Consider the following 59,208-nt stretch of genomic DNA (forward strand, 5'->3'; position numbering starts at 1 on the left):
CATCGTCACCCCATTCATATGTTAACCCACATGCCCTGAGGTATGGTACCGCAATTGTTGCGGTGAATCACCTCACCCCATGTATCACCTCATTCATGTATAGTTATTGTTGTTGTTGGATCCACTCATGGACCAACCATGTTTGTCTCTCTTCACCCTCCTTTCCCTTCGTTTTTTTTTACATTATATGGGTCCTTAGAAAACGCGTCGTGGAGTAGCTAGTTTCGAGTGGTTTGTGAGAAACATCTCCACTTTTTGTTCCTTTACCAATCAATCAATTATCTGAATTTAAAATTCCGATAGCTACTTTGTCCTCCGCTGGAGAAGTTTGTTACGACAGTCACCAAACGTCAATCTAAGGAAGCACAACAACGGAAACAATGAATCAATGAACAGTTCTTATGGCATGGGATGCTTCCCCGTGGTAATCGCAGGACCCTTAACTTAATACCTACTCTTAAGTTAACTACATACCTCTCGAGCGACGGTGACGGAAGCTTTGTAACTTGAACCATAAACTTGAACGTTCACACCTGTGACTTTCAAGTTTACAGTGAAATCTATATCCACCTGTGATGTTCTCTTTCGTAGCGATGAACCTCCCCACTCTCCATCTCAAAATAAAGTTGTTGTTTCTCTTTCGTACCATTGAACCTTCCAGGTCGGACTTGTTGCATTTCACTGCTCTACGCACACGCACACACAAACAAAAAAGAAGAAAAAGAAAGAGAGCAAACATCTGACGCTCATGCAGACTGACATTAAATAATAATAAGTCGGCGCTTATATAGAGAGAGAATAGACGCTTTCGCCCTTCAACAGACCTGCCAGGATTTGGCAAGTTGCGCGTAGACTGCATGGTGGTTTTCTACGCACCAATCCATTGGGGTCACTTGCTGTGACCGTCAACAAGTCCGAGGTTGAAGTATAGGTTTGGACTTCTGCGGAACTGTGGCTCCGGCGGCGGAAGCTGCTGGAACTGCAAGGTTTCATGCCTGGGTGATTCCATCTCAACTCAGGCAAGGTGGTCCGGGCACCATCAGTAATTTTTATTTAAAAAAATATATGCTGTAGCCTGACTGCGTAATTCGGAATACATGATTGGTGTTGGAATGAAAAGGAGACTCTTTTAGACGTTGTGGGGGTGCCCATCAATAGAGCGTGGAATGCACTTCCGTCACTTGCAGCAGTGACGCGTAAAGCCCGCCATCTTCATGTCCGAGCGACCGCACCGGAGTATTTACCGTGATGGCCAGTTTACCTGCCGACTCGTCAAGAGGTAAGATTCCCTGCTCTTTTACGAACTATTTTCGCGTAGAATGTGTTTGGAATCCTGAATGCAACTTGTGAAACTTATACTCAGCAATAAGATGTGCGCATAAATCTACTTACAACCGCATGGAAGCAAGCGGGTTTCAGTGTCGAGCTTGCATACTTGGATGCCGTGTGGTTGAAGAAAACTTTACGAAGCAGAGTTTTCCTAGCGTCGAATTTTCTTCAATCGCGTACTTCCATTGCGTTCTTTAATATATATTAGCACCTATTCGCACGTATTATAGAGTTCTCATTCATATTCACTTGTGCTCGATGTAGCAAATGAATTGAGCATGAGTGAGCACAAGGAGCTGAGCGGCAGATAATGAGCAGGAGTGATGCGCAGGAGCGTTTAGAGAATGTGCGATAACACATTAGGCCATGCATCACGTTTCTAAGTATTACAAGTGTATACAGTGACGATCATAACCGGATCCAAGGGGTGTGTGCCCCTCCCCCGAACCTATCGGGACGCCCCCCCCCCCCCCCCCCTACTTTTCTGGCGCATATTTTTCCGACAAAACTCCTAACTCTTTTTCGTGCAACGGTGCAGAACGCCTCTTTAATAGAAGAGCAATATGCTATACACGAGGTATAAACACGTGATGATGAGGTATAAATATGTTACGTTATCACTCCTTCATACTTCTTTTATACCCTTGTGCGTGATTGGAGGTAAAAATCGGCACTTTATACCTTTTCTATACCCTCCAAAGGTATATACCTACAACAGTAGGTATAAAAAAGGTACAATAGCTCATCATTACACCTTCTTTATACCTTTTTCTAACAGTGACGGGTGCAAAAATTGCAAAACTGCGAAAATGAGCTCCTGTGATTTGTAGCCGGTGCATGCTTCATTGCCAAATAGAGGTTGCATTCGTTTATTTTGACTCGAGCTACTCGAGAATCGACATCGCTGCTGCTCGAGCCTCATGACGTCATCGGTCGGAAACACTCACATAGGCAAAGGCGCACAGGCACTCGCAGAAGGCAAGCAATGGCGTGGCTACTGTGGCGCCATCTATTAGCGCCCAAAGCAACTGGCTGCTGTAAACGGTCTATTCGGTCCTAGTTTTCTTTCAGTAGGAGGCAGCGAACAAGTGCCGATTCGTGAACCCAGCTCTCGCCTTCCGATCTGTTTCGGTTTCAGTCTGTCTACCAACGTCACGATGACGTTTCTCCGGTAGAGGTTTATAACTAAGCTCGGCACTGCTTAGCATTTTTCATACGTCTTAAAACGTCGAACGAAACAACGAAAAAATAGTAACATTCATAGAAGAACCGAATACCGACGGTGTGCCGCCGCCTGTACGCTGTGGTTGGATGCGGCCCATCGAGGAAGTTTGAACCTGCATGAGTCAACAGAATTTCGGCGCACGCAGCGTCAAAACTGATGCTGAGCGATAGTTGCGCCGCTTTACAGACCTGCGGATTATTCTACATCTTTAAGTCGCTCTTGCGCTGAGAGTTTCAGGGGAGAAGTGACATATTCAACAGTTTGGATTGGTCTCACGACTGTAGCATGCCCTAGAATGTGTTTCATAAAAAAAATCTTAACTTTCATTTTTGGGGTTTTGTCCAATCAAACCGGCCTCTGGCCCCACTGTGCGACGTTCAGAAACCCTTGTTTTTGCAACAAATGCATGTAGCATATAGCAAATAATGAAACGATGTTTCAGGGCGGTACCCAATTCGCGACCCCGTAGTGTCTGGCCAATCACGGCAGCGACCCGCCTTCAGCCAGGAACACTTCGACGCAGAATTCGGGGCGACCTCGAAACATCTGCGTCCTGGAGTTCTGGCTTTGGCCCGGAGAGTGCTGGGAAGGAAACGGAAACGATTCAAGACACGCATTTTGGCCTACGTCCCTATCCTGGCCTGGGTCAAGTCCTACAGCGTGAAGAAAGACCTCTTGCCGGATGTCCTGACGGGCATCACCGTTGCTGTGTTTCACGTACCCCAGAGTGAGTTTTAACGAGCAAATCTATAAGCTAAGCAAGTCTATGACCCTCACGACACGTTAAGCAGCCAGAGCGTCCTCTAACGTCACGTGTGGCGTCGTTCACTAAAGACAATGTTTTTGAGTGTTCCCCCTGTATTCGGTGTTTTGCGATTAAAACCGAATGAGGGAAGATTTACCCGGTGTATGTTTTTTCGGTGTTTTTCGATTAAAACCGAAAATGCGGAACCCTATGGTATTGACAATACACCGGCCGGCCGTGCAGAGAGGCTTCATATATATCTACACAACAGCATGCATTAAAGGGACAGTGCTGAACCAAGGTGATAAAGTGGTCATAGTCTTACTGAAGAGTCATGCTGAATCAATACAGTAAGCTCCTCGTTATTTCGCTAGACGACCCGTTCAATAGAACACGCCCCCCAATGGACACGCGCGAATGAATTCTGGGAACATGAACGAAGGCAAGTAAAGCGGCGGAGGAAATGCCCAAGGACACAGGCAGAGGGCGTTTCGTTGCACCCGTAATAAGAAAGATATTCGATTAGTGAAACACTGCTGACCATGACTGCGTCCAAGCTAGGCCTCAGTGGGGATGACGCCGAAATAAATCGTGCAAAAATAAAACGTTCAAGAATAAATCTCTTAAAGATAAAACTTTCGAAATAAACTCTTCAATAAAAATCACGAGAAGATCCACGCTGTTGAAATAAACACCAAAAAATAAACTTTGAAGAATAAACGCTTCGAAATAAATCTTTAAAAATCCACCGTCCCTGATTGGTGGACAGCCGACGGCCCTACGTTCGCCGCGGAAATAGTGCGCTCATCGCACTTGGGGCTAGCCTGGGCCAGAACTGTGAACGAGGATTTCGCTACACCGGAAGTAGTTTGTATGTTTGCATGTAACCCGTGGCCAGCGTTGCCAACTTAGTGGGGTGATGTTTTCTGATTTGGCGGCTGGCGAATTTTTTTGGTCGTATATCCTGGCCGGCTTTGTCTTTGTCTCTCTCTCTATCTGTTTCTCTTCTCCCCCCACACGGAAGCATGTTAGCCTCGTTCACAGCTCAGTGCTCGGCTGGTTCAAGGGTCAAGAGTGCGTGTCCTGTATTCATACGCGCATCGTCCTCATCACTTTTAAACTGGACATTTGAAATCCAAAGTTGTTTTTTGAAGAAAAGTAATTGATAACAATACAAACATGAGTAAGAAACACCATAATAGCATGTTCCACCGAAAAGAACATCGTGCAGCTGTAGCCCTTAACCTATCATAGGAACATTACCTTCCTAAGCCTAACCATGACTTATTATAGCAGCGTTTATTTTGAGGGCGTGTATTTTTAAGCGATTTATTTCAGAAACCGAATTTTGAAAGGTGAAATTTTAAGCGTGGATTTTTAATGATTTATTTTAAAACATTTATTTCGGCGTACAGCCACGTCAGTCATGAAATCTGGGGTATTTTGAGATATCGTCGGACGGCAACACAACAGCAAAGTACTTCTCCTGCGTCTTCTTGTCCCCCCCCCCTTTTTTTTATAACACGTTGTCTTTCAGCTGTTCCTTTATGTGGATCCAGCATTCCACAAGCAACTATTTCGTAGTGGGGAAATTGCCTTCACTAAGATATGCGTCTTGAATTGTAGGCTTTGGCTATAGCCTACTTGCTGGCGTGTCTCCTGTCTACGGTCTCTACACATCCCTCTTTCCCATGATCATGTACGCGATCTTCGGAAGCTCACGGCACGCATCCATTGGTAAGTTAACTTATTATTCATACGAGGAAAGTCAACCGTAATTTTGATCAATAATACTATCTGCAGGAGGTTTCTCACTTATGCGTCAGTAATAAACTTGTTTGTTAGACTCGGTCGTCGACGTTGTCCTGATGACGTCATCAGTATGGTCTCAAGGGTTGATTTCGATAATAATTTCTCGGGTGAATTCGCTATATATTCCGAAGGCAAGCAATTTTACAAACAAGTTGCAAACATTTTTTAAACCCAAGCAGTCATTTTTAACTGTGCTTCATTCGCTCATATTAACCTCTTTGAAGTGGGGTGGGATCCTGTGGCTACCACGGGGAAACATCGCATGTCGTCATCACTTTTCCACCATTTATTGTTGTTGTTTAATTGAGTAGCAGGATCTATATTTGAGAAATTACCATCGCCATATTTTTCTTTAAATATCTATCCATCCATTATTGCAATTATGAGAGTTTTATGAGAGACATAATTTCGCAGAACACGGTGCGAACGAGGACTAGCTCTCAAAATCGCTTCAGGAATCACTTGAATCCCACATAAAAACACTCAATTTAACAACGTTTCTAACACGAACTTTTATAGTACAGACAGCGAGAATGGAAGCATTGTTGGAGTCCGCCAAGGTTTGCAGGTTACGCCCATTAACACTGTATATCAGTGAACTACTTCTACAGTAGTTTAACTATAACTACTAACTACTTCGCGATGGAGTAGTTTAACTATAGTTCAACTACTTTTCAGGGGAGTAGTTAAAACTACTTCTTTAACTACTGCAATGTATTTTAACTACATCTATAACTACTTAACGTTGTCCGTCAACACCAATCCCTTGTAGTGTTGTTGGACACCTAAATATGAATCACATGCAATGATAAACTTTGCCTCAAGCCATTGCTACGATCGTCAAATACAAAGCTTACGACGGGATTCTTTCTGTGCCTACGCGATAAACTAAGTTGCAGAATTATTTCGCAGCAAATGAGGCTTCACTAGACAAGCATTAAAAGTGAAGATTTAGTACACACGTACGACACAATTGCTCTGCAACTCCGTTCTCATCAAACAAGTAGCTCAAGGCAGAATAAAAGCGCTAAAAACACGAGGACAACGGACACACAGTTGTCCTCGTGTTTTTAGCGCTTTTATTCTGCCATGCCTTACCAACAGGCCCAGTCTGAAGTTTTAAGTAGCTCAAGGTAAAAGTCGGAAGCACAATCGTGCCGTAAAGCTTGCGGCAAAATCAGAAGTAGTTGGCGCCTGCAGTAACCTAACTACTGTAGTGAACTACTCAAAATGGTAGTTTATCTAGTAGTAGTAGTTACATCCGCTCCCCTTCTTACCTTTCCTGCCGCGTTGACCATCAACATAAGGTACTACTAACTCGGTCACGTACAACATCATTCGAGGCATCCTTCTTTCAACGAACATCATCAGATTGGAATAGACTCCCACGGCATATTGCAGAACTCACGGATCATATCCAATTTACCAACGCATTAATCACCGAGTTCACTTGACCATTGTCGCTCCACGTACATGCACATCATTGCTCTCTAACGTAGACATATTCTTTGCTTTTCACCTTGTTATAATCTTTTTCTGTCTGCTGTCTTTTTTGTGTGTGTTTTTTTTCTTGTTTTTTTAGTCTATGTTCATTGTTTGATGTACAGTGCCAGTGTGTTGCTCACTCCCTCATGTAATGGCCTAAAGGCCCCTTGATGGACCAATAAATAATAATCATAATAATCTAGTAGTTGCCACTGCATTTCCGCAAGTAGTTGATAACTACTTTTTAACTAAAATCAGGTAGTTTAACTGCATGTAGTTAACTACTAGCCATCACTGCTGAATATTATCTTACCCACAAATTGTTTGTGTTATAACAGGAGCCTTCGCTGTCGTCTCCATCATGACAGGAAGCCTTGTGGAAAGCAACAAGGAACAGTTCACGGCGGCGCAGGTGGCCTCCACTCTGTCTTTTCTCGTTGGAATATATCAGGTATATATATATATACCGGGTGTTTCAGTTAAATCCCTGGGCTAAATAATTCGCGAACCGGTGCACCAATCGAGTAACTTTCTTTTTTTACAAGTATCTGTCCAATACCATCTACAAGATGCGCACCGTGTGAATGAGCGGGAGGCGCTCATTATTTAAATAAAAATTCAAATTAGTTTCGTGAAAAAAGCTAACTTCTAAAGCAGGGTGACCGTCCGCATTAAAATGGGTACTGCCCCTTCTGGGACCTTCAGTAGATACCTTTTAGAGAAAAATCTGCAACTGAAGCAGGTCATTTGTTGCAGTAATAAATTGGTTTCGGTTTACATATTTTTGTCGCGGCTGGTTCTTATTCTGTAGCCTGTGGGTGCGTTTTCTTATTCAACTCTGGCAACTACTCTCAGCCGGCGAAAATTAGCGAGAGTAGCCAGGGTGTGACAACTCTACTCTACTCTGGTCTGAAGAAGGGTAGCCGTCGTTCTGATGTCACACACAAGCTAGCAGACGACAATGCGTCGTCTGCTACCAACCGTCCTGTTGACAGACAATATGTGTGGTGTTCATTTTCGAAATGTAGGACTGGTTAAAAACTGTCGAGCATTTTCAAAAAATGCTGGAGTGCACGCACGTGCGTTAAGTTGTTAAACAGAGTGTCTGCCAGCACTTCCACATCGTCTCGCCCGCCAGGCCAGTCCGCCATTTTGAGCGCAGAGTAACTCTAGCCGTTCTAAAATTACGGTCAAAGGTGGCTACTCTGGAGTCACGTGATGATAAAGGCTCCGACGTCGTTACCCAACTCCTGGCTCCTCGGGTTCAATAAGAAAACGCACCCTGTACCTTCTTACACTTCTTCCTTCTTCCACTTCAGCACAGGCCATAACTTTTTGTGTCAGGCCAAGCCTAGCTGAGAGAACTGGACTTAACTCCAGTCCAGTATAGACCTCTACCGAAGAAACGTCACCGTGACGTAATCATGACGTTGGTAGACATAGTGAAACCGAAACAGCCCGGGCGGAGAACACCGCTGTTCCACAAAGCCATGTTCCTTCATAGGTCACGGGTGGCTTCTGGTACACACGAATGAGGTCATGTTATTAGTCGCTTTCGTGCCTTCACTTTTCATTCGCGCTCCCGGTCCACCGCCGAAAGAATAGAAGGCTTTACCCCAAGAGTTGCATCATCTCAAAGTCAATGTCATAACCCTGCGCGGAATGTGGTTTGTTAGTACTAGGGCCAGGATTTTTAGGCATTTGCCTAAAACTACCTATAAATGCCTAAACTGAACATTTTCATGCATAAATGCCTTTTTCCAAGTTTCGTGCCTAGAATTGCCTATTTGAGGCAATTTGGGACCGGACCTTCTTACTTGCATGTTATATATCATGGCAGAACGGGACGTTTTGTCCTCTTCCAACACACATTTATTCTCGTCGCAACCTTGACGTCACAAAGACTGAAAAATACGTTGACCCCTCTGATAGCCATCTTTTCTGCACCCCTGTGACTCATCGACCCTTCTTAAGAGGGATACGTTGATCCCCGTCAACAGCCTCCTACCGTGGCCCTATGTGACTCACGGACACGTAACCTCCTTAACAGAAACGCGTGGTGTGGGGCTAGCTTTTTGTGTCTCCTGTCGCAGAGTAGAGTTAACAAGGCTGCTCACCTCATCGGTTGGTTGCCATAAGTACAACGCAGTGAACCGAAAATTTATCATGCCTGTCGACGAACATGAAAAAGCTAGAAACAGTTGGCATTTCTTTGAACGAATCTCTAAAGATCTTACAACGTGTCCGCTCTGCGCTCCAAAACCTGGAAGGGAAGGGCTCCAGAGCCACCACGAAGATGGAGGCTTTCATTCAAAAGGATCGGGGCCCTTTCCACACTGCTGAAGATTTGAGAGATCCTATATGGCGGGGACACACCTACACCAGATCAAGACCTCAGCCCGTACGAGATTTCATGTTTCAAGTTTGCACCTGTGACGTAATGTGACGTGGAAAGAAGCTTCTCCCGCTACAAGGCCCTATTTAGAGCAAACAGATCAAGTTTCAAGTTTGAGAACTTGAGAACGACTTTCATTGTGCCATGCTACGAGAATAGTGAAGCAAGGAGTCAATAAAAGCTTACAATGTTATTGTGCCTATATTTGCCTATTTCGCTGTTTTTAGGGCCTAAATGCCTGCCTATTTCGCACTTTTTTAGTGCCTAAAAATCCTGGCCCTAGTTATTACGACTTTGTAGTTCGCGCTACGCGCTAGAGACACTACGTGCAGTCCGAGAGAAGCTCGTGCCGTTCATGCTTCAGAAGATGGAAGATTGATGTATGGATAGATGGATGTTTGTTTTTGGTTGTTTGTTTGTTTGTTGTTTTGTTTTGGGAGTAGTAGAACTAGTCCGGAGACCATTTCAATTTCTCCCTGGTTTTCTTTTAAATAATCAATCAATCAATCAATCAAGATGGAAGAACCCGGTAGCCATCTTCAGAAACGGCTATCGGAAAGATAGGGCTGCCGGTAGAATGGAGCAAAACAATATCATAAAACTAATAATATTGAAACAATTACAAAAAAAATCTTAAAATATGAGAAACCACATTTAAACTTCGCTTTCTTGTGACTTATTGATTTTTTGCTATAGTAGTTCCACTCTACCAAGGTGGCGGCGCTGCTGCACCATCTGACGTCATTTGTTTGTAAACAGGGATAGGTCTTTTGAGTGGAAGTTGTATCTCGTAGTGACCTGCAGCTCGCGCTATCCTTGCTTGGTTTTTGAAATGTTTCGCCAACATCTGCGCCATCTCTTGAAAGCTACGCAAAATTATCTTGGAGCGTGTTCTATTGTGGCGCCATCCAGCAACGGGAAATGGTTTTTTGATTGACATTTGAAATTTTAATGCGCAGTGGCGCAGCGCACGTGCCGCTGGTGTGGCAATGACGTCGCCTGACGTCAGCATGGGCGTGGATGTGACGTCAGAGATCGCTCACATGTAGTGTTTCCTATACTACTTGATTCATAGGGTCCTGGATTTCGGTCTGAAACATATCTGTATGGCATCGAGTTAACCATATTATTGCGTACTTGACTGTTTTGCAGCTAGTCTTCGGCCTCTTGCAGCTGGGTGGGCTCAGCAACTTCCTCTCAGAGCAGCTCGTGAGTGGATTCACTGCTGGAGTCTCTGTTCATATCGGCTCCAGCCAATTGGCGGGTCTCTTCGGTATCAACGTTACTCTCTACTCTGGCCCCTTCTTGCTAGTCAAGGTACATGCGCTAACGTTACTACGCTATAGTATGTGGAATGATCGCGTTAAAAAACACAAATGAAAAACTATTTGCAAAATACTGTACCTCAAAATGTATTTAGAATACAGTGTTACGAGTAGACTATTTCGAATACGTACCTCACTCGTAATTTCTACTCCGTCTGGGCAAAAAGAGAATCTTTTTCTGTGGCAAAATGGTTATGAGCTATTTTCTTATGCTCGTCAAACCCGTTTTATGTAAAATCGTTTCCAAATGCATTCCAGCGTAGGGCACTGCACTGGCCGCATTCTTAGAACCGGGAAGAGCCCGGTCATACTTTGATTTACCCGCCCCGAGCCTGGCCCGACGGCTGTATACCCAGCCCGGGTCCGGACCAAGCCCGAAAGATTCTAAGTATCTCGGCCCAAGCCCGCCCGAGAAATTTCTAGGCTAGCGTATCAGGCTTTAAAATTTGACCGTGGCTAACTAACGGACAGGTTACACAGGCTTGAGCCCGACCTAGGCCCATTCCGGGCCCGCGATGGTCAAAGCCGAGCCCAGCCCGGACCCGCAAAAAGAAAGCCGGGCCGGGCCCGGGCAAACCCGAGCCCATGCAGTGCTTTATTCTAGCATACATGCGATACTGCCCATACCATTGCTTCTTCAGTAAAAGTTGCTTCAAGTATAGACCTTGTCGTGTTACTCTCAAACCACTAGACCCCGTGCGCTCCTTAGCCTCGTTCTCAGCGGCGACACAACAGGGGTGGACTGCCAAAATCGTTCTTCCCATTGGAATTAATACGGGTGGCTTCCGTCTTTAATGAGTATGACTGACGATAACGTACCATTCCATATAACCAGTCATCCGGTAAACATCTGACTATAGCGTATCAACGCACGAAAGATCAAGGATAAAGAAGAGTGCTCGCTTCCGCGTGCGATATGCACAGTTGTTCACGTGAGGAGTGCTGGCCGATGCGATATCTGTTCCTCACCGGTTCCCGAGTGGGAGAAAATGAACCGGCATGGAATGAATACGAACGGGCACGAAAATGAACGAAAACACACACGGGAAAATGGAGGAACTCGGCAACCGGCAGTCCGCACCACGACCTACTAGATTATAACGACCATGTCACAATCAGAAAACCCTATGAGGAACCTGTCCGCACGATCCGCCAGGGGCGCTACTGATCGGCACAACACCATTGGACGATGGAAGTTTGAATTCTGAATGCGCAGAAGCGTGTGTACGACTACCGTAGCAGACGACAGCGATAGCCCCTATGAAAACGCGTAGAATGATGATGATAATCAACCTCAGAATGAAACATCTGTGGAACGTCCACCGCTTGTACAGAAATACTAAGGTAAGCTGAAGTACAAAGTGTTGTAGAAGTTGAGGAAGCAATAACTGGGACGATCAGAAGCGCCACCGCTACCTTCCAAAAATGCGGCGCATAGAAGGTGTGCGCCTGACATGGTCGTTATAATCTAGTAGGTCGTGGTCCGAACGTGCACAGTTCCTGTGACTAAAACGGGGCGGCAGCACTAATGGCGGCGCCCATTCCTTGAATGACACACCTACGTTCCTTTCAGACCTACCTCCCCAGTTCCTCATCTCGTAATAAAGTTGTTATTGTTGTTCCTTTCAGACCTTCGCAGAATTCTTAAGCCGGCTGAAGCAAACGCATCTTCCGACGTTGGCTCTTTCAGCGAGTTCCCTGTTGGTCATGGGACTGGTGAAGGTCACATTAGACCCACTGCTCATCTCTAAGATAGGCATCCCAGTGCCGATCGAGATGGTCGTTGTAAGCATTTGCTCCCATTCAGAGGCGGACTGGGACAAACGATGTTACCGGGAAAAACCTCAGACGGGCCCACATGGAAGGGGGCGACCCACTTTCTTTCAGGAGAAGGGAGCCCAGCGGAAACTCATTTCCCTACCTTACCCTGGAGAAAACGTGTCCCCTTGATCGTGAGAAAGTCAATAGACGAGTTCAGAAAATCCCACAGTGCTTAGCGCCGCTTTGAACTGTGGGAGCTTACTAATACGAAAGAAACGCGTGGCCTCCAAACCGTTACGATTTCTCCCCTACCGGTCCATTGTCCACGACGTGTCAACGTCAGCGAAAGCAAAATGTGAAGGGGGGGGGGGGGAATATGTTTATTAAGAAAAAGAAAGGAAAGGTCAGCCAGACGAGGGTCGGCTTGCTATTCCAAACAAAAGGGAAGGGGAAGGAAAGAAAAATAAGAAAAGAAAAGGGGAGGAAGGAGGATGTGAAGGATTATTCTTCGTTCCTCCGCTCAGCAAGCGCCCAGGATGCAATGCGCGTGCAAAGAGCACTGGGATTTTCTGAACTCGTCTATTACAAACAGCACAGAACTCGTCATTAACATGTAATGTACAACTGAAGTGGAAGGGGGGTGGAGTAGAGAAGAAGGGAGGTCGATATAGACTGGTTACTTAACCTCCTGAGGCCTCGTGTACATTTTTTTAAATTTTTATAATGGTGTCCTGTAGCTGAGGGAACCTCAAGCAAAAAAAAAAGTAACGCTCATTTTTTGCGCAATCACAGTAATCATTTCACAAATTAACATTCATTTTCGTAGACACTGGACCTCTATCCTAACCAGGATAAAACAAGGGCACCGTTTCTGAAATGTGGTATTAGCATTACTGCGTAGCACGTGATTAGCGTAACATTAGCGTAACACGTGATCGCGTATCACGTGTTGCGTGACCTTCTGACGCCATCCGCTATACAATCTGGTGCTGTTGCAATAATAACTGCTTCACAGATCGCTCTTTCATTTGTGTTTCTAGCATATTGTATACGATCAGTTTTAACAGGGCACAATCAGAGTATCTTGCCGCATGTTTGTTCCCGTGTTGATGTTTGTTCCGCATGTTTTGATCCTTGTGGGTCACGGCACCGTGCATGTTCCACCACATATCGATCGTTTCCCGGTGGGATCATAGGCCAGTCCGCCCCTGCTTCAATTAGTTGACCTGGGTCACCCATAAGAACGCATGGAAACCAGATGGATGTTCTCCAGGACCACGTCATTGTAGTCTGGCTAACAAGCTATTTCTGTGACAGGTCATCGTAGGAACGTTGCTTTCCAGTCATCTCAACCTAGAAGGCTACAATATCACTGTCATCCAAGAAATTTCTCACGAGTAAGGGCCGTTATGGTATTTGTCACCAAAATTTTGTCTGCAAAAATTTGTCACCTTTACTGCTTTAAGGCGCTGAAGTTATTTGATTTCCTCGATTGCATGTAAAATTGCTGTCCATGCGTTGTGCGGGGCTAGTGCTAGTCATTCCCCACTGTTTTCATTACATATTGTACAAGGTCTGTATACACGGCAGTGGCAAATGAGTACACAACTCAACATATACGCTCGTGAAGATAACTAATTTCTGCATGCCGCCCGTCAGAAAGTGAAGCCACATTGGAATCTGTAAATGTACGCGAGATGTATATGAAGGGCGCTTCGAGATATCATTTTGACGTCAGTAATTTCTGTTGCATCTATATTGTCACTGACAAGAGCCGTTGGACATTCCAGGAGCCCAAGGCCACACCTGCCAGTCTTTTCTCCCCATCTGCTGTCCAACTTAGCCGTCCCTGCATTGGCTGTTGCTGTGGTTAGCTACGCAATCACCATTTCCATCGCTAGGTTATTTGCGCGCAAGCAAAACTACAAGATTGACCCCAACCAGGCAAGTTGTTGTCACACTTTTCCATCTGCCGCGTATTGAACGTCCTTAAATTTAACGTGGCCCAAATAAGCGTGGCACATATCGTGAGAGCAAGCCATAATAGGGACAGGGATAAACCTCCCGTTCGCCAATACCATTGCCCCGGCCACTGGAAGCATTACCACGCCTAATACTGAATATCCGGTAACGTGTTGTGTACAAGATTGATGTCTCAATCACATCTACGTGCTCAACGTTCCAGAGGGGTCACAACACATTCTGACAGAGGCAAGTGATTAGTGAAGATGTCCATGTGTTGTTAATCGCTCCAGAGTGCCCCCCATGTTAAGTAGGGCCTACATTTCCATATCTTTTACTACCATTATTATTGTTAGATATGTGTAATGTGCCGTTAGCTGTTTGGGGCATTAGGTTTTGTTTTTGTGTTTGTTCAGCACTTCTGCGTGCCATGGCGGCTCTCGTGGGGTGCTCTGTTGTTCCTTCTTTTCTCTGCGCCATTGAAGGCTTCTGCGGTGACGTTGGCACACGTCTCGACTGTTTGTCTCTCGTATTGCTACACCTGCGGTTATGGGCCTAGGACGCCTCGACGACTAGCACTGGGACGCTTGGCGGATAAGGAGACAACCAATACGGAAAGAAGGAATGGCGCTACGAGACGAGTTCAAGATTGCGAAGCTGACTTCGTAAAATTACCATGCCTGGTCCATCAGAGCTAAAGCTGAGCGTGTGCAAAAGGGTTGCTGTGAAGCTGTCGACCAGGGGTATCCAGGAGCTCAGATGATGGACGACGAGAGGCGTGTCAATAATACGGCACCCACCTTCCACTTTTTTTTTCTTTTTCTTTTTTTGTAGAGGACAGCTACCTAGATGATATAGGAGCCTTTGTCCTGGCTAACGAAGCATGAGAGATCCTGCGTGAAATACACACGAAGTATGGACTGTTGCATATTTTGCAGTTGCTTCGTGATTTCGTGAACGTCAAGATGAAGAGCCCATGAAACAGTATTTGAGCAGGCTCATGGACCTGCACAGGAAACTCTCTAATGGAGGATACGAATTAACGGACAAGCAGGTGGCACTAGTAATGGCTAATGGATCTACCTGACGCCTACGAAGCCCTCATCTTAGAACTCGAACAAGATGAAGTCACCCTTTCCACTAAAAGAGGTGAAAGCGCGGCTTCTGCTCGAAGAGAGAAGAGAAATGCGACGTGACGAGTATAGAACAAAGAGTATAGAACAAAGAGTATAGAACAAAGAAAAATAAAGAGATGCACACACATATTAATACGTATTTAGTTCATAAAGTACAGCACCGCATACAAGGCCTTAGTTGTAAAGATTGAACATTTCTTCATAGGTCTGCGAGTACGAATAAAAAAAAAAAACGTCAAACTAGGGAACAGGTTTACCGACTACAAAAGGAAAAAGCCCTCACACACAAAAAAAAGAAAAAGACAGGCGCTGACGTCGACTGACCGCGCAGACTGTATGACGTTACGGTCGTCCTTCTCATCCTTGTTACACCCCGGGGAGCGAGTCAAAACTGAACGAGCGCGCCTGTGTTTGTGTGTTTTTCTTCTTTTTTTTTTTAAGAGACACTGCATGCATCAAAACCTTTTGTGTTCTTCGGCAAATTGACGACTTTCATCAGATGTAACTGAAAATATTTTGGATTGCCCTCTGTACTCCTTTAAGAAGACGTATCAGGATCACACGATACAAGCAAGATGTTTTGTTGAAGCCATTAGAGACACCGAGTGATTTGTGTGTGTGCAGGAATTCATCGCATTGGGAGCATCGAACCTGTTCGGTTCCTTCTTCACCTGTTTTCCTGTCGGAGCGTCCGTGCCGAGGAGTTCCATTCAAGCAGGAGCAGGAGGGAAGACGCAGGTAAACGTCATCGCTTTAAGGTTAAAATATTGATTGAGGAAAATCATTTAGAAATTGGAAGAAATCGAAAGAATGAAAGTGGAGCACTGTAAGCTCTGGCCTTCTCTGTGGCATTTCTATGCATATATTCTTCCATTCTTTACGTAACAGCAAATGATTTTATACGAAACGCTTGCAACGTCATTTCGGAACAACGACAAATACATGATGATGATGATGATGATACCATGACATACCGCGGGAGAGCAATTACACTCTTAAAAATGAACTTCACCACATAGCACGCTCCTAGCCAACCACCATCCCGAATGACAACGTTCTCGCTTCTGATTTGTTGAAAACGGGAGGCAGAGCCTATTTTGCGTTCGTTATGCACGGCACAGAATAGGCTCCGCCTCCCGTTTTCAACAAACAAAGGCGAGAACGTTGTCATTCGGGACGACGGTTGGCTAGGAGCGTGCTTTGTGGTGAAGTTCATTTTTAAGAGTGTACGTGTGGATGTGAGTAATAGGCTCGTCATTGAAAATGTGTGTAGTGACACCCAGCGTGCAATGTGTCAACTCCTCAAAGAGTATTGGATTCAGTGTTCCCCGACAGGTTGACACGTTACACGCTAGGTGGCGTTACACGCATTTTCAATGACGATTGGTTTCAATGATCATTGAAGACTGCCCGTCTGACAGGGCTATAAATCAAATGGATGGAGCACACACCCAAGCCTACTGACTATATAGTGATGCCTGCACTGCCACCGCCATATCAGATTACAGTCAGCAGCCAATTGCAGGCTTGCGCCGCCATGCGGATACGGGGTAAAGAGGGGTCCAACATTGGTGGGGCCAGTGCCGTATATTAAAAGGGATTATATATTAACACTTCAACCCCTCAATGTCATCTTCTTCGTTACTACTCATCATTGCATAAGTTACTATATTTGAACACAACATATAGTTTAATTTGTCGTTATTTGTGTTGTTGATTGTGCTTAGTATTATCATTCATCTTCTTAGATAGTGTACGGATAACTGTCTCGATAATATGTAGCTCTGTCATAATCCCTGTCATGTAACTTGTTATTGCCAAGCAACCTATTATTCTTAGATCTTATTTAATGCGGTGTTTCGCTAACTGCCTCGATAACTTCTAGCGTTGTTATTATCTCTAACTAGGAACCCACCACTCCGTCGGGGCCTTTGATGTACTCTAAATGAATAAGTAAATAAATATTAATCGTTGTTTTCCGCAGTTGGTGAGCTTCATCAATTCTCTACTCATCCTAATCGTCATCTTATGTTTCGGCCATTACTTCGAAAGGCTACCCATTGTGAGTGGAAGCATCATCCCTTTGTTCCGAAAAAAAAATGAAAGTATGGATACCTTTGTCTTTTAGGCCATTCTCTCCTCAATCATCTTCATCTCACTCAAGAAGGTCTTCATGCAAGTCAAAGAGTTCAAGACATTCTGGGACATTTCTAGGATTGACGGCGTACGTTCAGGTTTTCGTGTAACACATATTGTCAAGCACAAATATACCGTTCAAAGTGATAGCATAACTCTCAATACGTACGCCTTTTTGTAGCAATTTGGGTATATGATAATTGCTTTTCTTACGCCCTTTATCAGACGCTATGTATGTTGACCCAGCTGGTAACTATAGGAGTTACCACCTCTTCACACCCTTTTTTCTTAGAGTGAATTGTACTCTTACAGCGTTTGGGGGTTCATCATGATGGAATAAGTAGCGCCTACGTAACTGTTTCACATGCAGTTAGGGGTATGACCATAAATGTCTTATTTACAGCCTATATCTACGTTACAAATTACCCTGAAAGTTCCACAGTAGTTATCTACAACAGTTCATTGCTTTTAAAACCAGCGTAAAACCAGCGATCTGATAAAGGTAGATTCAACCTCGTAGTAGGAATATGGCTTGATAAGAATAATCACTGGCTCCAATTCTGCTATCTCATATTTGTCCGAAAACGTCTTATTAATGGATTTCAAATGATTACTCATCTGGTTCCAACATATACTCCCCTTGCAACGACCTACAAAAACAGCATCTGTGCTTCTCTCGTAACTTTTTTATTTCCATGAAAAAATAGCACCCCAGCTGCATGTTAGGAATTCCATGTGATGCGAGCTATTTCCAATGCTGGGTGAAATAAATATAATAAATAAATAATAATAGTATAATAAATAATGCTGTGTTGCAGAATGTCTGGATGGTGTCGTTCTTGGCCACAATCATAGTTGACGTACAGTTCGGCCTCATCATTGGTGTCAGTTTTTCACTATTCGTGCTGATTTACCAAATCAGAAGGTAAGTGCAGTACAACGGAGGAAACTCTCTGTTCCACTGAATACATCCAAAACGCAGCCCCAAGACGTACCTACTAGGTAACATTCCCAACACCGACTTCTACGTTCCGCTCAACAAGTACAACATGGTAAGTCATATACGTTAATTATAGGATTAGTGTAATTCGAAAGTCCGTTTTCCAGGCAGTCGAGATACCAGGAGTAAAGGTGTTCCACTTTGGTGGCCCTCTCCACTTCGCTAATTCTTCCTATTTCTGTTCGCGCCTAGCGCGCACGACGCACGTGAATGTTCGGTGAGTATGAGATGTCCTCTTCGCACCAGTCAACTGGTCTGATGGAACAAGCTATACATATTTGAAAGCAGTACACTTATACAGGGTGTTCAAAATTAAGCTTTCACTAGCACTTTATAAATAGGCGAACAAAAGAAAACTGGTGCTACTTTTTCTGTTCCTCGAGTAAGAAACAGGTGCTGCATAATTAGCAGCACCTGTTTCTTACACAAGTAGCGTAAAGTTATCATCCGATTTCCTGTCATCGCTGTGTTTGCGTAGCGCTCGTGAAAGCTTAATTTTGAACACCCTGTATTTGAAGAGTTGTGACATATTACGGAACTTTTTTTCTTTTTTTCGAAAAAGCTCAAAGAAGAACAGAGGGCCACCAAAAATAAAAATTAAAAAATCGGATTAAGACATCTGATGAAAGTGTGTATGTCAATTTACCGCATAGTACGAAAGGTTTTCATGAGTGTCATTTCTTTACCAGAAATACAAAAAAAAAAGAAACTCACAGAAACGTGGTTCCTCGCGTTCACCCTCAACTCGCCACGCCGGGGATAACGAGGAGAAGCATCATGCCGCGTCACCAATGACGTTCCAGTGTTCACGCGTTCTGGTTCGCTGATCAGCGGGGGCCCCGCCCCTGTGGCGTCGTAAACCAGTTTTGCCGGTACCCCAGGAGAACTAGGGATAGAAGGAGTGCCCGAATCATGACCGAGCCAGGAGCAATGCTTCTTCGGAGCCCCGAGCAGCCGAATAACAGACGACAGCTGTGTAGCAGACATTTCTCTGAACCAAACAGCGACCGCGGGCCCTGTATGCGTCAGCGCGAAGTCGCAGACAGGTAACAGGCTGGTACTGCTCTCCACCACACTCTTAAAAAAAGGGTGTACTTTAACTCCTTTTTTTGCCACATATATATATAACACCCTTTTGGAGAGCACAATTACGCTCAAAAGGGTGTCTCCTCACACCCTCAAGGGAGTAGCATAACACCTTCTCCCTTCCTGGGAGTAATATTACTCTCCAGTAGGGAGAAAGGTGTTCTACTCCCTTGAGGGAGTGAGGAGACACCCTTTTGAGCGTAATTCTACTCTCGAAAAGGGCGTTATATGTGGCAAAAAAAAAAGAGTTAAAGTACACCCTTTTTTTTAAGAGTGCACCGCTGCGCACGGTCGGTTTCTGCAGCGTACTTCAAATTCGATTTCTGCGAAAATTATGACTCTGTGGTGTGGGTTACTCCTCATTGAGCATCTTACTGGCCTACTTATAACAGTTTTATAGGAAGAAAACAGGGTGTTAAAAATGACTTGTGCGCTACTATAAATTATAACGCAAATACACACGGTAATTTATAATAGCGGAACGGTACAAGCAGAACAACAGCAACTTTGGAATAATTTTGCCCGCATGAGGATGTACGTTGAAAGCTCACCACAGGGCACACCGTATTTAACGTCCCTCGCAGAAGACAGCGTGTCAAAGCAACTTGTACCCAGCCACCGAGTTTAGCTTACGGTCGGGAACCATGGGACCAGTAGGCGAACACGCTATCAACTGAACCACCGAAGCTGGTCTGCAGATTGCCCAGATGATAACGTCCTCAAAAGAGTGCTTCTAACGTGTTGACGCGCAGCGGCTGATAAGGGGGTTGTCCCCCTTATGATAACATAACAGGAATGATAACATTCCTGATAAGGGGGTCGTCATCGTCGTGTCGCAATTTATAAATGACGTTCTTGTCAATGTCTCTCAATTACAGAAATGTCCTGAAAGGAAAGAAAGCTCGTCGTGATGTTATTGCAGCATACAATGGAACGGTAACAGATTTTATACCTTTTTTGTGACATGAACTTGTCGTATAGAAGGACAAGTTTTGTTTCACAGGCGACCCCACGAGGCCCCTCCTTCACGAGTTTCCCAGTGAACCACGAAACTTCGTTCGAAGCGGGCATCTCGGTAGCGACCGTATCACCAAACAACCTACCTTCGTACATCATCCTTGACTTCTCAAGGGTGGCCTTCGTTGATGGTACCAGCATCATGACACTCATTCAGGTAACACATACCACGGTAGTTTATGTATACCGACATCCTGAGGTGGCTGCAATCCTTGCAGATTGTGCAAGAATACCAAAACATAAGCATCACCATTTACATGGCAGCTTGCTCATGTGAGTATATATCTGCGTATTCCTGTATAGAGATTGTATTTTCCCTCACTTAATGGGTTCCAGCTTCAGTTCTCTCGATGCTCCAGAGAGGCGGGATGTTCAAGACGCTGCCTTCTTCAAACTTTTTCCCATCCGTTCACGACGCTGTCATGCACACTGTGCCAGGAAAAAAGGTCAGTCAGCAATGCAATACTGCTTCGCGGAAGACAGCACGGTAGCGCTGGCGAACGACATCTGTTCAGTAGAAATGGTGGACTGTCCAGTTAGAGACGCCGTCTGTAATATATGATTTATATTCATGGTTTGGAAAAGTAAACAGTTGCGCAGTGGTGTAGCACTGATTACTAATTATCTTTCCGTATTGCGTGTTTGCAAACCTGTAAAATACGTAATATCGTACCGTTTGTGAAACTTTCATGAGCAGCGTCTTCTTGCACAAAGTGTACATGGATCACGTGACATGGATTTATGCCAAGTCACAAAGCCAGAGGAAGGACTCTTTACAAGCTGACTAGCCGCTTCTACCTTATTTGCAATAAATTTACTTTAATTTCATGTAATGAATTTAATTTAATTCGTTTAATTTGATGAATGCAGACTGGGTTAGAAACATGAATAGTGTTCGTTTCCACAGCAGTCGACCAAAAGCCCCTTGTCCGCCTCGTTGAGCAGATGACGGGGAAAAGTGTGATGTTTTTACGGTGTCGGGGGGGGGGGGGGGGGCGCTTATTTATCGCACGAATTTTTGTTTCGTTTTCGATAGCTGTTGGAAAGCGAAATAAATGTTGCACCGTTCTTTACGTTTGATCCTTGTCGCTGTGCCCGCTCGTGTGAAGTTGTCAGTTGAGTGTAATGGCCAGTTCTCACTTGGCGACGCCCGACGCGGCGTCGTGAGCGGGCGGTGGAAGTAGAGGCGCATTTCCGCCGCCCCGTCAGCGCGCACAATTTTCATGTTCTCACCACAGTGGCCTTCCGTCGTCCAAAGCATACGAAAAATCAGGGGGCGTGGCCTTTCTGTGTCACCTAATTGGTCGCCAGCTGTCGTTCTCGGCAGCTCTCGCCGACGTCGTGAAAGAAGTTCGGCATGGCAGTTTTTTTGGCTCGACGTCTCTCCTCTCCCGACTCCGGAAATGCGCGTCTATTTCCGCCGCCCGCTTACGACGACGCGTCGGGCGTCGCCAAGTGAGAACTGGCCCTAAGTTAACAGAGCGAAACTGCTACCTCCGCTGTTACACGTGACCTGACTGTCGTTATATCTATAGTCGTGTTCAACTTAAAGTAGCACACAGGTCATTTTAACGCCCTGTTTTCTTCCTTCTAAAGCTGTTGAGTGAAGATGAAATGCCGTTCAATGAATTGGCGTCTATGCAACGTCGTTCAACGATACGGTGTTCGATAAAATGGCGTCGATGAAATGGGCGGATACCAAATAACTATGGAATCAAGCCGTATGGACAAGCCGTATCAAGTATACATGACGTCCCGCTTCTCGTCAATGACCTCTTTTTTGGGGCGAAGAGGTTTGACAGCTTTTTGGCCTCGATTCTGTGTCACCTGATCCACCGTGCCAGGTCATCCACCATGCCAACTCACCACTGGTGGATAAGATGGCACGGGGGATGAGGATGCCATCGCGACCCACTTTAGCTCTCCAACTGGCCCAGTAAGCGGCAAGGCAGTCTGTCGAGTACGATACACGCACATATCTCCCCGGACTATTTCCATATTCGCGTCGCCCCTGGCGACGGAATGTCGAACGTCGTGTCTTTCCCCCCAATAATGGTGACGCGCTTTTCGGACTGGCACGTTGCGTTGGAAAGTAGCAAGAGAAGATTGGAAGAAGAATGCGGAAAGAGTGAAAGCCCATTGTACTCGTTACCAAACCTGAATCGTCCGCGTAACCTTGAAACCGATTATCTCCCCACAATGAACATGACAGTCGCCCGCAGGTGGGTCCATGGCGATGTTTTCCACTCAAAGATGGCGGAATCAAGGGCTGGGCATGCGCATACGCGTTGTCGGAAATGGTCCTGTGTTTCGACCACATCACTGTCTCGTCTGTGAAAGAGACTTGAAAGGCAGATGTTTTTGTGTGGGATGGGTGTGGGACAAAGCATTAAAAGAATAACCCGACCGCGCTTATTGTCAACGCGTTCTAGCTCTCAAGAACAAAGGACTGTGACACGAAATACGAGATATATGCATGTGTTGTAAGTTAGTGTTGTCCGTGCCTGTTCAACACTGCACTGAATTCGTTCAACGAGGCCCTTTTTACAATTGTGTCAGGGAGCTTTTTTTACCGCGAAATATGTGAGCGAAAATATGTGACAACTTTTCTTAACTACAGAACAAACTCAACACTGGAATTGTGAGGTTTGCGATAGAAATATTTCAAGATGTGGCCGCTGATTGAACAACTGAACATAAAAGCTGCTCGGCAGTGGCGGGGTCAGGTAAATCTGAACGGAAGACAGCAAAAGCTGTACTGAGCTGAACTGAGTAAATTTAAATTCGGTGAAAGGTAAAATTGTAAGCAGTGTTTGGATAGCTAAGGATGATATGGTGCGCAGTGTTGAACCAGAGATTTACCGTGTATTCACACGAGCGACATCCTCACGGAATATTCTAGTGGAAGAAAAAGCGAAAACACTGCTCACAGAGCCGACGTTCCGTCCCGTGTTATGTTACGCAGACGACACTTAGCAGACGACACAGCGTGTTTTCTTGTCGTCTGCTACGGAATATATTGTGGCTGTGTAGCAGGATATTCCCCACGGTTACAGTGCACGTGAAGACACGTGACAGCAGAAAGCTATGACGCTTTTCGCATCTTCCGCTTCTGGGGAAATGTCGCTCGTGTGAGTACACGGTTATGGGGACGTAGATCAAAGACCCTGCTCCATCTGGACGACCGCCACCACCACTTGGACTGTTTCCGTTCGTTGGCACTGCGTCCTCAGGACGTCATCAGCAGACCGCGGATTTATACGCAGTAATTGTTTTTATGTTAGTGTCCACGTCGCGTATTTGCATGTTTTGCATATTTTGTTCCTGGATATGCAAGGCCTCATCCACTAACACTAACATCCGAAATATGCATTTTCACGCACTATAAAAGCTCAGACTACCGTTCTCATACAGCCCCACAGCATGCACGCACAAGCACTTTATTTGAGGGAGGCCCTGCATATCCAGGAACGAAATATGCAAAAGACGCAAATCCGCAATCTGGTCATCACCTTTTGGAAATATAGTAGGAAAATGCAAGGGAAGAGGCACACGTCCCCCAAGCATTAACATACACAGAAATTCGGCTTGTCTTGTCGAAAACAAAAATCATTTATTGCTCAGTGGAACGCGACAATCATGAGCATGGATACGCAAACTGCGGACCAATTGAGGTTTTGAACCCTATCAGCATAATTTGTGCGGTCCTGTCGTACCACCTGCTGATCGGAAGGTGTTGCAACAGCCATGATGGGTAGTGTTGGAGTGAGGTTGTATGAGTACCCCGAGCAGTGGATGCATGTTGGTAGTTGGTCCCACGGTGGTTGGTCCCGAAGTTTATTATGCCATCCTTCAACAACATTTGCAGAGAAGCATTGAAGCTGAGCATCAACCAAAGGCCTTCCCGTTCTGGGAGATGCACTGATTAGGTCACGAGCATAGTGCAGCCTGAATTCATCTTGCAAGAACAAAAAGCGCCGTACCCGTGAAAACTTCAACAATCATGTATGCTCTATGCGGTGGTTTATTAGATAAAATTTCAGATGGATAAAGAAAAGAAACCATGAGGCGCCGTATTTAATTTCAATGGTGTGCTAAGCGTTATGCCATTTGTAATGAAAAGTGCTTGTTTGTTAGGTAAGACAATTTATTGGTCTGTTTTTTTTTCTTACAATCAAACGATTTATTGCCTACAAGCCTTATATCCTCTCACTCCAAGCGCGAGTCCGGGCATTTAAAATTGCGGATGGATTAAAAAATGACGAAGACAGCACAGTGAATAAACGCCGGTCTGTGGATGATGGTGGATGACTAGGTCCGATGTATGACATGGCACTGTGGGTGAGGTGGCACGGTCTGTGGACGGTACGGATCCCGAGCGGCAATTACGCGAAAGCTCGTTTTTAACGATACTCTGATATAACGATCGTATTTCGTATTCACGTCAACATCGTTATAAAAGGGCTCGACTGTACGTACATTAAAACCTCCACTAAAACCCACCTAGCCAGCTCGGAATGTTGAGCCCTTTTCTGATATGCTGCCTATCTCGTTCTGGTGAAACTGGTATATTCGGCTGGTGATGGAAGTGCCTCGAAGAGTTCTGGCACAGGAAAAATAGAGCTTTGACGCAGTATCGCGATCCGACGTCGGAGGGAGTCTATGGTTACTAATTTATGATTTAGAATATGCGCTTTCCACGTTAATATCAGTTTCATTGCGTCTTGGGCAATTTTACACACAATTTAGAAGCGCGAGATCGGGTAGCCGCGAGCCTAACCTAGCGTATCCGCTTCCACGGAGCCACTACAGAGCGTCCGTGTCCACATACGCCATGTGTTTCGGTGTCGAAGAGCTTACCAATCCTCAAAGGTAGCAAGTTACGGTGGCCGCTAACACTTGGCCGAAACGATATCTTTAGAGAGACGCCAGCTATCCTTAGAAATCGAAAAGCGGTCTTACTGTAGGGGTCACCTCGGGCCCCTCAGCTTGGATAGCGATGAACACAGAAGCAAAATGCAAGCTACTTGCCGTATACTTGACGTTGGGAACATGTCCCTGTGCTTAAGGGAAACACGAAAATACAAAACAAACACCACAATCGTTGGAGCCCAGCTGGCCATCGGCCGACTAGCAGGCAAGTAAATTACTTCGATAGTACAGGATAGCACAGCACTTCCATCACTGTAATACCTAGAGCAAAGCTGGTTCGCGCTTTGCAAAGAGGAGAAACAGCTAAAGGAGCATCGAGCTAAGTACCTCATTCTAAAAAGCATTTTCCTGTACAGCTGGGACTAGCAAAACTGAAAAGAAATCTTGGACAATCCATACGATTCTACAAAGAGCATATCCACATCAGCCAGAAGGTGGTACAGGTTGGGAGAAAAGTTTACGGAACACGCGAGTGGCAGAAGTTTTCCTCGGTGAGAGTGCAACACCCTAGTGGCCAGCAGAAGCGGGCAAGTTCACTGCTTTGGAGGGGTGGAAGTGTGCGCTGTTAGCGACACGCAGTAGTAGTACTGGTGTCGCTTCCCAACCTTTTCTTTCTTTTGTCCCAACCTGCACCACCTTCCGGCTGATATGGATATGCTCTTGCAGAATCGTACGGATTGTCCAAGATTTCTTGTCAGTTTTGCTTTTACCTTGCGAGATGTCTTCCTAATATGCCGTGTGGAAAACTTGAAGTGCACATTAAACCATCGTGACAAAGCACATAGGTACATATTAAATATGTCTTCACAGGGAAATGTTCCAACGTTGACCTGTCTGAGGAGGCTGGAGAACACACCCAGCCAGCACAACTATCACTTAGCCACAGAATCGGTGTCACAAAAATTTTGTCTTATTGGCACGGTTGCACGAAGACAGAATCAAGCACGCAGAACGTGTAAGGTGTTCCGTAAAAAGACCCATTTATTCCAGCAACGTGTCTTCTTCAAGTATGAAACAATAAAAGCGACTTTGGAAGAAAACAGCAATGGGTCCCACAATGCACATGCACACTAATGTCCACACTCTCACACGATGTCACTTTCACCAGTTGCACATGCACATCTCTTCACTGCATCAGAAAGCGTCCCACAAAGTTCTCTTTTTACATTGCAAACGTTGTCTATTCCACTCTGTTCTACTCCACACTAGGTGAATACAATGTCAAGCGTAGCTGAGAAAACAAGGGACAAAATAAATTAAATTCAAGAGGTCTTTTTTTTTTCTCCCGCGCACACACACACACACCATGTCAAACAGAAAGATGATCAGACATACCAATGCAGTTTTGCTGCGGCTCCTCGAATGTCATTTGGTGGAGTTTAAAGATATGGTAATACAGCCATCATCAGAACTTAAGCGCACTAGTATTGTGGGGGGTGACTTTGGTTCCCTCAGTCTTGCATCTCCTCCGGAATCTCATGAGGGTTGAGGATGCCTGGAACAGACATTCGGATCTTCCGTTTCTCTTCTTCCGCTTGCCGCAGGGCCACTTCGCGTTCTTCCAGGAACAGGTCACTGTTGTCTTCACCCGTGAACTCCTAGAACAACAACAAGATATGCTCTCACACGCTACTTGCAACGTGAAAATGTGCAAGAAACTGCAATACATATTGTATAGGGTTATGAGGATTGCAGGTGACATGAACCTTCTTGCAATAAAGATTTATTATTTTCAAGGGCTGTGTGAATATTGTGATGTTTCGCATATTGAAGCAAATAATGGTGTAAAGAAAGTCATCGTCGGGGATCGTACAAAAGTTGAAACAGCAGAGCAGTCCGGAAAAACTACTGTATGCGAGGCGAAAAACAATATCCTCGAATTTGAGTGGACACTACGTCCCTTCTCGGGGTGTGCTCCAGCCTTGCTTCCTTTATTTTCTGTTCTTCCTGTATTCAGCTGAGTGGCTTCAGACACCTGTCAATGTTTGTGCCATGAATGCTCTCACATTTTTGTGCAATCGCATCCACCTGTACTTGACCGAGGGACATTCCGTCACTGTACATCGCCAAAAGTATGTACCAGATTCATCAGCTCGGAGGTGCATGGCTGTAGCATGTCCGGCACAGTATGTCCCTTGTGGAGCCATGCACAAAGCAACTCATGCATAGTGCCTTGTGTTTTTGAAAATCTGAACAGGGCAGATTTCAATCAGGTGACGTCGGGTAGAAAATAAAAAGAGACGTATTTTGGATCAGTCTTGCTGAAGGTGCAGTGCTTAGCATTTTCCACTGCCCCTACTGGTGGTTGCAAACTTACTTTTCACGGGGGCAAAAAAAAAATACTAACGCAGTTTCTGCTGGATATGGTTAGCAAAATGGCAGCAAGACAAAGGTTCAACAACAAAATGTTAAAGGGGTGTTCTTAAAGGGACAATCAAATACAGTACAATCTCGTTACTTCGGATTTCAAGGGAAAGCAAAAAATTCCGAATTATCGGGGTTTCAGAAATAACGAATTTACACACAAAAAAAAAAAATGCGGATCCTAATTTTTTTACACGCGCCACTCCTCCAACAGTACGCAAAATACGATCTAGGATAGACCAAAAGCTCTGTTGACACTCCAATTCAATTTCCTGCGTGGCACACATTTAGAGACTTCTTCTGCGGTTGTTTTGGTAAAGTCTTTCTTACAGAGCACGTTCTTGCACTTACTCTGATCTGTACGAGGAAGTCTCGCAGATGCTCTTTGAATGCCTGAATGTCTTGATTGAGGTTGAAAAACCCCTGGACAGTGATTTTGATCTGTGGACTAAATGAAAATCACGTATTGGTTTTGTTTCTCTCTCTGCACTCGATAAAAATGCAGCTTACTCCGTAAGGTGTGCAAATGCAGACTTGAGGAGGTTGGCCACAAAGTCCTGAACGTAGACGACATTTGAGACGGCTTGTACTGTGGGATTCAAGGGCACGGTGACCTTGTTGGCTTCCACTATACTGAACATGTAAGCCAGTATAGTTGCTTGCATTGTGAGACCTGGACATAAAAGCCCGTGTTAACGGCACGAAGGACACAGTCCCGCAAGAATCTACATGCCAGTGCAACATACTCGCCATCCCAAATAGCACAACATCTTGGCCCAATACTGGACCAATATTGGCAATACCGGCCCAATATTGTGCCAATATTGAACCAATATTATTGAATTTGGTTGAATGAATTTGGTTCAATATTGAGCCAATATTGGCACCAATTGAACCTATATTGAACCAATATTGGCAATACCGACCCAATATTGGACCGATATTGGCATTGCCGGCCCAGTATTGGACCGATATTGGCATTGCCAGCCCAATATTGGACCGATATTATGCTGCTTGGGATGATGGACTCAAGAAAGTTACCTGCGGTGTGGGACGTATCCGTGACAACAGAGAAAAGGTGCTGCACAACATCCGTGTAATACGTCTGGTAGAAGCTCTGGGATGCCACTTCTTCTTGAGCAATATTCTGAAGCAACTGGTACAGGATCTGTAGACCTGTTCGTGGCACAGCACTATAGGCACAACTTGCACCGCAACTTTTTTTTTTCTCACCTGTATCTGCAACATTGCGCATGGTGTGCTTGAAGGCCCAGATAATGGAGTCCAGAACAAGCTTGAACTGTGCTGGTGGGATGTTCAACAAAGCTGGAACAAAAAGTTTCTTGAGAGACACAAAATTTCTATCTTTTTTTAGAAACTCAGACACACCTATAATTGTTTTTTTTGGGGGGGGGGGAAGAAACATTTGATTTTTCAGGTAGTTTCATGAATGGTTCAAACACGTGTGTACAGGGACTTTTGGGCTTCCTCTCATTTCCTTTTGTTTCTCTTACTTGATACAGAGTATAGCCCACTATGTTTTTTGCTGTGGCTTGTTTCCAGAAAAAGACTGATCTGCTGTTCTTAACTGTGCAAACTTTCATTTTGCTTCCTTTTTTTTGTTCACGGATACGGCTACCTCAGGCATTGACTCCCTTGACTTTGTCTATATAATACCCTTCGTGGTTTTCATCTCAACTGAAACATTACATTAAAAACAGAGCAAGAGGATTGCTCAATGCGTATTATCTGTAAGGGCACTGCCGGGCAAACGAGACCTTTGTTCAAAAACTGCTCACCTGGAAAACAGTGAGTGACAACAGCTTGTAAGAGAAGAAAGAAGTTTGTTCTGTGCTCTGGAAACTCTTCAAAGTCCTTGTTGATCATGCTAAGAGTACATTCAAACACGGCATCGAAGATCTTGGGAATCTCACAGGTGATGAAACCCTGCAGCGGCAACACCGCATTAGTAATTCCTTGTCTTTTTTTTTTTTTTTTTCAGACCGAAACACTCACCTCTAACCGATGGACTATCATGGCCATGGCAGAAAGTACTTCGGGTTCCCGGGCAGACGGAACGGTGCAACGTTGATAGTCCAACAAAACTGCATCTAACAGGGGTGGAATAAAGTTTTCCAACACCTGCGAGACAATTTATACAATTGTACAAATAATGTTTTTGTTCCATAGTAATAGACATGCACAAATATCAGCTCAAAGCCATCAAAGGCCAAGTCTAAATATATGGGGAGGTGAACAATGTGAAATCCGTTATATTTATCCCAACACATTTCTTGATGTTCATACATTTAGTGCACAGTCCGAGAGAGCACCAGCAGTTTCCCTCATCTTCACAACCACTGATTTAGGTGGTCTTTCCTAGGAACTAACCTAAACCTCGAGATAATTTGTGTGTGTGTGTGTGTGTGTGTGTGTGTGTGCGCAAAGGGGCATATAAACAGTGACACAGCAAATTGTTAAGCGTCTTGGCATCATGTAGAACAGAGCCAACTGACATGACATGCGTCTCACTTTGAGTCGATATTCAGCAAAGTTGCTCAGTGACGTACATATGCGTGACTAAATAAGTTCTTACCATCTTTGGGTCTGTGGACCTGGATACCCAGCCAGAGATGAGCTTCAAAGTCTCCTTCTTCACTGTCCTCATGGAGCGAATGAGGGGTTGTTTTGTGACACCTTCCCCATTGAGTGCAATCGCAGCACTGATGTTCTCACTCATTACCTTGTAGACATTCAACATATCTAGGTAGATGCGGCCCAGCTGCAACAAACCACCCTTCATGGAAAAGAAGTTCCACAAAAAAACCTGTGTTTTCCTACCTGTGTAACGTAAGGATGCCCAAGAGCCTTGCAAGCCCTCACGTTTGTCTTTAGTATGTTGCCAAGTTGCTTCACTGCGTCTGGGTCCTTCAGAATGTCCACATCCTGCACACAAAAAAAAAAAAAAGAAATAAAAAGGAAGAAATAAAATAAATGAATTTTTCTACACCTATCACTCAGGATCGAGTTATTGAGATTACTGTCAGCATATTTTTATTCGCGATACTATTAATTTTCGCGAATTTCGCGCCCGCTTAAAAATCGCGAAAAATTGCGCTCACGAACAAAGCCCGACGTTTATCCCGCGAAAGGAAACAGCCCTGGAATCGTGAAATTAGGTACTCGCGAATCATTTCGCAAGTGACTGAATGCGCGATCTGCGAAAATTAATCACGAGTAAAAATTAATTTTATTTAAAATAAATATATAAATTAAATATTAATTAAATATTTAAATAAAAAAGTAATCACGAATAAAAATAAGTTTACAGTATATCACACACGTTTCCCAAATCTTCCAACGGCTTCCCTACACGCAATATGCACACGCAATATGCACACGCAATATGCGGACAAGTTTAACACCAAAACGGGCACAAAACACTGGGCTCCTTCAAAAGAACACTACAAATGCTGTGCGTAGAAACAATTGGTTCTATAGGAGATATGAAGGTTGTGTCCAAAAGAGCTATTAGAGCCTGAAATATCATCCAGTTGACTGTAAAAAAAGAAGAAATCATGACTAGTGTTTCTGGTTATTTTTTCCAGATTCGGTGGAAAAAAAATCTGTGGTTATTTCACTCACAACGAATCAGTGGCTTTTGGTGGCTATATTTTCGAGGTATAGATGCTCTGTGGAAACCGGCGAGAAATAAAACAGTAACTGTCACAAATGTAATGCTTTCTTAACAGAACATATACAGTAACAAGAGTCAGAACCTGAACTTGTTATAATAGATGGGTAGGTACACGTTAAGCAACTGAGGTGACAGTGGTGACAAAGCTTAGCTGTCGTGCGGTACTTGACCTCATTGTGCCTTCCCAATGATGGATGTTCTGTTTCCATGCCCACTTTCAAATGTTACATTAATACGGCAGCATATGCATAGGCAAGCTGCTTTCGAATCTTCCAAGTTACTACACACGGCTTGCTTAGTATTCTACGTGTTTACGCTTCCACCCCATCATGTTGAGCATAAAACTCCAAATGGCAACCAAGAAGCACCACATGCACATTCCTGGGACATGACATGCAGGCTTTTTTTCTGCAGGGATTATCTTTCTTCTCGCACTTCTCACATTCAGCCTCTGTGACATGGCCTGTACCAGTACATTATATAATACATTCTAGCCTTTAAGCTTCAGCTAGGGCACTTCCTGACCAAGTGGTCCTACTTGTCACAATCCTGGATGCAGGCACATTTGGACAAACGAGAGGTTAGAGGATTACCCGTTACCGTAAAACTAACTTCACGGTCTTAAATTTTCGCGAATCAAGTAACAGGGACATTCACGACCACTAAATTTCTCAAGCTTCTCTTCCTTCGTTTCGAAATTTTTGCGTACCCTTAAAGGTCGCGAAATTTCTCGATTCAGGAAAATTAAGGGCTCGGGAAATAAAGGATCTTACAGTATTTTGGGAATAGATCCTTACAGAGAAACGCCATCATGTCGTCTGTAGACAGACTGAAACTGAAACAAATAGGAGGGCTAGGTTCCACGAAAATGGGCACTTGTTCGCTGCCTATTCTTGAAAGAAAAGTAGGACCGAAGGTCACGTTCCTTCCAGGGACCATCGTAATCCCCTCAAGACAGTGACCTTCGGGCTCGACCTTGTTCGCCCCCTAACTTTGAGCATAGTTCAACTCTTCCAAATTGGTGGCACTGTCAAACACTATGACGTCATTTGTTTACAAGCAGGGAGAGGTCTATTACCTCGGTTCTGCTGACCAGTCGCACAAGAGGAAGCCACGTACTAAAATAAGTAATTTCAAGTGCTAATCTCAAATGCCAATCAAATGCCAGTCAAATGCCAGTCAAACACCAATCAAATGCTACTGATGCTTTTCGGCAATTAGTACCAAAAACCAGAAACCCTAATCATGACCCACGATCATGTACGTGGAAGCTTGAAGAGTCAGAACCGCCAAATTAAAAAATGCAATGCGTAGAGACCCGAATTTTTAGTCAAGTCAAACAGCTCACAAAGAGCCACTGCCCACTAAACAAAAAAAAAATGAAGTCCAGTGTTTGATTATACCACCTTATTTATACTATATTAGCTCTTTGAACTGCTACAGGTGTGGCTATAAAAGGATGCAGCTCCTTTGCACACGTTACTAACTACCACATCGTACACGAAATAACAAACAAACAAACAAACATGCACATATACTACGACCAATTGCCACACAAACATGCACATTAACACATATTAACACATTTTGAAGGGCACGTACCTTGCTCGCTTGCTTGATGATGTCGTCCCAGACCTGATTGGGCAGGAGCATGTACTTGTCGATGAGCCGCTCCTGCACCGCCTGGTCCGCCTGCGCGCTGATCATGTAGCCGACCGCCTCACAGAACGTGTGCACTTGCTGAGGCTGAAGGTCATAAATGATGGAGCTCATGTTGGCCAGGATTTCCTCAATGAAGGGCACCGCTTCCCCTACTTGCACTTGCACAAAGTGCCGGCGACATTTTTGGGCAATCTTGATAAACGTGTCGCACGCCATGTCTTGAACACCATCGTGCGTTTCTGCAAACCACGCAATCAATCACGGCTCTGTCTAGAACCTTTTTTTTAACAAAAATGTTGGGCATCCACACTATCCTACAAAAGAAAAGTATATGCTTCGCACATTTATCCAAAAAAATTCACTTGAAAGAAAAAAAATGACTACTTTTTAAGAGAGTTTCATCTGTATCACTTCTTCGCATGATTCTATGGCTAAGTGAATTTGGGTTCATGGCACATCAATATAAATGCAACCACTTTGATCTCAGGTCTCTGGAAAAGTGCTTTCGATTCCCATTATCACGGTAGACTGGTTTTGCATGACCTCCATGAACTTGCTAAAAAATTTTGTTCACACTGCTTAAATAGCATCAAAGAAGCTGCATTTCTTACGTTCTACCGGCTACATGCTGTGAACTAGCTGTTGCAATGTTTCTTGGCAACTGTAGCATTTTCTTTCCTTGGGAGGGTCCCTACCGCAACGAGTGCGCCAACATTTTCTACCAGATTTGCAGAGCGCCAATTTTAGATTGCACTACACTGTCAGAGAATGCCCCTAAAAAAAAAGTGTCCAAATTTGACCAGTGTCAGCAGGTAAACAAACTAGGTGGTCCTGCACTAAACAAAAGACAGACTGCTGAAAAATAACAAAAACAAACACAGAAAACATGAATCACTACTTATGAGCCAATGCCCTAAGACAAGGCAAAGTTAACACAATTCATTTTAGCAGTAAAAAAAAAAAAGCACCCACAGCATCAAAACGTACAGCGGCACTGCTTTGTTACACCTGGGACACTGGCACGGCACAGCAAAAATGCTGAGAATAAAACATCCTTGAACCGGAACAGGTATGTCTGCAGGCCAACATACACAAACAACACAGATTTAATGTTTGTATGGAGGTATGTACATTGCAATTTTTCCGTCCGAGCTACGTGTAAAGAAAAGCTCTCGTCCAACAGGTTGGCACCACATTTTAAATGCACAAGGGGCATTGGTGTTGATAGCTTTTATCTCACGCAGTTTACATATCTACCGGAATACAGTACTCAACTAACGAGAAAGAGTTCACTGAAGTGAGCACAGAGCATACCATATTCCTTGACACGCAAGGTTACCCTTAGGAATCGAGAAGCAGTCTTAAAGTGTGCTCATGCTTTCAGCTTAGATAACAAACACAGAAGTAAAATGCAAGCGACTTGTGTGTTTGTTTACTTCTGCAGTGTACACTTGATGTGTGCAACATGTCCCAGACTGTGGTGAAAACACAAAAGATGACATAGAACAATCATTACAGTGTCAAAGCGACGGCGCACATGTGTGACTACGGCAGATTAGCAGGCTAGTAAGTAGCCGTGCAGCTCCCTCTCCCATTTAAATTTTGTCAAACGCCGGTGTGTCTATAGTTCGCCTCAGGTTTTCGTCTACTCCACGCTTTCTCGTAATATTCTCGTAACACCCTTACCAAAAAAAACACCCTCAAAACACCCTTAAAAAAAACACCCTCTACAGCACTTGCATCACTGGTATTTACCAACTATCCTGTCTGTATTCTTTAACAAAACTTTCTCTCATGACTCAATTTGTCACTAGATGAGCGTTGCCCTCAAAGTACATTCCTGCAAGGCGCTGCAGCAGCTTCTTGTGTTTTGTGTTTTCCCGTCAGTGAGCACAAGGAAGGAGCGGTTACCTCGAGCACTTGCTGTCGCACCAGTCCAGGAGCAACGGGCACCCGGTGCAGATACCTGCGGTGCACACCAGTCACTCACACACGCACACACACACGACATCCAAAACACTCAGAAATCGACTGCAGTTGCTAAACAGGGAAACGTCTAAGGTACATTCAACAATCTTCTAAACAAAGAATTCAAATTAAGAACTACCTATCAAGCTTCTAATTAACGATTACACAATTAATGTGGCCCATGTATAATTTGAGCAATGCTTCGCACAGCCAACTGTAAGATTTTCTCACGGCAGACCAGCTACTGTAGCTCTCGAACTTATTAATATTAATGCGAGTTTACTTAGGTAGAAGCATCTATCCAATTCAGTTTATTGAAACAAAATTTCTCAGCGTAACCAATAATATCATGCATTAAAAAATAGAAAAACCTGTAGTAGCATTACAAACATAACACAAAACCGCCATTTGCTTTGAAAGGCAAAAATGTGGAGCCACTCCACACAGCTGCTGCTTGAACGCAAAATACCTCGCAGAAGACCTCACAACCGACCATCATCATAATCTGCTGACATTGCAGGAAACCTCATATTAGGCACAAAGTTGCCTAGCAAATTGCCATTATCAAAGACGGAATATGTCTGAAATGACTCATTAAAAACACCACGAATGCCTACGCAGGTACACAAAGGACAATTAAGAGTGCAAAATATCGACATTGGGTGCGTTAAGTAGGAGCCCCCCTCTTTTGGCGCACCCGAACAGGGAGTACGAGACACCCGACGGAGCAGTTACTGAACAGTGAAAAACAGCTTTGAGGCACACACCGCTCTCTGTGATGCCGCTTTCTGTTGTCTACTCATCAAGCGCAGCAGTTTGAGGACATTTTCTTGCAATGGCAAGTGAGACAAACGAAAATTTGGAATACAGTGCACCCTCGTTAATATGACAACCGCCGTTCCCGTGGATTTTGGTCATAAATTGAATTGTCATACTAACGTAAAGCACGCCCTCCTCTGACCGGACGGAAAGACAAAAGGCACAACAACACGAGGACAAAGTCCATATGAGGTGAGTCCCGTATGAGTCCCGTATGACTGCCGTATGACTGCCGTATGACTCCATACGCCGCATAATTCAAACCCACGGGGCCTTGCGCAGCAGGCAAGAACGGGCCACAGTTCCCCATATCCCCTGACTATTGACCTTCCATACAGCGCGCGTTCTTTTCCCCACATTTCGTGCACTTCGATCTTTTACGACAGTAGCAAGAGGCTTAACGCAAACGTTTTTTCCTCCGTCCCTTCCTCTCTCTCTCCCTGTCGAGGCCGTGAAGGGTGGACGTGCATTTGCATGTCATCACTTGCTTTTATGACTTTGCAACAGTTCCACAACCCGTTCACTGTTATTTCCCTAACTGCCACCACGTCGGCGTAGACGACGGCATGAAGACTGGGTTCTTGACTGACGTGGACATCTTCGATGCAGTGTGCGCCAGCCGCACCACAGCAGAGGGCCCTGCTGACTCTAGCGACGAAGATTCGGACGACCCAAGTCACAAACCAGTACCTTTACCGAGCGCATCTGATGTAGCATCGGCGCTGAATAATGATGGTGCGCTGTTTTTCGTCCGAGAACAATGCGGACACCGCACTTGAACTTGTGTTCCAATCGAAAGCGCCGATGGAGTGGAGCGAGTGGAGTATGAAATACTCGCACTCTGGGGCACCTCCTTAACACACCCAATGCAATTTAGAAAAATGTTCCGAAAAACTGACCAAGCCAACTCTGTACTCTCTGTCGACATCATTACGAGGTGCATCGAATATATTTGTGCTAGGAACACGACCGAATTGAGCGATCAACTGAGGAGCGATATCATTCAAAACGTATCCCTTCAAATGCCCCCTCAGCTCTCAAAGGAACAGTCTCCTTCCATCTTTGTTTTCATCGTACTTCCTGAGTATTAGTTGGGTGTAGTTGATCACTGTTATGTCAGCCACACCCATTCTTCGTTAAAACGCATCAAAAATCTTTTAACAGAAAAAAAAAAAAAAAAGTGATACATTACCACACCCAATCTACATTACACACATTTGCTTTGCCAACGTGTGCATCTGTTCCAAGGGGGTAAATTGAGACATACCATGCATGAACTCAAAGAGCTTGTTGACGACAGTCTTTAGGAACTTCCAGTGGGCCCTGAGGAAACGAGGGTACTGTCCCACCACGTACATTATGTTGGATGCAATGATGGCCTTGTTGTCCTTTCCACGTTTCTGTTCACACAGTCCCAGCAGATCCTTGATGACAGTGACCAGGAAGCGTTTCTCGTCCTCCTCGTGCATGGCGCCGCTGATAGATCCGATGGCCCAGCACAGCTAGAAGGACCACAGTCTTTACTCGAATGTAGCCAACACTATGACAGAAAAAGTACCCAGACACCAAAAAACCTATGTGTAAGGTACCTCCCTGCAAATAGCAGATGCTGTCCAAACAAATTGGGTAATGCGAGAGTACCATTTATTTGTAGAAAGTTTGGTCATGCTTACCCTGGCATTTACTCCAAAATGAACGGCACGTGCTAAACCATGTGCCACCCATATCCTACCCCCACTATCCCCCACTAAGACTATCCCCCACTAAGACTATCCCCCCACTAAGACTATCCCCCCACTAAATCTATCCCCCCACCAAGACTATCCCCCCACCAAGACTATCCCCCCACCAAGACTATCCCCCCACCAAGACTATCCCCCCACCAAGACTATCCCCCCACTAAGACTATCCCCATAAAAGAGACTAAAAGCCACATTTCGCAACTGCTATCCTCGACGACGCAGTGGAGTGCCCTCCGCGTTTACAAGATTTTTTATTTATTTTTTTTTTCAGTCTTCCTTATGGATCAAAATTTTCCCAGGCCTTCCCAGTTGGTAGACACCTTGCTTATTGAACGCCGTTCGTATGTCCAAGTTTACGGAGTGCATCATTACCGTATTGAGGTTTTTCCACGACCACTCTGTTCCATTCACTTGGTAGTGGAGCTTCTCCGTCATGATCCTTTCCGTGTCCATGTAGTCCAAATGGGTAAGGTATACTGTGGGGACGAAACGCATTCAAACTCGAAGTGCTGGTGCTTGTCAAGGTAGGCTTACCTAGTGTCTCCCTCATGTTCTTGTAGAGCTGTATAGAATCTGTGTCCTTCATAAATTCTCGGACCACTTCACCCTGCTCGTTTTCCACCACGAGCACTTCTTCGGGCTTGGCCATGCGGCCAATCATGATGTAACGCAGCTAGAAGGTATCTCTTTCACCGTCAATTCCCACAACCATTCGTTAAGAGTTACCTTTGTGAGCACGGCGCTATAGAGCAGACGTCGCGCAGACTGGGGTGTGCTGGTGCGAGATCCCGGAGAACCAGGAGCACCCACGTAGAGCGGAGACGCCGAGAGGGGCGCATATGGGACCTCCCGGTAAAGGTCAGAGGCAAGCGTGTTCCAGTACTCGAGACAGATCTTGAAAATTTCCACTTCTTCCACCTCCGATATTAGCAGTAGATAGTGCAGGGCCTGAAGGCCAATAACCAATTAGTGCTACAGGGCATGTACCACAACTTGATATAACTCTTCCTAACATCATCATATACTTCCAAGGGAAACAATGTTATTGAAAGGGTGATTTTAGGATCACTTTTGGGTGAGACTGACCGCATGCAGGGTGTCCCTAAGCTCCGGCCGTTTTTCAATCAGTCCTCCGTGTTCTTTGAGGAAGGTGCAGAGGAAAAGGCTTAGGTTCTGAATGAATTTCTGTTCCTCGTCCTGTCCATTTGCGTATGCATCCTTGATCACTGTTGATGGAGGAAGCATCTGGAGAAACACAATCAACCGCTGTAATACTTTACTCAAGGTAGACACCCGGGGAATGTTTGGCATGTTTAGGAGAAACCAGAGCTTTCACAGTACAGTGCAATCCCGTTAATTCCAAATCAAAGGGGTCCCAAGATTTGTACGAATTAAAGGAACCCGCTCTCCATGAGAGCTTGATGTGTTTGCAGAAATATAAGAAGCTCATTCATTCCAGAATTCAAAGAAGCAACACCGCGTTCGACGGTTTCGCCATCTGACGGAAAGGAGCTGAAATACACATATAGCCGATTAGGTAGCGGAGTTTTTTTTTTTCACGATTTATCTGCAGAGAAACGAAGCAAGTGGCGGTATCGACATAAAATTTAGGGGCATAATACGTCCTCTAACGTCTACTTTAGCTTCCCGACACCATTTTAATTTGTTTTATAGTCTTTACAAACCCCGAAGTTTATCTTTGCGAACCCTGTACACGTGGCTTTGCCGAGACCCGAGCACCGGTTTGAATTATGCAGAAGTTGAAATTGGACAAACAGGATTGCACTGCAAACAATACAACAAAATGTACAACTTATTCCACAACCATTTTCGTAAGATTGATTTACAAAAATGTCTGACCTGCTCTAGCTGCGCCATTGTCTGTGTGAAGAGCAAGACGAACATGTCGTCGTAGTGAGATGCATTTACTCCGCTGATCTCCGTCAGACACTTCAGGGTCACGTTGCGGAATAAGGGCACGTTTAGGAACTGCAACAAAAAGCCGCTTGTCAAGAACATCTGCCAGTTTCAAATGTGCACTGGAAGAAACACCACAGCAAAATAATCTGATTTTTTCGAACCTGCGCGAACTCAAACCGGTTACAAACATCCTTAGCTCCCAGTAGACTATGATACCCACGAACACCAACTCCTTTAAGGAGCAGCAAGCCAACCATAGTCTGGTTAACAGTCTAGTGACTGAGTGGCACACAACTTTACACATCTTATACCTAGGGCCTGACTTTCTCGGGTTTTATTTTTGGCCAAATTCGGGGGGTAAATATCGGCTTATATTTTTCATTTGAAAATTCGGGTGTATTCGGGTTAAATCCCGTTACGGCATATTCTGTCATCAGGAATTCGGGTGTATTCGGGTGATTTTTTTTTGTTTGTTTAATAAAAATTTGTCTTAAATGGAACTAATGTTTAGCAATGTTATCAAACTTTATTTTAATGCACGCTTATGGGTGTGCCACGCGACCCGGATGTTTCCGGGTAGATTCGGGTTAAACCCGAATTTTACAGATTTCGTTCGGGGGGTAAATATCGGGCGGATATGGGTTTAACCCTAGAAAGTCAGACCCTACTTATACCATGGGTCAGAATTAAAACGGGAAAATTGTTTGCTAATCTAATTTGCAAGTAAAATTTTCGTATTGTACGAGCATTAAAAATAATGAGTTGCGCAAATACCTTAAAAACAAGAGTGCTGATCAGTTTGGTCTCGAAGATGTACCCCAAGGGAATCCAGTTGAGAAACCTGAGGAGCGTCTCTAACGTCGCATGAACCAACAAGGCATTTTGAGAATTTTCCTGAAAAAAAAATGGCAAACATGGCAAGCGTGCAATGTCTCGACAGGTATCTACGCCTTACCATGACAAACTGACAAAGCTGAAAAATATGGGAGAATTCACTGCACATGGTGTCTTTGAGATGCTTGGCTTTGGCTTGGGTCATCTGTCCGCTGGAGAAGTCAAACACCTCCTCACTGCAAAAAGGGGGAAGCTATTCAAGAGGCAGTCAACCACAAGGCCAGGTACTGACCTAAGCAATTTCAGGATGATCATGTTGTTCTGACAGAGACTCTCGTTGGTCTTGCTGGCACCGACTATGTCACTGATAAAGGATGGCCAGTTCTTGGGCCACTCACGCTTCAGAATCTGCAAACAGTCCGTTACTTAGTATAGTTATAGCCTAACACAGGGATAAAGTATGTTAAAGCGTTAATGCTATCTTAAGCACTGTTATTGTCGCCCTTGCATTCTTGTCCAGAGTGTCCCAGTTATCTCCTTTAAGAATAATTATGAGAAAATTCAATCCTGTCTATTCAAAATTTAAAAACTTGCCTGCACAAGGATCATATTGAGCTTGTTGAGGTAGACCCTCTCCCGCTCAAGAATTTCGGGATCCGATGAAGTCTTGATGATGAGACCCACAATGTACTTCTTAATACCTGCTCGATAGGTTCAATAAATAGGTTCAAAATTAGGCTGTAGGATGGATACAAACAAGAGCTGTCCTTACCTTCACACTGATTTCGAGGCAACACTTTCCAACGTGTCTTGATAACATTTTCCAGAATTTGCAGGGCATAATATTTTGTCTGCTGGTTTTTGGAGAACTCCAAGATGGTGTCCACACGGGTCCACGCTTCTGGGTGCTCTTTTAGCGTTGTCAGCACTTCTTGAGCCAGTCGCTGCTATGAGAGGTATTCCAAAAAAACTCATAACCAGTCTAATACTAAAGAAAAATGCCATTCATTCAAACTCAAAGGTTTGCTTGAATAAAGTAGAATTCAAACTCAAGGGAGTTGCTCTCAATGAGGTCTTGAACAACCAATCACATGAGAGAACTGATGTTCTGAGGCTGGAACAACATAGAAAGGACAAATACACACAAAAAGCCTCAATTTGCCTAAGAAATTAACCATGAAAGATGGAAGTCACTGAAAAGTTTTGACCAGCTGTAGGACTCGAACCCACATCTTCAGGATTACCGGTACAGGGGGTCCAGGTCCAGCCCTGGACTGGTAATCCTGAAGATGTGGGTTAGAGTCCTACAGCTGGCTAACCTTTCCAGTGACTTCCATCTTTCAACCAATCACAACACTATATTCCCATTCTCTCTTACGTCTTTCTCACTTACTCTTTCAGACACGTAGACAACAAGAATTGGCAGGCAAACACACAACCTACGAATGCCCAGATCATTAGGGAATTGAAGTAACTCAAGGCAAAGGAACCGTGTGATTCTCGTTGTTTAAGCCACTGTGTGTCTTGTTCAACATAAAAAGGGATTAATGCGATCGAGCTGATGCAAATTTGTCCCGTGTTGTACGTTTGTCTTGTGACAAAAAAAAAATGTGTTACCTGTGCTCCTTCACCGGTGTACATGCAACAGACGACGTTGTCCAACAGGTTGATGTCCAACTTTTGAGAGAAATCCAAAAGACGTGCAGCCTGCTCTGTCAGGGACCCCATGTTTCCATTCACTGGTAAAACAATTGCAGCCATATAGCTCCTGTCACAGATTGCTAGGAGGTACTAGACGATATAAACAGAAATTAGTCGTTTAAATATGGTGACAGAAAGTGCATTACTTAAGAAAGAAAAAAAAAGAAATGAAGCAAGTTATGTACAAGTTTCTTGTACTGTGCAAAAAATCAGGTAAGTGCACAGTTTCAAACGATCTCCAAAGAGCGTTTGTAACGAAATTCCCACAAAAACGCGCACGAGGAAATGTTTCGTCGGCCACCAATGAAAGGTCGTGTTGTGACATCACTTCTCTGCATGAGGTGAGCCAAGCTAAGGACTCCAGCCAAGCACTCACATGTGCTCTCAAAAAACAAGTGTTCTCAGCAGTAATGGCACCAACTAACGTTGGGTGTCAACAGCCATCGACCATTAAGCCTGAATACGCATCATGTTATGAACTGCAGCCCTCATTCCCATGGACACAGATGCAATAGAGAAATTTTGATACACCCCATTCTGTGATGTATGCAAGGCACATAGGCTTGATAGTAGTCAGCCATGTCCGTTGGCCCACTCTCTGTGGGACCATCATCGAGGGAGCACACAAAAAAGGGCTGCAGTACACTCCTAGCTTACAGCATTGTAGGTGCACCTTCCAGAAACTGAGTACGAAAGATAAATCACCTGGACTTCCAAATGGGGTGAGCGGCTGCTTCATGCCATCCACACGCACAGACATCAAAAGATTGACTCAACTGGAAGCAAAAAGCACACCAAGTTCACTGAAAATGCTCAATTGAGGGTCGATGTCACATACCAGGTTTTCCCGGCGATTTTAATCCAAGTGCCAGCTAAATTAATCCATGCCCCATAAAGCTTGCATGGCACTTGGATTAAAATCGCCGGGAAAACCTGTAGTGGGATTCATTCCCGTCACAAGGCCACCAAAACTGATTCATTTCGGCACCAAACCACAAGAAAGAAAAGTACCGACAAAATGTTTGTGATTACAAACAGGCTGTTACCCCTGTCACAAAGGCTAATTTAGTGCCATTTTCATCAAGCGCACTCCAACCGAATGAATGTCACTTTCACTACATGCTTGCTGCACAGCTGAAGTAAGTATCACTAAGCGATGATGGCAATTATGACAGATATGTGTGGGCTCTGCGAATATGAGTGGGCGCGGCGGAACCATGCTAATCGTTGCTAAACCAAGCCTTTTCGTCATATTACTCTTTAGATAACTTCATCTCAAATAAGAGAAAGAGAACAAATCGCCTGTCACCTTGGATGAGTCATGATTTTATTCATATAAAGAGAAAGATAAGACGACATTTAAAGAAGCCTTTTCGTAATGCTCGTGTGGCTTATAAGTTCCCTCAAAGAAGAATTTCGACGAGGGGTTGCAGTAGCAAAAAACAAATTTCTTACACGCACGCTCTCAGACTTTCTTAGGAACGACCCCCAGAAATTTTGGAATTATATAAGCCAACGTAAGAAAAGAGTAGATTCTGTCAAAATTAATGACACTTTTGTTACGGATAAAAAAAGAGAGGTTGCGAATTGCTTTAATGGCTGCTTTCAAACGGTCTTCTCTCCTTCACAACCGGACACATGTTCCCTGGTCTTTCCTGTTGATACTGCTCCTGATATCATTTCGTACGAGGCAGTTGTTTTATTGCTTCTTAATATTAAAACTAAGACATCCTGTGGGAATGACAATATCCCAAATATCTTGCTCCGAGGATTTGCTGAATCGTTTCTTGTGCACAATTTTTTTCCCGTTCAGTTAGTACTGGAGGAATTGTGCCAGTCTTCAAAAAAGGAGACCCCATGTCTGTAGACAACTAATGCCCAATCTCGTTGACATGTAGTTCTTGCAAGCTTTTACAGCATGTATTAGCCAATTTCATTGTTACCTTTCTCGACAAAAACAGCGTCTTGTCGTCATGGCAACATGGTTTTCGTAAAAGGTTTTCTCCAATCACTACACTGCTTGGTGGTTTTGCTTCAGTTATTGATAGAGGCAGGCCAGCTGATGTTTTGTTTCTTGATTTTAGCAAGGCATTTGATAGAGTACCCTATAACAAACTAATTGCTAAGTTACTCAACATAGGCTTACCTCAGTGAACTGTTAACCGATACATGCCTATTTGTCAAACCGGTCCCAGATAGTAGATATTTGTGGCATCCGTTCTGATAGTTTATCTGTTACTTCGGGAGTCCCACAGGGCAGTGTTATTGGTCCTTTATTACTTTTTTATTTATATTAGTGATATTGTTGATGCTGTCAGCACCAGAGTCCAAATACGTTTGTTTGCAGACGATATGTGTGTTATAGTATTGCCCAGTTTATTCCCATGATGAACAAGCTCTGCTGTGTCTTAGTCTAGCTGGCATCTCCGATTGGTGTGACAGATGAGGTATGAGGATTAGTGGTGATAAGACTATTCTCGTCCAAATTACGACCATGTCGTCGATGCCGTCAACAGCTACCACAAGAGCTTTCCGTTCAGCGTGCTTATCATGAGCTCTTGTGCGTAGTTTCCCATTTCACTGACAATAATTGCAGTCTTGTGCTTCGTCGACGTAACGTAGGGAACAATGTCACCCCACACTCCACGCAGGATCTCGACGTCGCAGCCGCAAACTGTGCAGAACACATCCGGCAGAACGCGTTCGGATTCAGTTTTGTATTTGTTCCGAAACGCTTATTTGTCTTACGCGTAGCCGTGATCTGTCATATGCAAGGCTAAAAGCAAAAACACTGCGAAGTCGCCTTTGTTGCCCGGACACTAAAAGTGCCAGACCAACCAAAATCTCCGGAAGGCGACATTGATGCCGATGGCAATCAATCTGGTATTGCATTACTTCTTTGTGGCCAGACAAAAGGGAGGCGTGTGGAGATTTAGAAGGAGGGGGGGAACTGCATTTTCCAAGAGATTTGCTTCTCGGCCGTACAGTCGTACAAAACGGTCTAAATTTGGGAGAGTTGGCAGGTATGCCAATGACCTAAAAATCCAAGAACGAAATACGTGAGAAATTTGTCCAGGGACGCCGAGGCAACTTATGCATGCGGTTTATTGCACTATTACATGGCAATGCCTTGTTGCAAGTGGAAATCCCGTGATTCCAGTTCCTTGTAAGCTGCATTTGTAAAAGTTGTTCAATCACTAACAAGTGACAGGAATGATGGGAGACAATTCAGCAATGAACCCAGCCGATGAAGGACGCCTTAATCATAGCCCTCAAGAGGAAGACAAATGCAAATTGATTGAATTGAGTATGCATTTTTTAACAAATAGAAGTCATAAACAACATGAGTATGAATGCATCCTACGTCTATGTATACAATTTTACACAAGGACATGGATTAAACAAAAGCAGACCAAACAAAATACCCTTCCGTAAGAAATCCTCTTGCGCAACAAGGTTCAAATACTAAACTGCTGTAAGCCCTCGAAAATAAGTTCGTCGTGCTAGCCAGCCAGGCCGGAGTCAAAAGAAAGTGCGACCGAGACATGCAAAGCACGTAACTAATGAAGGAGACCCTCTCCTGTGGGTAGGGCTGTAGTATCAGCTACTATGGTCATGTTGCAGTAAAAGAAATCGATGAGCTGTTACTTGTGACAATGTGCTGTGCATACCTGGGTAAGTTACTTCTAAAATGTAATTAAGTTACATTATGCGTTACTCCAGTTAGAATTTAATTAAATTACATTACTCATTACTGCAATTGAAATGTAATGAAATTACATTACAATTACTACAAAAAAGTAATGACATTACTAAGTCATTACCGCAAGCTTAATCACACTCTTCTATTTGTCTCTTCTACATGTCAGGGTGCCACGTATGAGGCATCGTTCCACACCGTAGAGACGAAGATGACGCAACGTATCACGGCAACAGGAAGACTGTCCGGAGGATGGGGCCCGCAAACAATGATTATCCAATGCCACAAACCATTAAACTGAACACTCCAGTCTTTTGTAAAAAGTAATGAGTAATGTCATTAAAATTACTGCCCAAATGTAATTAAATTACATTACAAATTACATAATGTCGAAGTAATGCATTACATTACAAATTACCAGAAAAAGTATTTCATTACTGTAATTTCATTGCAGTAATGACATTACTACCCAGGTATGGTGCTGTGACAAGAGTGCTTGACTCATATTGGTTTGAGTTTGATTTGCAATTTTCTGGCGCAAAGATCTCTGTCGACTCGTATTGGATTAGATAGATAGCTTAGCATGGCTTGAACTGACTCGATAGGCAACAAAGCCGGTTGGGTTAGCCGGAAGTGTAAGCTAGTGCAAGCAAAGACTTCTGTTTTCGTACTGTTCCTACCTTCCACTACTCACTCAGCAATACTATTCTCACAAAGGTTGAGACGTATCTCTGCATGCATCTCTTGGATGCGTCCGACATAAGTTATGCTAACTGTTCCTCCTCACATATCAGACGTGACCTTAAAATGGCCCCACAGCACGTAAAAAAGTTAATGCACACGTCCCTAGTCCGTTCAAAATTGGAATATGCCTCCGCCTTGTGGGATCCACCTCAACCTTGCTTGTCCACTAACATCGAGGCTGTTCAAAACAGAGCCGCTAGGTTTATAGTTAGTCTTCAGTCACCGCAATTAAACAAGACCTTGGGCTTCCCGACCCCGATAAACGGCGTTTGCTTGCGTGGATATCACTCTTTCGTAGGTTTATTCATAATGTTACCCCTGGTATTTCTCCTACAACTCGAGCTACCATAATTTTTCCACGGTTTGACCGCCAACTTAAAGTACAACGCTTCGATTGTCGGATGAATATGCCTTCTAAGTCATTCTTCTGCAGGATCTATTTACTGGAATAGTCTTTCCTCAGAATTAGCTTGCATAACTGATCATCCATCGTTCCGTAATCGCATATTTTACTTCGTAGGCATCCATTAAGTTCTGCATCTATATTGTTCTCATATTGATGAGTAGTGTGGAAATATATTTTCTTTTCTGTATATCGTTTTTGGTTTGTTTATAAGTGTTCTTCTTGCTGCACAATTTCTTGCACTTTTCTTGCTTTCAAATCTTGTATTTGCTGTTCTTCATGTTAACTGTGTGTGTGTGTACCAATTGTTTCTGTTATTCCACTCTCCCATGTAATGTCCCTGGACCTTTGGGGTATCTTGAATAAATAAACGTCAAGCCCAGATGCTCATACTTTTTAACCGGGAAAGTCTACGTGATGTTTGCATTGAAAAATATCGTCCCTTTTGTGCCATTTCACAGCTAAAAAAAAAATAGTTTAGGTTTCTGGGGTGCCTTAAGTTGGGAATACCTGCAGACCTTATAGAATAATAGAGGGCGACCTAGACTGAAAATGGCATACGTGCCCATTTATGCCGGCTGGCCAGTCCTCTCTCATCCAAAGATCGGAACTTCATACTCAAACAGGGCCATTTTTCGCTAAAAACCGAACTCCCTAAGCTTTGGACATCTGCTCGAAAACAGAACTCACTAAACCACAGGGGGACCCTTAGAAGGAACCAACGTAATTTTTTCACATTTCCACTTTTTCTTTTCATGTGTGTCGATATACGCAGCAAGAGGCACTATCAGCGTGCACGGGACCATTTTTTCCTTCCATGCCAGCTGGGACACTTTTTACCGGGAGTTACTTTTTTTTTCTCTCTCACTTTCCCCAGAACCCATTTCGCCCACCTGAAGGCTCTTTAACACGTGTCGAAATTTTGCAGTATTTAACGAGCGGAACACATTTAAGTTATTGCTAAAACCCACAATCTTCGGGGGAGGCCAGTAAGAAAAAAAAAAGTGTTGCTGAAAGTACAACAGGGTTGCACAGAAATTTTTTTACGTACTACTTCTCAGCTGTTCCAAGCTCTCTTTCAAACTGTTTTTACAATAGAACCACGTGTAAGGTTATGCTACAATCGTAGTTCCGTCACAGTAAAGTAGGGGAGTTTTGAGCATCAGGAGGACGGCGCAGCGAAAAAGCCTAATGTTTGTAACTTCACTGAGACTACAAAATAGCTCTACAGGACTTATAACATAACGGTTTCAGGGTGGTCTTGTCAATCGAGTGATCATTAATGCGATACTACTCGGAAAATTCGGACCAAACAATACAGTTCAAAGCAGAAAAGTCGACGAGACAAAGCGGGCCAAGTAACAGTTGATCGGCCGTGTTTATGCCCTCTTTCTGTTTAATCCGTCATAACGACGAACGGTCAACGAACTGTCCTCCTCGTTGTAATTTTTTCATTGAATGACACTATGGAATTACGTAGTAAATTGACCGCACAACTGCCGCGCGAATGCCTTTAAATTTCATCGTCACCGCGAGAGAGAGCTTCAAATCAGGCGGGAAACATTGCTTTTTAGGAAGCGACGGCGTAGTCATCTAATTTCAAATATAAGGCCACCTCTACTTTTGCGAAACATGTGCCCAACCTGTATTGACGATCAGCCACACACAGTCCGTAACAGCAAGTCTCGAAAACCTTCGGCACGCAGCGTTAGGGTTAATAGTTTGTATGGCATCGTCTGCCCGTAACATCAACGCAATACCACGGAGGAACGCAATTCTGCAATGACTGCTGCGTTCGTCAAGCGAAGGTTTACTTACGCTTCAGTACTCACGACACACAAATTTACAAGTACACTCCTTTCGCACGACTTCACACTGACGCTCAACGCACACTTCCACACTGGATTGTATTCTCTCAGTGAGACTCTCCCTGCGAAATTATTGTACCTCCCCTAACCGGTTAGAACTGGTTCGGCATGCGTAATACTCGGCTTTCTTCGGAAGCCGAACGGATGTACACAAACAATTTTTTCGAAAGGAACTCGCGATTTTGTGCTGCAGAAAGTCAAAACGTCGAGTGTCATAATTTAGTACACTTTCCTTTTATTTGATAGTGGAGCAGATCTCGCTTTTCCCGATAGTTTGATCGTTGGAAAATTCCGTGATCTGCTCCGCCGTGGCGGGAGGTGAAGCCGAAGCCCATCGCGAGTTTTTCTTTTTTTGTCTTCCTTCTTTTTTTCGTGAAGGCGCGTTTGCGCGTCAGCGTGGGAGCAGTGTTCGGTAGGAACGAACACTTTGCTGCACACATGCCTGAAATTTGATACAAAAGCCGCATATTTCTCAAATTTATACCTAAGTTGCGCAGGCACAATAATATTTTGGCAGGGTCCCTATGAACCTTACACAGCGAAACGGATTTCGTTTTCCCAAACGCACTATCAAAGGTACGAATTCGGGAGGGAGGGGATGAAAGGAACTCGCTCACCCCTAGCCTCTCCACTGTAAAAACTTGACAAAGTTTTTTTTAAATGTTTTTTCTGACATTCAACAACAACAACTTTATTGGGAGACGCATGAAGTGCCGTTTGCGCTGTATTTTATTCCACCAAAATGCTGATTAAAAGTAAATTAATGGTGTACCCGATCACTCCCTCCCTGTCATGAGCATTTTGTGATGCTTCAAATACTCATTTACTTGTCCACCGGATCTTGTGCTTATATTAGAGGTTTCGATTGTCTTCACTGTACTGTATTCGCTGAACCCCCCTGGAACCTCTTTGCCCTCCGCAAGAAAAAAAATTCATACTCTCTTTTTCCACTGCTCACTGCCCCACACATGCGATCCACACCAAGACACCGCTAACACACGTGAAATACTGAGCAAAGAAGTATAGGAGGCACGAAAGGGGACGTCCCTGTTGCAAACATTTCCAAATTTATCAGGCCCGTGCATCAGTTTCCCGCAGGTCGAGCGATATTCTGAAAGGAACCAAAATAAATGGTATACCGTCATGTCATACCACGTAAGGTTTATCTGCGCAGTGTGGCGACATGTGGTTCTTTCGACGTGCTCTGACACGAATATCTTACACACGGTGCTGGAAGAGATTTCCATGCAAAGGACGCGCGCGAGAGAAAAATGTGACGTCAAGATGGCGGTCTGTTATCCACAGTTTTCCGGGATTCAGCCCTCGTATATCCCTATAGCCTTTCGCCAGTCCCGAAAGGAAAGCCGGCAAAATGTTCCCGGAAAAAATGTCCCCTGAGAAACATCCACACTCTTAGAAATGAGCTTCACCACATAGCACGCTCCCAGCCAACCATAATCCCGAATGACAACCTTCTCGCCCCTGATTTTTTGAAAACGGGAGGCGGAGCGTATTCTGTGCCGTGCATAATGAGCATAAATTAGGCTCCGCCTCCCGTTTTCAACAAATCAGTGGCGAGAACGTTGTCATTCAGGATTATGGTTGGCTAGGAGCGTGCTATGTGGTGCAGTTCGTTTTTAAGAGTGCACTTTTGGTATGTGTGGAATTGCTGCGATATTGCCGGTCTTGAAGTCCTCGGACTCAAAATTACCTAACCACTTATTAAGTGTTTTTACTTGGAAAGCTTGGGCCACTTTTCACTGAAAAGAATGTCTACGTTACAATTATACAATAAATTGTCACGTTTGTTGATACAACGTGCACACGTGGCTGGAATATTCTTATTTTTATTTCTTCTTCTTGTACTAAAGAAGTATATCATGCGTCAAGTCACACTGACTGTGGCAGCTGTCTTTCTGGTTTGAGGGTTCTGAACCCATCTCCCGTGGCATACAGTGGCTGACTAGGATGATCGCTTTCCACGCCGAGACTGGTTTCGCCCATTTCGAATATTTCGCCCTGAAGTCGGCCCTGGACGCATAAAAAAAAAACTGTCACCCTCCTTGCTCCTGTCCACGTCTGTACACCACGTATAGCAATAGTTGCTTCGCGGCGCTAAGACGGAAAAACCTTTGCTCTGTTAATTAACACAAACGTAAAGTGTCACAAAAAGGTGTACGCAGCCCAGTTTCAACAAATCAGGAGAGGTGTCATTCGGAATGGCTAGGAGCATGTCAAGTTCGGGTTGGCGTGCAGGGTGATATGTAAAAAGGAAAATAAAATGCGGGAGAGAAAAACAATAAAATTGACGAGCAAAAATTAATTTCAATATGTGTAGCGGTGTCACGCGTTGTGCCTCGGGAGCCCCTTGACTGTCCGCTGTATTGCAAGAAACAACCAAGTAAGTGCACCAAAACTGGGTCACCCACAGTGATCACCTATAGGCAAAGAAAGGCTCTATATGTGAATAGTCATTTTAAAACGGAATTGAATGCAAATTAATTAAGCGACTCCTCGAATAACTGTACCGGATACATACAGGGTGTTCAAGATTAAGCTTTCACGAGCGCTACGCAAACACAGCGATGACAGGAAACCGGATGACAACTTTACGCTACTTGTGTAAGAAACAGGTGCTGTTAGTTATGTAGCACCTGTTTCTTACTCAAGGAACAGAAAAAGTAGCACCAGTTTTCTTTTGTTCGCCTATTTATAAAGTGTTAGTGAAAGCTTAATTTTGAACACCCTGTATACAGCATACGTTAGAATATAAACGCGTATGTATGCGTAACTACGAGGGGTGTTGAAGTCAAACCGGGACTTTCTGTCTTCTGAGTGTACAAATGACTCGCGCTACTTCTTTTTCGTCATTTTCACACGCGACAGGCCTCCGCGTTCACCACGTGGTGGTCCAAAGTTTGTGCAAAGCAGAAGACACGTGCTGGGCAAGATGGCCGACAACGAGGTGAGCGCGCACATCGAACAGTGAATTGTCGTGAAGTTTCTCGTGAATGAAGACGTAAAGTCATCTGAAATTCACAGAAGACTTCAGGCTCAGTATGGCCACGATACACTTAGCCGCAGCAAAGCGTTTGAGTGGTGCAAACGGTTCCGAGACGGCCGTACATCAGTGCAGGACGATACCGGCCGGGGCGGCTAAGAGCCCAGTGTCAGAGTTCCTGAGAATATCCAACTTGTGGAGCGCCTGATCCTCAAGGACCGACGGATAACATGTCTCGAACTGGCTCGAAAGACGGACCTTTCTGTGGGAAAGTTGAGCACTATCATTCATGAACACCTCCAGTTTCGGAAAGTTAGTGCCCGTTGGGTCCCGAGGCAGCTCTCCGTGTTTGACCTACAGAGAAAACTGGAAATCTCCCAAGAGCTAAGGTACCGTTCCTTGATCGGATCATCACGTGCGATGAAACGTGGGTGCACAATTTCACTCCTGAGTCTGCCACGGTTTTCTGGGACAAGGCTGGCGTTGCTTATGTTGATTTTCTGCCCAGTGGTACCACCACAAATAGTGCATATTACTGCCAGGTTCTCAGGGATGTGCATAAGGCGCTGAAGCAAAAGAGGCTGGGCCTCATCACCAAAGGAGTCCTCCTCCTACAGGACAACGCACGCCCGCATCTCACGACACGCGCCTTACAGGAACTTGGCTAGGAGTTGATGCCACATCCCCCTTACAGTCCAGACCTCGCCCCCCTGCCATTTCCATCTCTTCGGTCCACTGAAGGCGTTCCTTCGGGGCTGCCACTTCAGCTGCGACGACGAGGTCAAGAATGCGGTCCGGTCATGGCTGCTACGCGCCTGTAAGGATTTCTACGCTGCTGGCATGCAAGCCCTCTTGAAACGCTGGGACAAGTGCGCTAGTGCAGCGGGAGATTATGTTGAAAAATAAAACTAATTTCTCGCCTAAGTTCATTTTGCTTTTGCGAAAAATGAAAAGTCCCGGTTTGACTTGAACACCCCTCGTTGCTCCCCTTTGTTTCTCGTACATGCCATGACGGAGAACGAACGCAGCGTTTTAATAAGAAAAAAATATATCTGAAAGCTCCGAGAAGACCACCCATTCCCAGAAGCTCACTTCGACAGGCAGTACCATTTCCTTCCAAAGAGAAAACAGATACCATATATACTGCTTGTCTCGCGAGCAACCCCATATTCCAGATACCTTCTCGCCTGCGAATCAAAATGATGGGTGAGTCGCCTAAGCTTAATTCGATTACGCACGCATACAACAACGAATTGAGAAATGGATCGGTGTATTAACTCGCTATCAAGACAATGTCTGTGTTTCTTGCTGGTTTTGGTTAGAGACATTCAGCTGGTACATCGAAAGTCAAACTTCGCAGTGCTACATCGTCCCCAGTTTCTCTCTCTCTCTCGCAATAAATGATCCGTGTAACATCCCGACAGGGATCTAACTCGGACAATTCTTGAAACAACCGCGACCGGACATTCTGTGGATACAGATCCTGGGACGTCCATGTATGAGGCTCCCAGTGATATCCGACGGATATAGATTTCCGGATATGGACCTTGGGACCTGTTTCGGACGTCCACAGGAGAAAGTGTTCTGTCTGGCATAGTCTTTTGAAGAGATATATCTAAGGGCACGAAAATCTCTGCAACCCTCCGTAACCCGAATTTGCGTGCAGCGTGTTTTTGAGCGTGTAATGGGACGCCGCGTTCCGGAGATCTGTCTTCCCCGTTAATTTATAAGGCGTCCCATTGATTCACGAGATACAGAAAGAGGCCGCGACGGTGTGAATGGCAGAACACGCAAGTGAATGTAAAACCCCCCGAAAAAGTCCCCCCGCGGCAACAAAATTATGCACAGTTGATTGTGAATCTTGCTGTATGTTCAAATGTCTGGTTACCAGCGAGAGTCTTGATGACATTCTCCCCCCTTGTGAAAATGCGCCATTGCGGTGCTCATTGGCATTGAAGAATGTTGTACAAATCGGAAAACTGAGTAAAATATCACTAGCTCGCTAGCTCGTGACCTGAAGCTTCCAAAATTGAAGTAGCCCAAAGCTAGCCAAATAACCAAGCTTAATTTTATCCCGCCAATCGTACCAGAAACTAGCCCAATTTGGCGGCTTATAGCCCAATCTGGTGGTAATATAGAGTAATATATCGTATTCCTTTTCCTCGCCGGAGCCGCCGTTCGGTGTCAGCGATTGGGCCGATCGTGTCACGTGGTTTCTCCTTCCAAGAACGCGCCGTTCACGTTCAGTCCCCTCCACCCAAAACCGGTTTCCTGGGTTGCGAGCTGGCTCGACCGCGCGCTGTTCTCCGGCGGAGAAGGTGGAGATTGGCGTCCCGTTGCTAGGCGACGCAGCCACGCCGGACCCAACATGGCGGTCTCGCTCGCCGGCGTGGCTCAGTGTCGCTACTCTGCTCCCTATGTTGTGACTCTATTCCCAATCTGCCGAATGCCAGTTCGCCGAATGCAGTTAAGCGGATAACCTGTGAAGGGAAGGTCAACTCTTTTCGGCCAGCTGCGGAAGGATACATGAGCCTTTCGACGGGGTGGGTATGGCGGTAAATGGTCTAAATAGGCAAGGGGCGAGAGCAGATACATCTTGCAAGATGAGGAGCTTGGCTCCTGCTGAATCATCTCAGTTTTCTTTTACCAAACAATCAATCATCACCTAGTGAATTATAGCCGGAGAACTATAAATGGCGTTGAAAAATGGCACACGCACATGGCATACTGCAGCTACCAAAATGGCAGAAATGGATAGAAACGCGGATAAAGAACACACAGGACGACACTTGCTCCGCTATCAACAGATCTTTAATGGCTGTATTCCTCAAAGGAGTTGTCCAGGGAAAGGGCGAAATAACAAACAGTCACATTTCATGTCCTACATCTGTTTTCTTACGTGCGGTATAAATAGAATACAAATGCAGGAGGCAAATCAACATCTCATTTTTATTGACTTAGTTACTTACTTTGTAACACGTAGCGCAGTCCAAGATACGCCGACAGCTCTCTTATGTAATTTCTGTTAAAAACAAGTGCTTGCATTGTAAGATCAACCTGTTTGTAACGCAGGACTTATACATGGTTCTACACGGCAGAACCATCTGATCATAGACTCTCTCAGGGTACGAAAGATGGTTTCATATGCCCGAACATCTGTCTTTTTTTTTTTTTTTGTGCGTGTGTGTATTTTTCTGTTTCACCTTAATTTTTCCCCGACGTCCACAAAAGTACAAGGACAACTCTGAGTCCAGCAGTATATACCCTGCATTTTGGGGTTGAGGTCGATGAATGTGACAGGTCAATGTTGATTGGAAAGCACGGTCAGACAGTATTTCCCCGCACAGTCAGTAAAAGAACTCTCCTGTCACGTGACCGGTTGGATCTCCTGACTCGTTGGATCTCTTGACCGGAAGCGCTGCAGTTAGTATCTTGGGTACTTGAAGCCTGTGGCAGTTTCTGTGGGGTATGCTTGTGAGAGGTAGTGTTTACTGCACAAGCTGGGATGACCATCCTCTTGTTTTTTCCCAAGCTTGCGCAAAAACCGGCATTATACAGTGTATCTGTATTGTTTACACTGAAGTGTATAAAATATAGTTTAGGCAAATGCGAGGGGTTTTCAAGTGAAACCGGGACTTCTCATTTTTCGCAAAAGTCAAATGAACTTACAGGCGAGAAATCTGTTTTAATCTCCAGCTGCACTGTTGCACTTGTCGCAGCGTTTCACGAGGGTTTGGATGCCAGCAGCGTAGAAATCCTTACCGGCGCGTAGCAACCATGATCGGACCGCATTCTTGACCTTGTGGTCGCAGCTGAAGTGGAGGCCCCCAAGGAACGCCTTCAGTGGCCCTAAGAGATGGAAATCGCTGGAGGCAAGGTCTGGACTGTAAGGGGGACGTGGCAGCAGCTCCCAGCCAAGTTCCTGTAAGGTGCGTGTCGTGAGATGCGCGGTATGCGGGCGTGCATCGTCCTGTAGGAGGAAGACTCCTTTGGTGATGAGACCCGGCCGCTTTTGCTTCAGCTCCTTATGCACATCCCTGAGAACCTGGCAGTACTATGCACTATTGATGGTGGTACCACTGGGTAGCAGCACTGGGTAGGTACCACTGGGTAGGTACCACTGGGTAGGTACCACTGGGTAGGTACCACCAGATTGCACAACCTTAGCTGCCTATATTGCCTTTACCCAGTTCAGAGTTGTGCCGTCTTTTTGTGTTGCCCTGCACTGGAGTCTTAAGTTGCAGGACTAAACCAATTTTGAGCGCCCAAATTTTAGAATCGAACACATGTGACTTACTTGTGAATACGATTGCTCATAGGTTCGCACTGCCCACGCAGTTCAAAATATGAAGAGAGCCGTGTTGAGGCATAGAAGCTGGAAATCTTCGTGGGTTGTAATGAGTGTTTTTCGAGGTCCTTGCCGCACGAGCTTTCGATCTCCTAGGGCATTATGACACACGAGCTGCACCGGCACCATAAATGAGTGTGCATTAGACATTGGAAAAATGAAATTTACAGAGAACGTTTATATGTTCGAATGTGCGCTGAAAAGCTTATCACCTGCCAGTCTGTCAAAGACAGGTGACTGATTATGTTTGTTTCATCTGTGCCCGATGTTCGCGGTGCTTTGACTTCAGCTTGCATTCGCGCCGTCGGTGAGTTTTCGGAATCAAGACTCTCGAACTGTTCAGCATGCAGAATTTCATTCCCAATCGCAGAAAGGTCAGAGAAAAGTTCTGCGGTCCGAGTCTCTGCATTGCTTGCTTCGACGTTCATCTTGAAGATCGCCTTCAGGATGCCGCTCTCGCTAAGAACTTCTGGGCGCCCAAAGGACGCCAGACTCATCTCCGCGTCACACACTGGGAAATTGGCGGATTCTAACTCCAAACAGACTTGTTGAGGGGGAAAAGCCAAGCCGGTTTTCTGTTAACCGTGTAGGGAAATTTCGCTGCCGCGCACAGCGACATTTCACGTGTGGCTCGGAGACATATTATATCTTCGTAATAGATGCAAATGAAAGATTTGTCTAACTTCTGGTCAGAGTCGCTTTAATACGTCAGACAAGGGAGGGGAAGAGGAGAACTCCGAGCAAATTGTCCTGGTTTACAACAACTCAAACTCATGGAGATGAACACAGACACTGTAATGTCACATAATAATAGCACAAAGTGCCCCTTCTGAGACATAAATATCGTACAGAGAGATGAAAATAGTATTTATCTTAGGTAGGTACATTTTTACAGAGGCTGTTTTTCAACCCTCTGCTGCTTTTCAGTTTCAGTTGAAGGTATAGATTAGGCTAAGTAGCACTTTGTGAAAGAACTTCCTCCGTTTCTTAGTGGACTTGCCACTGCAAGAAAAAGTGGTTGTAACCCAAAATGAGGAAACACGGAAAAATTAGTTTCATTTAATTAATAATGGGAGTAGTGCAATTTGTCTGTCCTACAACAGACAGGCAACCACAGCAAGATGAGAGATAGAAAAATGTGCACCTAATAAATTACTCCTATTTCATTTTTATTTTAAAATTAAATCATCAATGAAATGCAGAAGCAAGACACGTTTAGTTTAGTCCACTTATCTTATCCGTTCAATGAGAGACATTTACTGGCTCCAGTCTTGGTGGAATAATAGAGAAAAATACCGCAAACGGTGACTGTGTAAAATTTACTAAACAAAAATTCTACAATCTTTGATGGTGCAATCTCACTAGATTGGTTAGGTGAATCAATACAAAAATTATTTTTGTGGTCATGATGTCCCACACTTTGCTCTGTCACACGGAATATTGAGGAAAAAATATTTTTTTGATAGAAACCCCTCCTAAGCGTTAGAAGAGCTGTCATGGACAATTTTCTTACACATATGCAGTCAAACTCCTTTATAGCAAATACCTTTTTAACGAAATTTTTTTTGCGGTCCCGCTGGAGCCTATAGGTCCAATAATAGACATCCTTTTTAACGAAAATACCTTTACTGCGAATTTTTTTTGCTGTCCCCTGAGTTTCGTTGTAAAGGAGTTTGACTGTACTACCACTTTGATGTAAATCATAGGATCATTATGTTTTCACATTTATCCACCATTCTCATTGGGCATACTGCTTGTGGAGACATTAATGGCTATGGAAGGAAATATTTCATTTTGGGAGGAAAGTATTTGAAACAGTGATTTACCACAGGATAACTTACGAGACAATTTTTCTTTTATTGTGTGCTAGCACCGCGAAGCAACTTTGGCTATGAGCGGCATGGAATGACAGAGAGAGGACAGCAGGAAGGGGGGGGGGGATTTCTATGCGTCCTGGTCCGACTTCAGGGGGACTGTGCCAACACGATATGATCATACCGGTTTGAATTAAGATGTGCAGGTCGTGTGCGTATACCTTTTCGATGATAAAATCTGCGAAATACTGCTGTTATTCAATGTGTGGACCCCAATATGGCAGAAACTGCGCACCGTCCTTCAATGCTAGGAAGAGTGTCTCGATTGCTAGAATTTGATGTAGAGTACTCTACCCGTAGTGGCGCGTCAGCTGACGCAGCGTCGAGTGCACGGTCCTGCAACTCTCGTTTCTCCTGCATTCTCTTGAATTTCTCCGGATCTTTGATGCCTTTTGACTCGGCCTCTCGCAATCTCCGTTCAGCTGCCTCCGCCAACTGCTGCCGCTTCGCCACCTAACAAGAACAGCTTTCAGTCTTTTAGTGGAAGAAAGTCAACTTGAAACTGACAGCACTTGCCGTCGGTACGACAATATCGTCGTTGTCGCCCTTTAAACAGCTCGACAAAAGGCCCATTTTGCCGAGAAAGCTAAATCAACCACAACCACCAGAGAACTCTTGTTCGGCAAGGTGGATTACATTGGATTATAGCCATTACAGCACACGACCGGACCACCGAGACATCCGCAAAGCTCCCAGCACCGGGATAGTAGTTCTGGCAGTCGCCGCTTGGCTATGGGATTTGGCGCTAGCTAACACTATTCGTTTCGTTACCATGTGACTTGCCGAAACCGAAACCGCGGCAATGTATGGGCAGTATATATGGGGTATGGGTATGGGTATGGTGGGCTGTGTTGACTTGACAACGACGAAGAGACATGCCTGCCCAATGATCCCAAAACGCACAGGCGCCGGTCGTCCACAATAGTGGCGCTAGTTTCCTAGGTTGGTGGAATGAGTCCATGAGCCCGAACCCCCGTGTAGAACCACGACCTACTAGATTATAACCATCATGTCGTAGGCACCCCTTCCCAGCGCCGCATTCTTGAAAGGTAGCGGTGTCGCTACTCAAGCTTACCTTAGTATTTCTGTACAAGCGGTGGATGTTTCCACAGATATGTTTCATTCTGATTCTGAGGTTGATTATCATCATCATCCTACGCGTTTTCATAGGAGCTATTGCTGTCGTCTGCTACGGTAGTCGTACATGCGCTTCTGCG

At 44.7% G+C, this 59,208-nt stretch overlaps 2 protein-coding genes across 2 annotated transcripts; one reads left to right on the plus strand and one right to left on the minus strand.

The window, feature by feature from the left end:
* Positions 1-1,248: 1,248 nt before the first annotated feature.
* Positions 1,249-24,409, plus strand: LOC135400652 (prestin-like). Its single transcript, XM_064632481.1, has 19 exons — positions 1,249-1,279; positions 2,997-3,281; positions 4,926-5,036; positions 6,935-7,047; positions 10,144-10,308; positions 11,946-12,101; positions 13,395-13,474; positions 13,868-14,021; positions 15,800-15,913; positions 17,160-17,237; positions 17,304-17,399; positions 18,130-18,236; positions 18,294-18,363; positions 18,419-18,528; positions 20,276-20,333; positions 20,401-20,571; positions 20,633-20,687; positions 20,751-20,860; positions 24,283-24,409. Exons 1-19 carry the CDS (start codon positions 1,249-1,251, stop codon positions 24,337-24,339), a joined length of 2,121 nt encoding a protein of 706 aa, XP_064488551.1. The 3' UTR covers positions 24,340-24,409.
* Positions 24,410-26,307: 1,898 nt separating this feature from the next.
* LOC135401570 (exportin-1-like) lies at positions 26,308-48,842 on the minus strand. The gene is made up of 24 exons (XM_064634043.1): positions 48,719-48,842; positions 42,759-42,829; positions 41,970-42,091; positions 41,125-41,299; positions 40,947-41,053; positions 40,645-40,760; positions 40,474-40,588; positions 40,293-40,412; positions 39,459-39,587; positions 38,685-38,843; positions 38,325-38,546; positions 38,133-38,271; positions 37,971-38,074; positions 37,124-37,358; positions 33,010-33,308; positions 30,552-30,656; positions 30,307-30,492; positions 29,727-29,852; positions 29,510-29,657; positions 28,944-29,036; positions 28,752-28,886; positions 28,221-28,383; positions 28,062-28,158; positions 26,308-26,944 (listed from the first exon to the last, which is right to left on the minus strand). The coding sequence occupies exons 2-24, from the start codon at positions 42,811-42,813 to the stop codon at positions 26,798-26,800; spliced, it is 3,297 nt and encodes a 1,098-aa protein (XP_064490113.1). The 5' UTR covers positions 42,814-42,829; positions 48,719-48,842; the 3' UTR covers positions 26,308-26,797.
* Positions 48,843-59,208: the final 10,366 nt, after the last annotated feature.

This window comes from Ornithodoros turicata, chromosome 7, assembly GCF_037126465.1.
Source record: "Ornithodoros turicata isolate Travis chromosome 7, ASM3712646v1, whole genome shotgun sequence".
In the NCBI taxonomy this organism is placed as follows: Eukaryota; Metazoa; Arthropoda; class Arachnida; order Ixodida; family Argasidae; genus Ornithodoros; species Ornithodoros turicata.

Excerpts from the sequence above, each read along its gene's own strand:
- LOC135400652 (XM_064632481.1), top strand. The coding sequence starts at position 1,249 with ATGGCCAGTTTACCTGCCGACTCGTCAAGAG. Across the intron at positions 5,037-6,934 it reads CTCACGGCACGCATCCATTG|GAGCCTTCGCTGTCGTCTCC; the intron begins GTAAGTTAACTT and ends GTGTTATAACAG. Across the intron at positions 20,334-20,400 it reads TTGCAGCATACAATGGAACG|GCGACCCCACGAGGCCCCTC; the intron begins GTAACAGATTTT and ends TTTGTTTCACAG.
- LOC135401570 (XM_064634043.1), bottom strand. The coding sequence starts at position 42,813 with ATGTCTGTGCGTGTGGATGGCATGAAGCAGCCGCTCACCCCATTTGGA. Across the intron at positions 41,300-41,969 it reads ACACCGGTGAAGGAGCACAG|CAGCGACTGGCTCAAGAAGT; the intron begins GTAACACATTTT and ends TACCTCTCATAG. Across the intron at positions 40,413-40,473 it reads AGCTTTGTCAGTTTGTCATG|GAAAATTCTCAAAATGCCTT; the intron begins GTAAGGCGTAGA and ends TTTTTTTTTCAG.